This window comes from Gossypium hirsutum, chromosome A10, assembly GCF_007990345.1.
Source record: "Gossypium hirsutum isolate 1008001.06 chromosome A10, Gossypium_hirsutum_v2.1, whole genome shotgun sequence".
Taxonomy (NCBI): Eukaryota; Viridiplantae; Streptophyta; class Magnoliopsida; order Malvales; family Malvaceae; genus Gossypium; species Gossypium hirsutum.
In genome coordinates this window covers 113,178,973-113,251,061 of record NC_053433.1, presented here as the reverse complement: position 1 = coordinate 113,251,061, position 72,089 = coordinate 113,178,973, and the positions used below count along the sequence as shown (strand labels likewise).

General features: G+C 33.9%; 5 protein-coding genes, 1 long non-coding RNA gene and 1 pseudogene across 9 annotated transcripts in view; 1 reads left to right on the top strand and 6 right to left on the bottom strand.

Annotated features, from left to right (window-relative positions):
- The first annotated feature begins 7,828 nt into the window (after positions 1–7,828).
- Positions 7,829–9,094, top strand: LOC107897803 (uncharacterized). The gene is made up of 2 exons (XR_001684283.2): positions 7,829–8,639; positions 8,722–9,094. It is a non-coding gene; the product is annotated as an uncharacterized lncRNA (long non-coding RNA).
- A 7,330-nt stretch (positions 9,095–16,424) lies between these two features.
- Positions 16,425–20,925, bottom strand: LOC107897802 (protein ALP1-like; annotated as a pseudogene).
- A 10,902-nt stretch (positions 20,926–31,827) lies between these two features.
- Positions 31,828–33,404, bottom strand: LOC107897801 (protein SOSEKI 2). Of its 4 annotated transcripts, none has more exons than XM_016823372.2 (4): positions 32,841–33,404; positions 32,694–32,763; positions 32,570–32,640; positions 31,828–32,494 (listed from the first exon to the last, which is right to left on the bottom strand). In XM_016823372.2, the coding sequence occupies exons 1-4, from the start codon at positions 33,055–33,057 to the stop codon at positions 32,073–32,075; spliced, it is 780 nt and encodes a 259-aa protein (XP_016678861.2). In that variant the 5' UTR covers positions 33,058–33,404; the 3' UTR covers positions 31,828–32,072. The 4 variants fall into 4 exon arrangements, with proteins under 4 accessions (XP_016678861.2, XP_016678862.2, XP_016678859.2 ...); XM_016823373.2 differs by having other exon boundaries at positions 31,829–32,494; positions 32,570–32,628; positions 32,841–33,403; XM_016823370.2 differs by having other exon boundaries at positions 31,830–32,640; positions 32,841–33,402.
- A 1,084-nt stretch (positions 33,405–34,488) lies between these two features.
- On the bottom strand, positions 34,489–37,374 carry LOC107897800 (protein gar2). Its single transcript, XM_016823369.2, has 4 exons — positions 36,815–37,374; positions 36,022–36,193; positions 35,699–35,745; positions 34,489–35,608 (listed from the first exon to the last, which is right to left on the bottom strand). The coding sequence occupies exons 1-4, from the start codon at positions 37,270–37,272 to the stop codon at positions 34,630–34,632; spliced, it is 1,656 nt and encodes a 551-aa protein (XP_016678858.2). The 5' UTR covers positions 37,273–37,374; the 3' UTR covers positions 34,489–34,629.
- A 1,933-nt stretch (positions 37,375–39,307) lies between these two features.
- LOC107895857 (uncharacterized) lies at positions 39,308–41,464 on the bottom strand. Its single transcript, XM_016821074.1, has one exon. The coding sequence runs from the start codon at positions 41,462–41,464 to the stop codon at positions 39,308–39,310; it is 2,157 nt and encodes a 718-aa protein (XP_016676563.1).
- A 19,554-nt stretch (positions 41,465–61,018) lies between these two features.
- LOC107895856 (uncharacterized) lies at positions 61,019–63,040 on the bottom strand. The gene is made up of 2 exons (XM_016821073.1): positions 62,779–63,040; positions 61,019–62,139 (listed from the first exon to the last, which is right to left on the bottom strand). Exons 1-2 carry the CDS (start codon positions 63,038–63,040, stop codon positions 61,019–61,021), a joined length of 1,383 nt encoding a protein of 460 aa, XP_016676562.1.
- Positions 63,041–70,438: 7,398 nt separating this feature from the next.
- LOC107897799 (uncharacterized) overlaps positions 70,439–72,089 on the bottom strand; it is a 2,226-nt gene continuing 575 nt past the window's right edge. Inside the window, exon 1 of the mRNA XM_016823368.2 lies at positions 70,439–72,089. This exon is cut by the window's right edge and continues 575 nt beyond it. Within this exon, the coding sequence (XP_016678857.1) occupies positions 70,564–72,089 (1,526 nt within the window). The 3' untranslated portion in view covers positions 70,439–70,563.

Sequence of the window (72,089 nt, the reverse complement as noted above, 5' to 3'; positions counted from 1 at the left end):
CTTTCAATTTCCACCCGCAAGGAAAAAAAATAATTTTTAGCAAAGTGAAAACATGTTTTCTTTTCTCTATCCAAAAACAATATTAATCGATAAATTTCAAAATTTTCATCTTAGTTTCTCAAAAAAAAAATCAGCATTTATATGTAATTCAGCTGCCAAATATTGTTACCTAAGATGTTTTCAGACCAAGAATGGATTTCATGGAATTATAGATATATTTCTATCTAAAATAAATCATAGTTGACATTTTTGAAATTAAAATTTTAAACTTTAACTTCAATTAAATATTTAATTAATTAAATTTTATGAAAATATATTTAAAAAATATTTCATTGAATATTGCATATGATTTTACCAATTTAATATTTAAATATTATTTTTAAATATTATATTTTTAATCGTAGTAATTAGTGAATAATGATATTTTTATTTGAATTATTGAATATAATTAAAATATATCAACTTATCAATTCAAATATTATAATAAAAATTTTTCAAATAATAATTAAAATGTTTTATCATATTCAACATCCAATATAATTTTTTTTGAATAAATTGGCCGGGCTTTTATTAATAAAACCAAACAAACTAATACCCAAAGTATTGGACTTAGGTCTACTGAGACACAAAAATAAACTGATAAAACTCTAGAACGGCATATTTTATGTGCTAATTACATGTTTATTTTGAGTATGATCCTAGTAATTTGGGCTATTTATGGTTCTTTATCTTGTAGGGACTAAATTGAAGGCAAAAGAAAATTTGTGGGCAAAAAGCGTGAAATTAAAGATGAATTGGGCCAGCATGCCAAATAGGAGAGAAGTGGTGCCGAAAATGCAAAGTATGAAAGATTTTTGGGGAAAAAATACAAAAGAAGAGATTTTATAGCACAAGACTCTATTTTAATTTCAATTATATTAGGATAATTATTAAAGATTATTATTTAGATTTAATTTTAAGATTTATTTTCATTTATCTTTTATTATCTTTAATTATCTTTATTGATTTGTATTTATCTTTTAGAATTTAATTAGGAATAGACTAGGTTTCTTAGTACTATAAATAGGGGATGAAGTTTCTTAGTACTATAAATAGGGGATGAAGTGATACAAATTTTGGCCATCTTTTGCTGTAAACACTCTCTCCCCTATAAATTTAATCTTTTTGTTCTTTCCATATTTTCTTTGAATAGAAATTCCCTTTCCATTATTTTTGTTTTTTCCCAAAAATCAAGAGCCACTAAATCTAATCTAGCCGAAGGTTGTTGAAATTCCCCAAAAAGGTTCATGAGGCTTAGAATCCGCGCTTAACCTTCTCAACAGTGTATTCATCGCTTCTCCGCATTACGGGGTTGACGCTTCCATCCATGTCCCTTAATAGGTGATATTTTCAGCTTGTGCAAGGAACGACCGTTTTGTACGTTTTGGGAAGGTTGCACAGTCGGTTCGTTGGCTTTCTACGTCAAAGGTAGGCGAGTCCAAGAGACAAAATGGCTTGGTATTCGCCACTGGGAAGTGATGATCTAGTTGAAGATAGTCCCACAAAAGCAATTATTGGCTAGAGTCAGGTTCCACCAAATCTTAAGTTTAAATTCTTGGAGCTGGTGGCGTAGGCGTCCTCTTCCACTATAACTGGCTCACTCTGCTTGAGAATGGTCACTTAAAAGCCAAGGATTGAACCGAAGGCAAATCGAGATAACCAGAGGCTGGAAATCTGCCATAACAAATCTTTTTGTCAACTTTATTTTTACTTTTAATTTTTGAAATTTCAATTCAAATTTTAATTTCGTTTTTATTTTATTTCACTCCAGATCAAAAACTTTAAAATTTTGTTTTTTATTTTTTTCAGGAACACAAGTTTTCTTGGGCACGATTCTGCCCAGGATTTAGAGAGACAAGCATTCATGCAATCCGGTCCGTGAGGATTCGACCCTACTTCCCCTTTTACTGTTCTTTTTCATTATTTTGTAGGGAATAGGATATTTTTGGTGCTCTCAACAACCGCATCAAATTTTGGCGCCATTGCCGGGGACTGGCAACGTACTAATCTTGTTTTTTGTTTGTTATGACCAGATCTGCTACAGGTACTCTTGTGTTTGATTCAGAGATTCAAAAGACTGCGAGAGCTAACCATAAGGAAACAAAGCTAAGGAAAAAGCAATCAGCAGTGGTTGGGACTCAAAGCAATCCACTGCCAGAAATTGAAATTTACGATAAAGTAAGGTCTAGGGTTAACGAAAACCCTACTCAAACATTTGAAAGTGAAAAAGTAGAAGTCGATTCACCAAAAGAAGTGCTTAACTCTAGGGTTAACGAAAACCCTAATTTGGCACATCAACCAATGGTTTAAATAATTCGGCAACTGGCCGAAGCTCCGACAGAACAATCACCATTGTGCATTGCGTATCCTACTATGGATACTGATTTTGAATTGAAGTCGGGCTTAATCCAACTTCTGCCAACTTTTCGTGGGTTGCAAAATGAAAATCCCCACAAAAATCTGAAAGAGTTTCATATGGTTTGCCTTAGTATGAAACCTCAAGGGGTAATTGAGGATCAAATCAAATTACACGCTCTTCCTTTCTCCCTTGTAGATTCTGCTAGGGAATGGTTATTTTATTTACCTCCTGGATCTATTACAACTTGGGCTGATCTTTCTCGTTTGTTTCTCAACAAGTTTTTTCCATCATCATGTGCAGCTGAGTTAAGAAGGGAGATCGTCGGAATAAGGCAAAAAGAAGCAGTCTCTTTATGACTATTGGGAGCAATTTAAGAAGTGTGCAAATTGCCCACAATATGGTATAACAGAGCAATCTCCCATCTAATACTTTTACGAAAGCCTGAAACCCATGGAGATGAATATGGTAGATGCCACTAGTGGAGGAACGTTAGTCAACATAACTCCTCAGCAAGCAAGAGACTTGATCTCCACGATGGCTACAAATTCTCAGCAAGTTCGAGCCAATCTTGAACCCCCTAAAAAGGTTCACCAGCTAAGTAATTCTACCATTGAGGATAGACTTGAAAGACTTACTAATATTGTGAATTCTCTTATTGCAGAAAAAGAAAAACCGGCATGAGTATGTGGAGTATGTGCTGCACCTGAACATACAACTGATGCATGTCCCAGTCTGTATGATGATACTATGGCTCATTTAGATGCTGTGGGAAATTTCCCTGGGCCACCACAAAGACGATACAACCTTTACGCTAATACCTACAACCCAGGATGGAGGGACCACCTTAACTTGAGTTATGGGGTCAATCCACGATACAACTAGCCATACCAAAATCAGGTTCCACAATAGCCGCAAGATTCAGCTAATTCTCTAAAAACTTTGGTTAATCAATTAGCATTGAGAAAATGAGTTCTCAAGGGAAGTTGCTGTCACAAATAGAACCTAATCCAAGACAACACGCAAATGCAATGACATTGCGAAGTGGAAAGGTACTGGAACTAATTCCTGGTAGGAATCTTGGCTAAGAAATAGCCCAGAAAAATCCCGAAAGTGATGAACAGGTCCAAGCGAAACCCCTATTGCCGAAAATTCAAAATCTATTTCCAGGACGATTAAATCAATGTCGAAAAGGTAAAGAAGACAAGGAGATCCTCGAAACATTCAGAAATGTCGAGATCAATTTACCACTGTTGGATGCCATAAGACAAATTCCGTGGTATGCCAAGTTCCTTAAAGAACTCTGCACCAATAAACGAAAATTAATAGGTAATGAAAAGGTAAGTTTTGGTTAGAATGTATCTGCAGTGTTACAGCGGAAAATGTCAGCGAAATGTAAAGATAGTGGCATGTTTGCAATACCATGCAAAATAGGCCATTTAGGAATTAAGAAGGATATGTGTGATTTAAGGGCCTCCATAAATGTCATGCATTTTTCTATTTATGAATCACTTAACGCGGGTTTTTTGACAAAGACAGGTGTTATCATTCAGTTGGCAGACAGGTCTATTGTGCATCCCGAAGGAGTTCTCAAGGACGTATTAGTCAAAGTCAATGGGCTTATCTTCCTTGCAGATTTCTATGTGATAAAAATGGAGGAGGATAACGCTTTTGGGTCTTCAGACATCTTGTTGGGGTGACCTTTCCTTAGTACTGCAAATACTAAGATTAACGTACGAAGAGGAGCCCTAACGATGGAGTTTGACGGGGAGATCGTAAAGTTTAACATTTATGACACTATTAGTCACTCAAGTGAAGTCTTGGACGTAAACTGTGTCGACATAATTGACTCATCAGTAGAAAAAACTTTTGAGTAATCTTATGGAGATAAATCTAAAATGATGTTTGATGATTTTGAATCTGTTAATAAATTATTGGCTCCTATGGATACTAAACTTCTACCTTCTGTTGTGCAGGTACCAGATCCGAAATCAAAACCATATCTCGAGCATCTTAAATTCACATTTTTGGAGAATGATGAGACTATTACCAGCTTAAAAGGGATCGACCCCTTGAAGGAAAATATGAAACCAATAAAAGAGGCGTAAGGACGATTAAACCCAAATATGATGGATGTGATAAAAAAGAGGAATTTCCAAACCCATACGAATGAAAGAATTCAGCTGGAACAGCCCCAATACTAGTTGAGGCATCAAGCTAGCGACGTTAAACAAGTGCTTGTTGGGAGGTAACCCAACCTTTATTTTTTACTTTTCTTAATTTTTATTATTTATTATTTATTATTTTATTTTATTTTATTTTATTAGTATTTATTATTTTATTTTATTTTATTAGTATTTATTATTTTATTTTATTATTTATTACTTTATTTTTAGATATTGATAAAATTAATTTCTTCTGTCTAAGTAAATCGAAGCGAAAATAGGGAGAAAAAAGAGAGAAACAAAATATTTGCATGCAAACAGCCCTTATCCAACCCCTATTCCAACCAGGAATAAGCTATCCCTGCTTTATGACTATCCTAATCCTGCAGCCAAACACCCATCTTTCAGCTTAATATAACCCAAAACCTTAATTTTTTTTTACCATTTTTTTCCCAAATCCCCTAGCCACTGAAACTTCTCCACCACCCCTCCCATCACCGATTTTAAGCCACAATGGTGAGAACCCGAAGTCGAGCCGCCACCACACGCGTCACTTACCCCATCGCCACCTCTCGCCGATTCTCCTTTTTCTTTCCTTCGGCACAAAATCGCCGCACCATCACCCTCATTTCCGCGTGCGTTGTCCTCTCTGACAATAATTACACGGGGAGTTCTTCTAAAATTTTCTTCCACCTATTTAATAATTTATTCCACATTGAGGACTATGTGTTTTAAGTAGGGGGAGGCATTCCTCATTATTTCTGTTGTTTTAGATGTTGATTTTTTATTGTTGTTGCTGCTTTGGTCGTTGTTGTCCATATAATTTTTTTAAGAATATTCTGCCTCTTTTCATGCCCAAGAATGTGACCACGACTTGCCCACTGTTTGACCCCATGCATGATTTTTGTCTACTGAGTTAGTTATGATTTTGTTTGTTTAATTGCATCTCCATTGTTTTATTTCTTTTAGGCTGAATAATTATGATTAATAGAGTTAACCCTAATTTACTTTTAGTAAATTTGATTAAGTCTAAATGAAAAAAGGACCCTTAATACAATTGCATGCTTAAAATATGTTCATGACTATTAAAGTGGTTGCTGAAACTTATTTTTGACACTTGATTGTTGCTCCTAAGTCTTCCAAAATTAAAAATTAGTTAAAAAATAATAATGTTTCCGTGGTTATGAGTACAACTTAAAACGTGACTAGCTGAGTAACCGGGGTAGGGTGCTTGGGTTGCCATCCTATTTCGCGTCAAAAGGTTGTGTGACGTGTTAAGTAAAACTCTACTAGCTAGAATTAATTTTTAAGAATATGTTGGGCTGAGTAACGGGGGTAAGGTGCTTGGTTGTCATCTCTTTTCATGTCAAAAGGTTCGATATGTTCTTAAGAAAAATAAAAATTAGGAGTATGTTGGGCTGAGTAACCGGGGTAGGGTGCTTGGCTGTCACCTCTGTTCGCATCAAAATGTTCAATATATTCCTAATTAAAAATAAATAAATAAAGTTAAATTAAAAAAAGAAAGCAAAAAAGACATATTAATAAAGTGTGGGGACTAAAGGTAGAAACGAATAGGGTGTCTTGATAGGTTTGGTAAATTACCTAATTTTCATGAAATAATCCAAGTCGATCTTCATTTTTGTGTGTGTTAATTGGAATACATTTTCAATTTTACTTAAAGAAAGCTAAGGTTTCTCTTTATTTTTCATATGCATTTTGACTAATTTTTATAAAACTTTGGAGTAGTATTTCTTTCATGGCAGTATTTAATTTTCACGGTGGACACGAACCATACTTGGGGGCAAGCATGGGCTAAGTAGGGGGAATATGATAATACTCTAGAATGACATATTTTATGTGCTAATTACATGTTTATTTTGAGTATGATCCTACTAATTTGGGCTATTTATGGCTCTTTGTCTTGTAGGGACTAAATTGAAGGCAAAAGGAAATTTGTGAGCAAAAAATATGAAATTAAAGATGAATTGGGCCAGAATGCGAAGTAGGAGCGAAGTGGTGCCGAAAATGCAAAGTATGGAAGACTTTTGAGGCAAAAATACAAAAAAAGAGATTTTATAACACAAGACTCTATCTTAATTCCAATTATATTAGGATAATTATTAAGAATTATTATTTAGATTTAATTTTAGGATTTATTTTCATTTATCTTTTATTATCTTTATTTATTTGTATTTATCTTTAGAATTTAATTAGGAATAGATTAGGTTTCTTAGTACCATAAATAGGGGATGAAGTGACACAAATTTTGGCCATCTTTTACTGTAAACACTCTCTTCCCCATAAATTAATATTTTTGTTCTTTCCATATTTTCTTTCAATAAAAATTATCTTTCCATTATTTTTGTTTTTCCCCAAAAATCATTAGCCACTAAATCTAATCTAGCCAAAGGTTGTTGAAATTCCCCAAAAAGGTTCATGAGGCTTAGAATCCGCGCTTAGCCTTCTCAACAAGGTATTCATCGCTTCTCAGCATTATGGGGCTGACGCTTCTGTCCATGTCCCTTAATAGGTGATCTTTTCAACTTGTGCAAGGAACGACCGCTTTGTACGTTTTGGGAAGGTTGCACAGTTGGTTCGTTGGCTTTTTGCATCAGAGGTTGGAGAGTCCAAGAGACAAAATAGCGTGCTATTCACCATTGGGAAGTGATGATCTAGCAGAAGATAGTCCCACAAAAGTAATTATTGGCTAGAGTCAGGTTCTGCCAAACCTTAAGTCTAAATTCTTAGAGATGGTGGTCGTAGGCGTCCTCTTCCACTATAACTAACTTACTCTACTTGAAAAGGGTCACTTAAAAGCTAAGAATTGAAACCAAGGCGAATGGAGATAACCGGAGGCTGGAAATCCACCATAACAAATCTTTTTCTCAACTTTATTTTTACTTTTAATTTCTAAAATTTCAATTCAACTTTTAATTTCGTTTTTATTTTATTTCACTCCCAGATCAAAAACTTTAAAATTCTATTTTTTATTTTTTTGGGAACGCAAGTTTTCTTCGGTACGATTCTACCCAGGATTTCGAGAAACAAGCATCCGTGCAATCCGGTCCCTGAGGATTCGATCGTACTTCCCCTTTACTATTCTTTTTCATTATTTTATAGGGAATAGGATATTTTTCGTGCTTTCAACGACCGCATCATAAACAGATATGGACTTTACTATTTATTTTTAGTGAGTAGCCTGGTACTAAAAATTAAACAGAAGAAGAAGCAAAACAATTAATGCAATAAAGAAATAATTAATAAAAGGAAACCTAATGCTTTTTCCTAGTCACATCGAATAGCCTATACACCATTTATCTTTTCTTCTTTTCATGTCAACAGTCGCGTCTGTTCAACAGATAGCTTTTCCCCAAAAAATTTCTTTTACCTGCTATCTTTTACTTCATTTCTTCCCCAAAACAATTTCAGTTTAGCCTTATTCTCCATCTTCCTTTCGGAGCAAGATCACTGTGGTTCAACGCTTCCCTCACTAGGTACGCTAGTTTTGCTAATGCTTCTTTTGCTAGTTTATGGGCCCGAGTATTCTCTGATCTGTGGATAAACTGGAAAGAAATCTCTTGAAGACAAGTTCTTTTACTTTGAATGTCTCTAATAATCGCTCTAATAACTAATTTATCCATTTTTGTTTATTGGCATTTCTTGATTATTGTTTTCGAGTCTCCCATTATTGTTGCTGAAGTTAAACCCATTAAGGATACTAACTTGATGACTTGTAAACCTGTATGAGTTTCTACTGTGAACGGGGATGAGACGTTATAATGAAGAGTCGTCTTTGAGGCTTTAAACTCACCCATTTGATCCCGAACACTGAAACTGATGCCGATCTAGAATTTCTGTTGTCAAAAGTTGCATCAAACTGAATCATCACACTTGTTGTCCCTCCCATTTGGTTGTGAACTCTTTCAGTATTAAAGTTGAGCTTTTTTTCTCGTACCTCTTCAAGTTCTGCTAAAATGGTTTTTCCTTCATGAACATGCTGATTCCATGAGCTCTAGATAGACCATAAAGTACAGTAAAAAGTTTGACACTGTTCCTTGGTACCCTCTTTGAAAACCCAGGTTAGCCACTCTCAGATATTATGATTTATATGAGTTGTGACCCAAGAGAGATTAAGATTTTGCCATACTTCTATGATTGTAGGGCATTGTCAAAAGACATGGTGGTTGTCCTCTTCTCCGACAAAACAATGAGGACATCTGACATTTGTGGTCGCTTGTGTCTAAAGTTGACTAGTGTAAGGATAAAATTCCATGAGATCTACCATACTGATAATGTAATTTTTTATGGTAGTTTTAAATCCCATAATTTTCTGCAGAAGTCTTTAATTTCGGCCTGTATTAAATAACTATTAGGAATCAAGCTAGCATCTTGTAATAGTTTATAAGCACTTCATACTGAATATTCTCCGGAAGGTTCTCCTTTCCACACTTGAAAATCTTCATGATTTGCTTCTGCAAGATCTTTTGGGCAATGTCCGTTTAGAAGGTATTGTATATTAATTTCATTTTCCATATCTTGTTTGTGCTATCAATTAGATCTACTACAATTTGCAATTCTTCATGGTCTTCTCTGTTTTGTCAACCATCTGTTTCAATCCCTGGGATCCAGCAATCATTCCATATAGAAATTTCATTCGCTCTTCCAACTCTCTAGCATAGCCCATTCCGAAGAAGACCATTTGCTGCCTAAATGCTCTTCTAGGTAAATGAAGGTAAATTTCCCAACTGTGCGTTTAAAAAATTCAAATGCAGATAATATTTTACTTTAAGGACTCTGGCTAATAAAAAATTCAGGTAATTAAAAAGGCGCCAGCCCTGCTTGGCTAATAACGCAATATTGAATTGGCTAAAATTTCCAAAACCCAAACCTCCGTTTTCTTTTAAAATGCAAATATTTTTCCAAGAACACCAGTGAATTCCCTTCTTCCCACTTCCCTTTTGCCACCAAAAATTAGCAATAATACCTTCCAATTCATCACAGAATGATTTTGGTAATAAGAAGCAAGCTATTGAATATGTCGGTATGGCTTGTAAAATAGCCTTTATGAAAATTTCTTTTCTACCCTGAGACAAATATCTAATACTCCAGTTATCAATGTGCTGTTTTAGTCTATCTTTCAAAACTTGAAAAGATTCCTTTTTTCTTCTACCAACTATATTCGACAACCCTAGGTAACGTTCTGGATCACTTGAACTTCGTACTCCCAACAAATTAACAACCAATCGTCTATCATCCTCCATTGTATTTTTGTTAAAAAAGACAGTTGATTTGTCAAAGTTTACACACTGGCCCGAACATTTTTTGTACTCACGTAGAATCTCCTTGATTACGGAAGCTCCCATTCTTGTTGCCTTCCCAAATAATATGCAATCATCTGCAAATAATAAGTGTGACACATGTGGGCCACTTCTACTAACCTTGACACCTTTTAAGAATCCTTCTCTTGTTGCTAGTCTCATTAGACATAATAAACCCTCTCTACATATTAGGAATAAAAACGGACTCAAAGGATCACCTTGTCAAAGCCCCCTAGTTGGGCAAAAAATTTCTCCAATATTTCTATTCACCACTACTAAATAAGAAATAGTAGACATACATTTCATAATAGAATCAATCCATTTTTAGCAAATCCCATCCGTATCATTATGTCCCTGACAAAATTCCACTCAACCCTATCATATGCCTTACTTATATCTAATTTGACAACCATAAAACCCTTTTTTCCCCAATCTCTTTTGTTTCAGCATATGTAGAATTTCATAGGCTAGCAATATATTATCCAATATTAATCTTCCTGGCACAAAAACACTCTACACCTTATCAATTATCAATAACTCCTCTAAATCTATTTGCTATAGCCTTTGCCAGTATTTTATAAATAACATTACATAAGCTAATAGGTCGAAAATGTGTCATATTAGAAGGTTGGTGATTTTTGGAATAAGCACAATATGTGTTAAATTTATTGGACTAACCTTCATATCTCCATTCAAAAGTTGAAGACAAAAAGAAACTACTTCTTCCCCAATGATATGCCAACATTTTTGATAAAATAAAGCTGGGAATCTGTCTTCCCCCTGTGCTTTTGTAGATCCCATTTCGAACAATGCCTCTTTAATCTCCTCTTTAGTATATTGTGCTGTAAGTTTTCTATTTTCCTCCTCATAGACACAGCGATCGATACCCAAACGTAAATGTTCAGAATTGTCTTTATTCCTGTTGTGAATAAGTTCTAAAAATAAGCTCATGCAATACTCTCAATTTCTTAAAGGTCTTCCGTTTCCCACCCACTTTCATTTTGTAGCTTATTAATCAGATTCCTTTATCGCCTCTGTGTTGCTTGCATATGAAAAAATGTTGTATTTCTATCGCCAAATTTCAACTAGTTCAGTCTAGCCTTTTGTTCCCAATAATATTCATCCTTTTCGATCTCAAAGTTCAGCTGGATCTTTGTATCAATCATCTCAACCAAATTCCTATCATCCTTTTCAGCTTCAACTAGTTCTGATAATTTTACTCTCAAAAACTCCTTTCTCCAATTCCTTTTCATTTGTATTCGCCCAGCCCATTTTTTTAAGCCCCTTTTTAAAAATTCCAACTTTTGCAATAAGTCTCCTGATGCCATTACCCATACGTGTTTGACTTCATCAACAAAAGAGTCCTCCAACGTCCACCAAGCTTCAAATTTGAAACTATTTCCTTTTCGTTGTACTTTTTCCCTTTTTGTAACAACTAAAAGTGGACAATGATCAGAAAAAGAATGTACCAGGTGTTGAATTTTTACCTCGGGAAACATTAGCATCCATTTCGCATTGGCCACACCCCTATCCAGTTGTTCTTGTATGTTTGTCTCTGGTAAATTTCATCTCTCCCAAGTAAACCAGCTACCAAAAAACCCACATCAATCAATTGACATTCTTCCAATGTTTTTTGAAACAGTTCCATTCTTTTTTCATCTCTAGGCAAACCTCCTTTTTTTTCAAACCCATACATAATTTCATTGAAGTCTCCACATACAAACCAGGGGATATCTTCATCATTATAGAGATTTTCCAAAACAGTCCATGAGTCTTGTAACACCTCAAACCCGGCCCAGACGTTATGACCGAATTCGGCGTGTCACATTGAAGTATTTTTTGAAAACCATGTTTTCATTGAAAACCCTTCTTGATGTTTAGAAACTTTTACCGTTTAAACTTGTATAAAACCTTAGCCTTATTTTTTTTTTCCAAAACGTGATTCATTGTAATAATCAAAACATTGTTAACAACCTTGTAAAGTCTTATGGAAAACTTTGAAAACTTGTAAACCTTTGTAGTGGCAGAAACATGTTGTTTTAAAAAACAGTTAAGTATCGAAAAATCAAACCTTCTTTGTTATGGCTTAAAGTGAATGGATACTATGCACCAGGTAGGATTCAAGAAAAGAGGAGGTGAGTCAATTAGACTGCTTAAGTACCTAGCTCTTCCATGATCCAATCCTAGACATGCATACATCCATTGCCACACTTTAAGCTTATTACTTGTCCACGAACAACAAACTAAGTTTAAGTCTATTTAAAATATTTATTTCCTTTGAAAACATTTACGTTACGGAAGCTTTGCTCGGTTATCGTGATATTTTAAAAATAAGTAACTTTTATAAAATGCGCCCTAGAGCTAACCAATTTTAAGGAATCAATTTAAGTGATGTGAATCTCAAGTTGAAAACGATTTAAGTAATTTAAAAACCCAAAATAAAAATAATAGAGTGACCTTATTACAACTTTAACCAAAATAGAAACAATAAAAAATAAATGCGAAATTTGAAAGGAAGCTAATCGAAACTTATTTAAAAACCAGAGATTTAATCTTCGTGGCCACTCTGAATCCCACCCAGCTCCAAGTCCACCGATCTAAGGCTCACCTACAAAGATGGGAAAAAGGGGGGTGAGTTTGGAAAACTCAGTGTGTAAAGTATCCCAACCAGAGCCCAAATCAGTTCAAGCTTTATTGGGCCTAAGCCCTATTCAGAAATCAGTGTTAACTGGGCCTCAACCCATATCAATATTAATCTGGGCCATAGCCCATTACAGCATCAGAGTATACTGGGCCTAGCCCATATCAGTATCAATCTGGGCCCATTTCGATACAGTTGGCGCATAACAAAACAGTCTCATATGATTAATGCATGATGACCCCATCTAACCCTGCACTTCCCCCGTCCATCCCTACACTTCCTGTGGGGAATAAATCACCCACGCCATCCCTACACTTACAGTGTTAGCACCGATTGCGGCACTAACTATAATCCGCAGTAAAGCTGCTTATATCGGAATATGTGGCACAGCCACCAGAACGGGTTCTTCCTCCATAACAAAACCCAACCCCATGCAACAGATATACATGTCATGGCATATAACAAACAGAATCCGAATATCATGCATTTCAGTCAAAATTAACCCTAGGGGTATAACGGTCTTTTTGCACCTAGGGGTAAAATGGTAATTTTCATACTTTGGGGTATTTTAGTAAAATTCACTATTTTAGGGTTTACACACATATTATAATCATTAACGCATTAATAGAAACACTTACCGATCGTTTTTACCGAATTGGGCCCGTTGGCCCACTACCCCATTTTCGGCCCATTAAGCCCAAATATACCGAAGTGCACGAAATTGCACACTCTGTAATCATACTGCTTGCGATTACCAAAATTAACAACCAAACCACCTCACAAGCGCTTGCACGCTCGCAAGTTCACAAATATCGGCTTTTCGGCTTTTGCCGATCTAGTCTATGAGTGGGTGTCGTTTACACACCTGTTTTATGACGATTCGTTGACGAGATCCACGCACGAAGTACTCACAATTGTATTACTACCACGTTAATCTAACTATCGAAAACGAACTACATATTAACCCCTTGCCATATTCGGCCAATCCTACCTTTGCCGAAGTTAGCGACTAGGTTTAGATCCAGTTATTCCACTTGTCCAAGCCCTTGATCAACAGCCTCTAGATCACACTATTATCAAAATAAAGTAATTATCACAACCCTTAGGGCTATAAACCCAAATCGACAGCCTCCCTAACCTTTAGGGGCTTCGGCTTTTTCTAAAATACGAAATAAAGACTAGGTTGGAAAGACTTACCACCGATTCCTTCAGTCAACGATTCCCCTTAATTCCTACTCGATTCTGATGCAGTTCTAAGCCCTCAAATGATAACAAAAGTTGAGCCTTCAGTGATCTTAAAATTCGGCTATGTCCCTATGGCTATGCGTTTTCGGCTTTTTGTAACAGTGAAGAAAAGATGAGGATTTTGTAATGGCTTTATCGGCAGAAACTTGGGGTTTAGAGGACTAGAGAATCGATCAAGAATGATGAAGAGAAGTAAAAAGATTTGGCTAGGAAAAATCGACACAGAAGAAAATATAGGCTTTCGGGATTTCGGCTTTTTATGGCAAATGGTTATGAAGGTTTAGAAACGACTGATAAAAGATGGAGATGTACAGGATGATAGGAAGATTCGACTATAGAGGAAAAAAGAAAAAGAAGAGGAGAAAGTAGATGGAGAGAAAAAGAAAAGAAAAGAAGAAGGAAAGAGAATGGAAGAAGAGAGGAGAAACGATGAAGGTCGATATCAAAAATAACAATAGTTATGAATAGCCCCAACCTAAATCGGTTAATTACTTAAAAATACCCAAGAGTAAATAAATAAAGAAAGAAAAAAAAGACAACCCATACACCAAAGTTTTAAGAGTTTTTGGGCATTTAATTGCCTATAGCCGAATTGGTACTCTGGCCATAAATCTTATTTCGGCATAAATTCCTTCTCAAATTCAAATTCCATACTTTTCTCCTAAATTTCAGCCCCCACCAATTTAAATCCCATCCAACCTCTTGGTACCACCAGCAGCAGCCCACCGCTTGACCGACTCAAGCCAATGCTAGGAGAGTTTCGGTCAAACTCTGAATCTCCCCCACGTGAGCAACAAAATTCCCAACCTTACGCGTGAGAGGAAGCTCGAACCCCAGACCTCCCGCCCGTCTTGCGCCCTTGCGCCTTCGCCCGAGTTGCTAGCCACTACACCACGCTTTCTTCTTTGGTAATATATGGTTACAATTAATTATAAACCTTACCTGCTGAAGCTTTGGTCCGCTTAAAAATAAAAGAGAATTTCAGCTTCCACGCGACTTGAACCTGCGACCTTCTAACCCCACACACCCGTAACTTGCCACTACACCAAAGTTCCTTTTAACCTTTAGTCGCTTCAGTTCTGGCTTGCTGAAAATAAAACAGAATTCGCTTTCTTCTGGAATCTAACCCACAACCTCTTGGCAAGCCTAGCACGCTGCTGCCACTGTGCCACAGACGCTCATTGTGTTAAATTATACTCGCAACCCCTCTTAACCCTTATTACAATCGCGATCTGCATACTAAATAAAACTCCCAAATTGCACGCGCCGTGCCTTAAACCCAGGCACCTCCCAGCCTTCCAAGCGTGCTTAGCCACCAGACCCGGTGCTCCTTTATGCTAAAACGCAGCCCAAATTATTATTAAGGCCTACTGCCCCGATTCCCTAAGGTAGCATAAAATTAAAATTTTTCTAGAGTCTTAAACACCAAAACAACAATACTTTTATAAATATATATATTCCCTATCTAATAATAATAATTACAATAATAATAATTTTATAAATATATCTAATAATAAAAATTTCAAATATCAATAATACAGTAAATAATAATAATTTTCATAAAAATTTTTCAAACATACATGCAGTAATATTTTTCTAATAATAATAATTTTATCTCATAATACTAATTAAAATTTCGTAAAAATTTAAAATATCCGTAATAATAAATACAGTAAAAATTTTCTAGTAGTAATTTAATTCAAAATTTTTTTCTTAAACGATAATATTTAAAACTTCTTAATTATTCAAGTTTTCTTCTATCCGAATCCCAGACTCAAGGCCCAATTCTTTCTAGGCCCAATTTTTGGGGTGTTATAAGTCTTCTCTATCTTGAGCATACAAGGTTCCATAAAAACCTATAAATCGCCATTTATCATGTATTTCATTATCTTCCACTATTACATTAATATGTCTTTTAGGAAAATTTTGAAGCGTGATAATAGTGTCATTTCTTCATGCCAAACACAGTCCTCCTCTAGTACCCTCCAATCCAATTTCGATGCAATTCACAAAATCACAACTCCGTCGAACTCTTTCCATCGAAATTTTGTAAAGTTTAATCTCCATAAAGAAGACTATTTGGGGATTATAAATCTTCCGCGAATGCCAAAGTCTTCGAACTGTCCATGAACTCCCCAATCCATGGACGTTCCATCTTAAGATTTTTATTGCGCCCGATCGACTTGCCTCTTGGCAGCCGCCGATAATAAATGATTAAGTTCCACCATTCTTCTATTCCTTGGTATTACATTGCTGATCTCATCTTTCCCTGTTAAGTCGTCAATTTTCCTTCTAGATCTCTTCTTCCCCTCCTCTCCTATTATTACTGCATCTTCCAAATCATGATCCATCGTAGTATGGGCCTGATCTACCAAAGCGTTTTCCATCCGTTTACCAAGAACTGAATCCACATTCTTCTTGTATCTCATTTTATTTTCCATCTTCCACTGACTATTCCCTAATCTTCTATTATTTTCACAAATTCCTCCCAATTCCCCCTCCCCTTCCTTACGTAGCCAGATACTATTCATAGCTAAAGCTTTTTGAGACTGAGCCCGCAAAGATAAATCCCAACCCATTTCAGCAACTTCCACACCAAGTGTCATATTTGCTTCACAAAAGGAATTGCTATGGCCTAATCTACCATAATAGAAACAGAATAATGATAATCTCTCATATTTAAACCTGACAAATGAACGTCTCCCACAAAACATAATATGTTTCTTTCTTTTCAAATGACGCCTTACATCAATTTGGACTATAATTCTCATGAAATTTCTATTCTCTTTTCCCAAATTCGATCCATCATATTCCAGAAAATTCCCTAAAAAAATTCCCCAGTTGCACCGCCAAAATCTTAAAAAACATACCAATAAAAACATTATGGATCTGTACCCAAAAATGTGTCATGACTAAAGGCACTTGTAATGGATCCTCCCCTCATTGCAGTTTATAAAGAACCAACAGATGGTCATTAACGGTCCAAGGGGAACCCTTTATAACCCTTTCCATATCCATAATGTGAAAAAATTGAAGCAAATACCTTTTCTCCCCCAGATCTCGAATTTGAACACCCTGAACAAGATGCCACAGATTCGCCATAGTACTATTCATTACTAAAAAGTGAATTATGTTGGCTGTTAAGAAGCAACCCACTAGTTGTAAAATCTCCCCCGCTCTTTCCTTGTTCAGATATGTTTGTATTTGAATAACTTCATCTTCTTCTTTATTAACCGTCAATTGAGCTAAATCGTTTTCCATCGATGCAGGTGCAGCTCACGATCGTGACTGTCTTTCTTCAAATTGTAGAAGAAAATTGTGCGTGAGGCGCAGCCTTCAAGAGACAAAACCAAAGAATTCAAAAAAAAACCTAAAATTCCTACCAGAGACGACAGACAATAACGTGCTAGGGTAGTAGACTTTTTTTGAACATCCAATATAATTTTACTTTATGTAATTAATATAAAAATTAACATTATTAAAATAATAACTAATTAACATAATTAACTCTAATATTAATTAAATGTTATTTAAAATACTTAAAATTTTATTCAATTAATAACTCTATTTTATATTAATAAAATTAGCATAATTTAAAAAAAATTACCACACTTTATTCATGTCAAAAATTTTAAACTAATAATCATAAATTATATGATTATAATTATCACAACTGTATTATATTTTATGCATAGAATTTTATTCAAGTAGTAACACTATTTTAAAATCAACATGTATTTTTTAATTAATAATTATAATTATAATTTTATTTATTTTTAAATGTACAATTATCACTTCAATTATATTACAACTTTTTAATTAACAATTATAATTTAAATTCTATTTATTTTTAAATGTATAATTATCACTTCTATTTTATTTCAACTTTTTAATTAATAATTCTAAATTAATCATTATAATTATTTTTAAATGTGAATTTAATAATATGATAAAAATAAAAAGAAGTTTATCCAAACTCGTGCTTTAATATATATTATGATACCATTTTTCAAGTTTTTGTCAAAATTTAAAAAATAATAAAATAAAATACTAAAAATCAAAAAGTGAGAAATTTAGTGGACAAAAAGAGTACTTTAAATTATTGAATCTAAGCTCTATTTCTATAATAATAATAATAATAATAATAATAAACAATTAAGCTTACGAGCTACTCCAACTAGGCATTGACAAAATCCAACATTCTCAAACTCAGCTTGCTCCATTGATTGAACTTGACTCAACAAGGACTACAGCTTTAAATAATCATCCATGTCTGCACAATTTGAAGAATATCAGAAATTACAAACAACATGCTACGCTATCAAAGCTGAAAATAGATAAGCTGCTTCGGAATAGTGCTTTCTGGTTCGACTAATAGACATAAATCAACAGAAATTTATGTCTTGGAACTCGTTTCATTTTCGAGTTAAGATAGATAACCTTGATGTGCAATCGAAATACCTGGGAAAATTATCGAGGTACTTTCAAGGTGGCAATTTTCCTGTTAAGTAGAGAGAAAGTTTGTCTCTCGTGATCAAGGCAGATTGGTCGAATGATTCACAATTTTGTCGATGATAATCAATGTCATGCTGATGGGACAATGACATATCATCCAGCACTTCGTCCTCAAGATCGATAAGAATGTTGTGCAACAAGCAGCAAACGAGAATGATTCTCGGCAATCTGTTCCTATCGGGCATCCACATCACCCCATGTATTATTCTCCACATCTCCTTGAGCCTTGCCAGAGCCATCTCGGCTACCATTCTGGTTGCAGCATGTCGTTTATTGAACTCGATTTGAAGATCTGAGAGGCTTTTCCCTTGATAAGGAGTAAAAGCCACGGCAATAGGGGAAAACCTGCATCCCCTATTATATATTCTCTTATTTCTGTTCCTTCTGAAATGTTTAGCTTCTTTCCGTTTAGCCTCTTTCCTTCTTCGGAAAGTCTGAATAAACCTGAGCTCTGTAGGACAACGGCATCACTTAAACTTCCTGGCCACCCAACAATCACATCACGGAATCTCATCTCAGGGTCCACAACTGCCTGCAAGACCATGCTGTAGTTCTTCTCCCGATCAAACCAGACATGATTCGAAGGGTCCATTGTAGGCAGAGTCATGACAATGTGTGTGATGTCGATCGCACCGCAGCAATTAGGAAGGCCCCGTATTTTCTCAAACTTTGACTTAATTTGTTCCATCTCTTCTTCGGTTGAAGGCCAACTGAGATGATGCAGCCCTCTTTCCTCCATTGATTCCACAAACCGCCAGGTTATCTGAGAAACAGTTGATTGATTCATCCCAAAAGTATCACCAATTATCGATAATGACTCACCAGAGCTAAGCCTTCTAAGAGCAACGGCAACTTGATCATTTAGAGACAAAGGCTTGCCATATATATCGGTGTAGCTCGATTGCCTAGCCATCAGATCGTCCTTCACTAGCGAACAGATGTAGTTGAATGTCTTTCTCGAAATTCTGAAAACCGATTCAAAACTTTGTGAATCCTTTGATTGGGATAAAGGACCTAAACAGTGACAAAAGACAATTAAACTCAAACCATAAGTCTCACTGCTCCCGGCATATATCAATGACATTGCATTTGTAATCTTAAATTCAAACAATATCTGATACCCCAGCATATAAGTTCAAAGAGCTCAACTGTTCCGGCATATCTACAAGCTTTGTTCTCTCATTAACAACAGAGACACATTTAAAGCACATTATATGACTAAGAGAAATCGATGACAATAGAACCATAGCCCGAGCCACTTGCAGTCATTACGTAAGCAAAAGTACCACTTAAATGGAGATATCAACATCGATATTCAGATGTGTTATGGTCTTCTGGACCACTACCTATGCTGCTAAATATCACCTAGTTTCGAGATGATCCGTATATGCATAACATATTCGTTCTCCATAAAATACTTAATAGATTACTTCATAACAACAAAACCAAGGTTCGATCAAAATGACATATTGCAATAAGAAATTTATCCGAGCATGGATATCAATCATCTGATTGCAGTTCAATGAAGAGACATTTTACATTCAAGCAACAAGCAACACCGAAAAAGAAGTTAATTGTGCAGTGACTCAAAAATTTGTTCTGCAAATGTGAGTAAAAGGGTCAAAATAGAGCTCGGAAGACCCGTTGCTTAGCCTTTCAAGATGCACATACTTAATTTCTAATGCTTTGTCCATACAGGTTTATATCCTAGTAACTCTAAACATATGGATTGAACTCATGTCCTTAAGAAAACAACGCCTGTCATGATAAACCATCGACGAACAGAGCAGGTGAAAAGCATAACATCACAGGCAGACAAAGCACGAATACAAACTGCATTATACCCAAAATATCTCAAAACATCAATCTAGTCACTACAGTTGTGTTTTCAACCTATGTCCTAAAACAGAAATTTTGTCAGAAAACTTTTTAGACAAAAAACCTAACAAATGCCTCTTGGAGCACTACATAGGACAACCCAAATTCCCAGCAATGAAAGCAATCCATAAAACCAAAATACCCTATAGATAAAAAGCTTCAAATCTTGCAGATAATTTAAACCCAGCAAAGCTCCATCTCACACCATTCAATCAAATTAAAAGAGACCCATTTGGACCCAAGTCATGAAATTTCATTAAACATAAAGCAAAACCCAACAGCAGCCTTTCTAATAATCATTTATATATATGTTTAAGCAAAACAGAATCAAATGCCTTAAAAACATTGAGGAACAGTAAGGAAGTATGTTATTTACAATACCTGAAATCCTGTTGGAGAACTCATCCCACCAATCCAAAGGCTGAGGTTGAGACCCTAAAGAAGAAGGCAAGACATTGTGGTCAACCACCTTCTTGTCTGCTGTTTTTTTCCTTCTCTTGAACCCTTTAATGGGTCCCATTGGAAGAAACCCAACCTCTGAGATGAGTGTTTAAACTTAAAAGGAACTTGAAAGAACCTAACAACAAAGATCGAAGGAACTTGTGCAATGATAAGTGGGTGAATGAAGAAGATTGAAGAACTGAAATAAAGGTCTTTGAGCAAACAAAAAAAAGAAGGAAAAACCAAAGACAAGAAGAGTTCTAGCCTTCTAGGTACTATGTAGGAATTAGGCAACTGACGTTAAGTGATTTCTTTTGTTGTTTAAGGAAAGACATAGTTCATAGCCTTTCAATGGGTCATTGACCTCAAGCACCACCAGCTTGTTACTTTATTTTTTTTTGTTCTTTTTCAATTTTCTTATTAGTGAATATTTTTGGGAAGGTTTATTTTTTTAGTTTTTAATATAAATGAAATGTTATATAAATCAACAACAATATGTTATCAGTTCGAATTTAAATGAAATAAAAAAAATCTAATTTAAGTTAATAACATAAAAGAATAACGTTTAAGTCCATTATTAACACTTCAAAAGTTATAATTTAAATTTTACCGTCGTCTTGTAGTATGTATCAATTGTTAGATACAAATTTGGTTACCATGAATATATTTAATTTAAAAAAAAATTCATGATCCTTCAAAATATTATATTATAGGCCATACCTAAGTATATAGTAAATACAAATATATGAATATGATTATTTCCTTTAAAAGGATAAAGGTATTGCCATATTGGTCCTAGCCATTGAGTCTAAGTAGCCATCTCTGTGGCCCAGGCTTAGAACAACCCAACTCTATTTCTTGAAGCCCAAATGCTATTCCTTCCATATAACAGTGCAAAAACAGAATTCATAAATGGTGTTTATGGTTTTAATTGGGTTTAACTATGAGATTGATGTACATTATACTTATTTAAGTTGGGTTTAAAATATGGATTTAAATTTTTTTTAAATCTATTTATATTTGTAAATGATTAATTCAAGCTTATTTTAATATTAAACAATTATATTTATAGTAATATTTTTCTAATATTTAAATTATATTATCATATATTTACTATAGTTTAGTTTTTGTATTATAAATTAAATAATATTTAAAAATAATATAATATATTATAAACATAAAAATAAATCAGAATAGGTGTCTAATTTTTTTTGTCTAATCCTATTTTTTGAACTAATGTTTTTGTTGAAATCTTTTCGGATTTTGGATGTAATTTCGTATTCAAACAAATAACTCGAATAGATTTACTGTCGAAAAAGAAAAATGGAAATATAGAAAATAATTACACCACAAGATAATCAAGAACACAAGACACTATCCAAAGTTCTAGTCTTAATCCATTACCTTGTTCTTCAAATAACATTGTATTTAAATAGAAGATGTAACATCCCAAAATAGGGCCTAAACGGAACAGTGGTTGCGAAACCACAAATCCGAGGTAGAAAATTTTATTTTATTATTATTTTGAGGTTCATAGTATGATTGCATGATTGTGTGAAAATTTCGTGATGAAATTCTATGCATAAAGTGCTTAAGTTGAGGTTAGGGACTAAATCAAATAATTTGCAAAACTTGCATTCTAGAAGTTTTTAGTATGAAATTGCTTTGGAATATTAATTAGGAGGGTTTAAATAACAATTTGTCCAATTTTAAGTTCATGGACAAAAATTAGGACATGGAAGGAATTTTTGAAAGTTTAGTAAGGAGGGGCAATTTGGTCATTTGGATATTAAATGAATTAAAAAGGGAAAAATAACACAAAAATGGTCATCTTCTCAATTAGTTTCTGCCGATTTTTGCTCTCCTCCATAGCTGGGGTTTCTTCAACTTTCAAGCCTCATAGTAAGTGATTCTAAGCCCCGTTTTTAATGATCTTTACGTTTTTGGAGTCCCGATAACTTGATTAAGCTTATTCTAGCAATAATTAAACCTAGGGTTCATATTTGGAAAAATACCCATAGCTGAAATTTGTGTATTTTAGTGTTTTATGATAGAATCTGAGGTTTTAAATTATGTTAAACAACTTATGCTACTCGATTTTAAGTGAAAACGAGTAAAAAGGCTTAAATCGGAAAAAAAATACCAATAGTCATAAGTATATGTTAGAGTGTGATTTTGATATTGCCATAGAAGGGAAAAATGATCAGCATGTCATAAAACATAAGAAAATAGGATGAAGTTTAATTTACGAGCCTTGGGGCAAAAGTGCAAATATGTGAAAGTTTAGGGGTAAAAATATAATTTTTCCAAAGTTTGGGTCACGGACTGTTTTAATAAATGTGAATATTAAATAAGTTAAATTTGCTATTATAGATCAAGAAGAACGAAATTCGGGAGTAGATCGGGGAAAAGAAAAAGTGAAGGACTAAATTGTAAAGTTTAGTCACATTTTGTATCAAGGTAAGTTACAGCAAATAAATGCAATATTATTTTATTTTACATTATTATTTTCAATTTCCAGCATTTATATATTTATGTTATGAAAATATTTAAAGTCGAATTTAAGGTGAAGTGATAGACGAAAAGTGTTAGAAAGCCCTGGTTGAACCCTAGGAATGTTAGGATATTAGGGTTGACAAGACAGAACAGAAATGAGCCATGTAAGTCCATATTAGAAATATGGCTTTGGAGACAGGATTGAGCCATGTAAGTCCATATTATATATGGCATTGGAGACAGGAATAATTCATGTAAGTCCATGTCAAAGACATGGCATTGGTAGGATATTGAAAGACATGAACGACCCTAGTATTCTTAATATTCCGAGTGGTTCAACGGGTCAGGGTACGAGTTAAATTAAACTGAATTAACAGTAAAGGAAAAGTAGATTATATTTATGAAAAAGGAAAGGTCAGGTAAGAAAGAAGGTAAGGGAATAAAGAAGAAGATAGAAATTGAGAAGTAAAGAAATTTATGATGTTAGATGATATTATGCATAATTATCCATTATGTTGAATGTTGTGATTTACTTGCTTGTAAGCTTACTAAGCCTAATGCTTAATCTCTTTATTTTCTTCTTCTTATAGTGCTTATCTAGCCACTCGGGGATCGAAGGAAACGTCAGAGGCTGATCACACTATCAAAGAAATAACTCGGTATAATTAGACATTTTGTTTTGGGTATGGCATGTATAGAAACTTAGCTCCTTTTGGTATAATATGAACAATGAATGATGTGTAAATACTTGCTAGTGATTAGCTAATAAAATGGCCGATGATATACATGTTTATTAATATGTATGATTGAATGGTGATTATCACATGAAAATTATGAAAAATGTGAAAGTAACAGAAATGACGTAACTTTGAAAAATCACTAAAAATTGTAGAAACATATTTTGAAGATGAATAATATATGAAATTAAATCTTATTATGTATATTTTCTTATGGAATAAGCAAAATAGGTAAAGATATTATATTTTATGAGATATCTGAGTTTTAGTGAAATAGGGTCAGAGCGATTTCTGGATCCCCTATTTCAACTTTGGAAATTCACCATAAATTGTAAAAAACTAATTAGAAGGTTTAATTTATAGGGTTAGAATCCTTGTTGAGTCTAGTTTTAAGAGAAACAAACCGCTTAGTCATATGAATTTCGTATAGGAAGAAACATGGTTTGTAGTAAGAAGAGGTCAGTGCAGTCGAGTTTTGAAACAGGGGAAACTTTAACTAATAAACTGTACTAATTGGCCAAGTCAAAAATTCTAGAAAAAAAAATAGTAGATAGATATATGAGTCTAATTTCAGGAAAAGTTTACGGATCTTAATTTTGAGTTTTGAAACTCGAGAAATGAATTTTTAAGCGACCATGACGCAGAAAAATAGTTTATTTCGAAAATTAAAATAAGTGGTTTAGAGTTGTTTAAAAGGTAAGATAAGTTTAGTAACACCTCAAGCTAGACTCCGGTGACAGTTTTAGGCGTGGGGGTGTTACATTTATTGGTATCAGAGCAGGTTTGTCATTTCTCAGAACAGTTAGTGTGAGAAAAAGTCTAGCTATACATGCGATACTTGTATTTTGATAGTGTGACGACTCCTGACGATTTTTAAATATTTTGTTTTATAGTAATGGATCCCGGGCGAGCTGGTGATGATGATGTAGAAAGTAATGCACCTGCTCCCGCAGAAGGGGTAGCGCCATCTGAGAATAGGCCAGTAATAGTTGATCAGGGAAGAGTGACTCGAGAAGCTCTCTTCCGAGCTTTGAATGATTTGTTTGCCGAGTTCGTTCATACGAATCCGGTAGTTAGACCTCTACCCCCTCATGATTCTCAGGCTACCCATGTAGCTCAAGCTTCCCCAGTCACAGGTACAGTGGTAAGAGAAAAGCCACCAGTTGATAGAATCAGGAAACAAGGGGCAGAAGAGTTCCGAGCAACAAAAGATGATGATGCAGAAAGAGCAGAATTTTGGTTAGAAAATACTATCAGAGTCTTTGACGAATTATCTTGTACACCCGAGGAATGTATGAAATGTGTAGTATCACTTCTTAGAGACTCAGCCTACTACTGGTGGAAGACACTTGTATCAGTTGTACCGAAAAAGAGGGTCACTTGGGATTTCTTTGAGGAAGAATTTCGTAAAAAGTACATCAGTCAGAGGTTTATTGACCAGAAGAGAAAGGAATTCCTGGAATTGAAACAAGGCAATATGACGGTGACCGATTATGAGCGTGAATTTGTCAGGCTTAGTAAATATGCTCAAGAATGTGTGTCCACAGAGGCTATCATGTGTAAAAGGTTTGAGGATGGGTTAAATGATGATATCCGACTGTCAGTGGGTGTCCTAGAAATAAAAGAGTTCGTTATTTTAGTTGAGAAAGCCTGTAAGGCAGAGGAGCTGTTAAAAAGAAAAGGCAAAGTTGAGACAGAGACACAAGATACAAAGAAAAGACAGATGAGTAGATCATTTCAGGCTACATCCAAGAGGCCCAAGGAGTTTTCTACCAGATCTAGCTTTTCGGCAGGGCAATCTAGTCAGAATAGAGGTAGCAGATTTAAGGATCCGAAGGCTCAGACCACCTCGACTACGAGTGTAGGTAATGTCAGACAGGGTAGATCAGGGTGTCCATGGTGTGGTAGACTTCATTATGGTCCTTGTCGGGCAGGCGAAAATGTTTGCTATAAATGTGGTGCTCCAGATCATTTTGTACGAGAATGTTCAGAAGTGGCTAGCCGAGAGGTAACACAGAGTGCTAGATCCGGAAATGCTCTTACTAGAGGCAGATCATCGAGGCAACCGGGAGTAGGAGCAAGTAACAGAGGTACCTCTAGAGATTCGACTGTGAGACCAGATGTTAGAGCCCCTGCAAGGACTTATACTATTCGTGCACGCGAAGAGGCATCCTCCCCCGATGTGATTACGGGTACATTTTCTCTACATGATATTAATGTCATTGCTCTGATTGATCCGGGTTCGACTCATTCTTATGTTTGTATGAAATTGATGCCTAGTATAAGTATGCCTATAGAATCTACAAAATTTGTGATTAAAGTATCGAATCCATTAGGCAAGCATGTATTAGTAGATAAAGTATGTAGAAATTGTCCTTTAATGATTAGAGGCTACCGTTTTCCGGCCGATCTCATGCTATTGCCATTTGATGAGTTTGATGTGATTCTTGGTATGGATTGGTTGACTACACATGATGTGATAGTGAATTGTGGAAAGAAATTCATTGAGTTGAAGTGTGAAAATGGTGAAATTCTTCGGGTTAATTCAGAAGAGTCAGATAGTTTATTTCCCATAATTTTTGTTATGTCTACTAAAAAATGTTTGAGAAAAGGGTATGAAGCTTATCTTGCTTTTGTGTTGAACACTAAAGATCCAGAATTGAAAATTGAATCAGTACCTGTGGTATGTGAGTTTCCCGATGTGTTTCCGGAAGAACTACCAGGTTTGCCTCCTGTTAGAGAAGTTGAGTTTGGTATTGAGTTGATTCCAGGTACCACGCCCATTTCTATTGCTCCTTATAGAATGGCTCCGTTGGAATTGAAAGAATTGAAAACTCAGTTGCAAGAATTAACAGATAAAGGCTTTGTAAGACCCAGTAGTTCACCATGGGGTGTACCAGTGCTATTTGTGAAAAAGAAAGACGAATCGATGAGATTGTGCATAGATTATCGGCAACTTAACAAGGTAACAGTAAAGAACAAGTATCCATTGCCTAGAATTGATGATCTGTTTGATCAATTGAAGGGAGCTACTGTGTTTTCCAAGATAGATTTGAGATCCGGATACTATCAGTTGCGAGTTAAAAAGTCAGATGTCTTGAAGACTACTTTCCGGACTAGGTATGGTCATTATGAGTTCCTTGTGATGCCATTTGGCTTGACTAATCCTCTTGCCATTTTCATGGACTTAATGAACCGAATGTTCAGATCGTACTTAGATAAGTTTGTAGTTGTGTTCATTGATGATATTTTGATTTATTCTCATCATGAGACTGAGCATGCAGAGCATTTGAGAACAGTTTTACAAATTCTGAGAGATAATCAGTTGTATGCCAAGTTCAGCAAAAGTTACTTCTGGTTACAAGAAGTTGGTTTTCTTGGACATATTGTCTCAGGTGAAGGTATTAAGGTTGATACGAGCAAGATTTCAGCTATTGTTGATTGGAAGCCTCCTAGAAATGTATCAGAAGTTAGAAGTTTTCTTGGTCTTGCCGGATATTATAGACGATTTGTGAAGGGATTTTCTATGATAGCTACCCCGTTGATGAGACTGCTATGGAAGGATGTTAAGTTTGAATGGACTGAGAAGTGCCAACAAAGTTTTGACAAGTTAAAGGCATTGTTGACGGAAGCTCCTATCTTAGTACAGCCGAAACCGGGTAAAGAATTTGTGATTTACAGTAATGCATCCTTGAATGGGCTCGGTTGTGTATTCATGCAGGAAGAAAAGGTAATTGCTTATGCCTCTAGAAAAATTGAAGCCACATGAGAAAAATTATCCGACACATGATTTAGAGCTAGCTGCTATTGTATTTGCATAGAAGATTTGGAGACATTATTTGTATGGTGAAAGGTGCCGGATATTTACCGATCATAAAAGCTTGAAATACTTGATGACTCAAAAAGATTTGAATTTGAGGCAAAGAATGGTTGGAATTGCTTAAAGATTATGAGTTAGTGATTGATTATCACCCATGTAAGGCAAATGTAGTTGCTGACGCTTTAAGTAGGAAACTTTTATTTATATTACGAGCTTTGAATACCAATTTAGCCATGTCAGATGATGGTTCTATTTTAGTTGAATTGATAGCTAAACCGGTATTTCTTGAAGAGATTTGTGAAGCTCAGAAAGATGATAATGAGTTACAAGCTAAAAGAGTTCAATGTGAGTCAGGCATAGAGTCAGATTTTCAGATCAGTTCTGACGTTTGTTTGATGTTCAGAGACAGGGTATCCATACCAAAGAATGATGAGCTTATTCGAAAGATCTTACAGGAAGCACATAGTAGTTCTTTGTCTATTCACCTAGGTAGTACAAAGATGTATAATGATTTGAAGAAAATGTACAGGTGAGTAGGAATGAAAAGGAACATTTCAGAGTTTGTTTCTAGATGCTTGATCTGTCAGCAGGTAAAGGCAGAACATCAGGTACCTTCAGGTTTATTGCAGCCTGTGCTAGTCCCTGAGTGGAAATGGGATCGAGTTACTATGGATTTTGTGACAGGATTGCCGTTTACTCCGAGAAAGAAAGATGCAGTATGGGTTGTGATTGATAAGTTAACGAAGTCGGCTCATTTTATCCCAATTCGTATGGATTATTCACTTGACAAGTTGGCCGAGTTATATATTTCAGAGATAGTCAGACTACACAGGGTACCATTATCGATCATTTCAGACAGAGATCCAAGATTTACTTCACGGTTCTGGAAGAAGTTACAAGAGGCTTTAGGTACGAAGTTGAGTTTTAGTACGGCTTTTCATCCTCAAACCGACGGTCAGTCAGAGAGAGTTATTCAGGTACTTGAAGATATGCTTAGATATTGTGTATTGGAATTTCAAGGCAGTTGGGAAAAATATTTACCATTAGTAGAGTTTGCTTACAATAATAGTTATCAGTCAAGTTTGAAGATGGCACCTTATGAAGCTTTGTATGGACGTAAATGTCGCACACCTTTGTATTGGACAGAGCTTAAGGAAAATCAGATTTACAGGGTTGATTTAGTTAAGGAAACAAAAGAGAAAGTAAAAATCATCAGAGATTGCTTGAAAGCAGCTTCAGACAGACAAAAGTCGTATGCAGATTTGAAGAGAAAAGAGATTGAGTATCAAGTTGGTGACAAAGTTTTTTTGATAGTATCCCCATGGAAGAAAGTTCTCAGATTTGGTAAGAAAGACAAACTAAGTCCATGTTTTATTGGACCGTTTGAAGTAATTGAGAGAGTCGGACCATTAGCATATCGGTTAGCTTTGCCGATTGAGTTAGAGAAGATTCATAATGTATTTCATGTGTCTATGCTACGTCGTTATCGTTCAGATCCGTCACATGTGATTTCTCAGACAGAGGTTGAGATTCAGCCAGACATGACTTACGGTGAAGAACCGGTAAAGATTCTAGCTCGAGAGGTAAATCAATTAAGGAACAAAAGTATTGCACTTGTGAAAGTACTATGGAATAGACACGGGGTAGATGAGGCTACATGGGAACCCAAAGAGGCTATGCGAAAAAAAATACCCAAATCTCTTCACAGGTAAGATTTTCGGGACGAAAATCCCTAAAGGGGGGGGAGAAATGTAACATCCCAAAATAAGGCCTAAACGGAACAGTGGTTGCGAAACCACAAATCTGAGGTAGAAAAATTTATTTTATTATTATTTTGAGGTTCATGGTATGATTGCATGATTGTGTGAAAATTTCGTGATGAAATTCTATGCATAAAGTGCTTAAGTTGAGGTTAGGGACTAAATCGAATAATTTGCAAAACTTGCATTCTAGAAGTTTTTAGTATGAAATTGCTTTGAAATATTAATTAGGAGGGTTTAAATAACAATTTGACCAATTTTAAGTTCATGGACAAAAATTAGGACATGGAAGGAATTTTTGAAAGTTTAGTAAGGAGGGGCAATTTGGTCATTTGGATATTAAATGAATTAAAAAGGGAAAAATAACACAAAAATGGTCATCTTCTCAATTAGTTTCTGCCGATTTTTGCTCTCCTCCATAGCTGGGGTTTCTGCAACTTTCAAGCCTCATAGTAAGTGATTCTAAGCCCCGTTTTTAATGATTTTTACTTTTTTGGAGTCCCGGTAACTTGATTAAGCTTATTCTAGCAATAATTCAACCTAGGGTTCATATTTGGAAAAATACCTATAGCTGAAATTTGTCTATTTTGGTGTTTTATGATAGAATATGAGGTTTTAAATTATGTTAAACAACTTATGCTACTCGGTTTTAAGTGAAAACGAGTAAAATGGCTTAAATCGGAAAAAAAAATACCAATAGTCATAAGTATATGTTAGAGTGTGATTTTGATATTGCCATAGAAGGGAAAAATGATCAGCATGTCATAAAACATAAGAAAATAGGATGAAGTTTAATTTACGAGCCTTGGGGCAAAAGTGCAAATATGTGAAAGTTTAGGGGTAAAAATATAATTTTGCCAAAGTTTGGGTCACGGACTGTTTTAATAAATGTGAATATGAAATAAGTTAAATTTGCTATTATAGATCAAGAAGAACGAAATTCGGGAGTAGATCGGGGGAAAGAAAAAGTAAAGGACTAAATTGTAAAGTTTAGTCACATTTTGTATCAAGGTAAGTTACAGTAAATAAATGCAATATTATTTTATTTTACATTATTATTGTCAATTTCCAGCATTTATATATTTATGTTATGAAAATATTTAAAGTCGAATTTAAGGTGAAGTGACAGAGGAAAAGTGTTAGAAAGCCCCGGTTGAACCCTAAGAATGTTAGGATATTAGGGTTGACAGGACAGAACAGAAATGAGCCATGTAAGTCCATATTAGAAATATGACTTTGGAGACAGGATTGAGCCATGTAAGTCCATATTATATATGGCATTGGAGACAGGAATAATTCATGTAAGTCCATGTCAAAGACATGGCATTGGCAGGATATTGAAAGACAGGAACGACCCTAGTATTCTTAGTATTCCGAGTGGTTCAACGGGTCAGGGTACGAGTTAAATTACACTGAATTAACAGCAAAGGAAAAGTAGATTATATTTATGAAAAAGGAAAGGTCAGGTAAGAAAGAAGGTAAGGGAATAAAGAAGAAGATAGAAATTGAGAAGTAAAGAAATTTATGATGTTAGATGATATTATGCATAATTATCCATTATGTTGAATGTTGTGATTTATTTTCTTATAAGCTTACTAAGCCTAGTGCTTAATCTCTTTATTTTCTTCTTCTTATAGTACTTATCTAGCCACTCGGGGATCGAAGGAAACGTCGGAGGCCGATCACACTATCAAAGAAATAACTCGGTATAATTAGACGTTTTGTTTTGGGTATGGCATGTATAGAAACTTAGCTACTTTTGGTATAATATGAAAAATGAATGATGTGTAAATACTTGCTAGTGATTAGCTAATAAAATGGCCGATGATATACATGTTTATTAATATGTATGATTGAATGGTGATTATCACATGAAAATTATGAAAAATGTGAAAGTAACATAAATGACGTAACTTTGAAAAATCACTAAAAATTGTAGAAACATATTTTGAAGATGAATAATATATGAAATTAAATCTTATTATGTCTATTTTCTTATGGAATTAGCAAAACAGGTAAAGGTATTATATTTTATGAGATATCTGAGTTTTAGTGAAAGAGGATCAGAGCGATTTCTAGATCCCCTATTTCAACTTTAGAAATTCACCATAAATTGTACAAAACTAATTAGAAGGTGTACTTTATTTGGTTAGAATCCTTGTTGAGTCTAGTTTTAAGAGAAACAAACGGCTTAGTCATATGAATTTCGTACAGAAAGAAACATGGTTCGTAGTAAGAAGAGGTTAGTGCAGTCGAGTTTTGAAACAGGGGAAACTTTAACTAATAAACTGTACTAATTGGCCAAGTCAAAAATTCTAGGAAAAAAAATAGTAGATAGATATATGAGTCTAGTTTCAGGAAAAATTTACGGATCTTAATTTCGAGTTTTGAAACTCGTGAAATAAATTTTTAAACAACCATGACGCAGAAAAATAGTTTATTCCGAAAATTAAAATAAGTGGTTTAGAGTTGTTTAAAAGGTAAGATAAGTTTAGTAACATCTCAAGCTTGACTCCGGTGACGGTTTCAGACGTGAGGGTGTTACAGAAGATGGTGTAGGCAACATTTTCTTTTTACCTTCATGAAACTGAAAAAAGAGAACATTTTAACCATTTTTGCATCATGATTCATAGCATATTACTAGTTTCTCTCATCAACTCATCAACCCCTAATTTCCATTGATTCCAAATCCTTGACTCTCTTTGATCCACAAGCAATCAATTGCATTAAAACCGCAGCTGCTTTGATCCTCCCACTAGGACGATCATTTTCAACGCTTTGATCTCTAATATCTGCTGCTATGTTCATACTTTTCAGAATTTCCGAATTCGAATTCGAAGACGGCCTAGAATCCTCCTGCACTTGATTGCTTCCCATTTCATGTTCTGTCTGTGTTGATACACTGTTGCCTTTGCTGCTAAAATCCCTACTGGTTTTAGCCTTATAGATTTTTTGTTCATCATCAAGCTCCTTGAATTCGCTCCATGAATGATATTTCCTTCTAGTTTTTCCAGCAACATTGGAATCTTCACTTGAACTGTATGTCTCTGAAGAATTTTTTGATATTGATGAAGTTGAAGAAACTGTTTCATAAGAACGAAAGCTTAGAGAAGATTCTAACAATAGTGAGCCTTTGAGAATGTATTCACGTCCATTACAAGGGTATATGTAGTCGTTCTCTGATAAATCTTGCCACACAAATCCATTCTTGTAGCTCCTGTAATGAAATCTTTACATTATTAGATTACAGTATTTTACCATGTCTGAATATGTGTCTGTTACCTTTTTGAAGACCAGGAGAACCTGTTAGCCATGCCATCACCTCGGAGGGTGTTTAGTTTATTTATAACATCTGTAAAAATAGATCAGATTACAATTTACAACATATCAGATAAAGTTCATTAAATTTCTAGAGAACCCGGTTTTTACCTTTGAGAAACAGTCCTTGAGGAGAAGAAAGAGGTACTTCTAAGAAATGAGGATGTTCAAGATGGCCATTGTGGGACAAGTAGTAAACAACAGGAACTTTCTGATCATTGTTTGGTTTTTTTCTTTCGAACCAAACAAGGGTTCTGTCAGGACTGGTTTCTTGATATCTCTTGTTCATTGGTAACTCTGTTTTGCCTCTTGAATTGGTTGTTGCCATTGCTTTTTACACAAAAGCTCAAATGAAGATGATGATGAGAGAACTTAACTAAACATAAAATATGGGGCATTCAAAAGTTCAAAAATTTGAAAGTAAGAAGAAAGTTTGAGGGCAGGTAAAGTTAGAGTAGTAGTAGGTTTTAATTGAATCAAAGCCAAGGGAACAGGTGACAGGAAAAGTGGGGGATTCTGCATATTTATAAAGAGAAGACAAAGTACTAGCAAACATAAGGAAACTGTGTTATGGTTATTTGCAGTGGAATTGTTGATATTTTGGTTATAGAGAATTCTCACTTACAGAGGATAGATGGCACATTTCCACATGAATTTGAACTTTTTTAATTTTAGGTTTAGTTTTTGTTATATAATTTTTACTATTTTAGTCACTTATACTACATATTTTTATAATTTTAGTCCTATATTATTAATTTATAATTATATGCATTTATTTTAGTTATTTAGGTTTAATAAGCTTTCATTTTGATCACACATTTTCTTTTTAAAAATTAATATTATTTATAAAAAAACATGAATTTTAAGGGAACTGAGTTATTCAATTACTGAGATGAAAACACAAGTTTTTAGCTCGGGTTTTTCCCTATAAAAACATAATTAATCCCCTTTAAACCCTAGGTTTTTCCTCTTATTCAAAAACATAATTAATTGAAGAAAAAAAGGGAAATGAAAAAGATAATTTATATTTCCAATAAAAATTCAAGCTTTTCCTGTAAAATTCTAGGTTTTTCTATAAAAAAAACTAAAATTAATTTTAAAAAGAAAAAAAATTGATTGAGCCTTAACTCAATTGACTTCGGCATTGTTGCAAATACAGGAAGATGTGGATTCGACTACGTTGAAATACATTATTTTTCTATTTAAGGGTTAGGAAGGAGTTATAGATAGCTCTAGATTTTGAATCAAAAAAAGCAAATATATCAAAACCTGTAATGAGATTAAAATGATAGAAGTATGTAAAAGTAGTGACTAAAATGATAGAAGTATGTAACGGCAATACTCATATCGCAAACCTTTCATTTTTTATGCCCAACATGAAAATTATAAAAGTTGAAAGACCAACTTTGTAATTTACCCTAAAATATAAATAAGTTTCGGTTCTTTAATATATGATCAAATTGCATGGATTAAAATAAGGCGGGCAAACTTTGAAAAAATCATGATTGATTAAGCTATGCAAGGGGTTGTTAGAAAATGGATATTTTATTTTTTAGAGTTTAAACCAACACCTATATAACAATTGCTTCAGTTGTAGGACCAAATCCCAGCATGTTGTTTACATAATTTGTCAAAGCTCACGGATCAAAGTGAAAAGAGGACAATTTCCATTTTCAACATGAAAAGTCAAAGCCAGTCCCGTGAAACAATGATGCTGAAAACATGGAAACATTTTGACAGCCTTTGAAGCTTCCAAAAATTCAATGGTTGAAGCTCATATAAATAGCATCTATTTTTTCCTCAAAATTTTACCAATTTGTAAGTACAGCAGGACTCACATGTAAATAGTAGCAATAATTCAAGTGATAGGAGAAAAAAAAAAAAGACCTTCCATTAATGGTCAATTTGTGTTTGTATTTGTTGTTTCTGCAGATTTCTTATTTGGGCAAGCAGAAGAGATATGACCCTTTTGTCCGCACTCGTAGCATGTCCTTCTCCTCAATTTCCCGCTGCTAACGGTCAAGCCATCGTTAGCAACTTCGTTAACCGTAGGTGCTTCATTAACCGTTGAACCACCGTTGCCAACTTCATTAACTGTAGGTGCTTCGACACTCACAGTTGCTTTGACACTCGCATATCCTTTTGGACAAGCAGAAGAAATATGGCCCTTTTGTCCGCACTCGTAGCATGTCCTTCTCCTTAACTTACCACTAGTAACACTTGAGCCACCGTTATCAACTTCATTAACCGTAGGTGCTTCATTAACCATCGAACCACTGTTACCAACTTCATTAACTGTAGGTGCTTCAACACTCACAGGTGCTTCGACACTCACAGATCCTTTTGGGCAAGCAGAAGAAATATGGCCCTTTTGTCCACACTCATAGCACGTCCTTCTCCTCAACTTACCACTGGTAACGCTTGAGCCACCATCATCAACTTCATTAACCGTAGGTGCCTCAACACTCACAGGTGCTTCGACACTTAAAGCTCCTTCATCCTTTTTACGGACTTCATTACTTGTAGGATCAGACGTTGATTGAGTTTTCACTCCATTCTTAGGAACTGCACAACTTATCTTGACAGGTCTACCACACACAATTTCTTGGTCCAATTTCAATGCCATGGCTACTGAGACACTATCAGAGAAATCCACATGAGCATAGCCTCGGAATTCCCCTGTTTCCTTGTTCGTGCCAAAGCGTATAGATGATATGTTGCAATCTGAGAAAAACCTCTTCAAATCATCCTCAGTTATATCCCAAGATAAATTTCCAACATATATTCTGTTGTATCCCTCCACCATCTTCGGGGCAAAACCAGTCACTTTATTGGCTCGAGTGGATTTGTAAGGCTGAATTGTTAGCTGCATTCCTCCCCTGAGGAAAACATCAGAAAACCATAAGCGTGTTTTAACAACAGGAAATAATGAGAGACATCGACAACTGAAGATAACAACATTTACTCACATTTCAGCTCTATCAAGAGCCAAGGCTTCTTTTGCTGCTGCTTCTGTCTGTACGAAATGATGATAAATAATGTCAACAAACTCAATTAATAATCGAGCAACTACAACAAGATATACATATACATATATACATGAAAATTCCATTTTGAAAAGTACAAACAGAGCCGACTTTTAGTGTCAAGAATATTGTTACAAAACTTCAGCTTCTACTCCTTTTAAATTCTATAAGATCTAAACATGTCATAACTCATAACAATAACAGTAACTCAATAGATAATACTAATACAAAGAAATTGGTCTACCCCAAGCATCACAGATAATTACCTCGAAACTAATAATTGCAATTCCTCTAAACTTCCCGGTGTCAGGGAACTTCATACAATCAACATCAGTTATGGTGCCACAACTTTCTAAATAATACCGAATATCATCCTCGGTATAGCGATATGGAATGCCTCCAACATATACTTTTGTGGCCACATCCTCCCTCACCTGGCTGCATAAACACGCACGGCATAACAGTTAAGAAATTTGAAACAATAACCCCATTTATAAGCAAATGGAGAAAGAAGAAAATATTATCAATCTACTACAGAACACATCATAGAAAGCAAATAGATATAAAAGTTTCGTTTTTCGTCCAAAGGTCCTTCACTTTTTGGACATAATTCCTAAATGGACAACACACATCAACTAAGTTAAAACTTATAAGATAAACCTGTTCTTTTTCTTATAGAATAGAGTGGATGCAGCAGAATGAGCTTCAAAAGCAACATTGAGAATTCAATTTTTCTTACTTCCATCCCCATTTTTTTTCAGCTTTCCAGCTGACTGTAAAAATTACAATATCTTTACAGATTGCAAATCATATAAAAAAGAAATAAAAATACAATTCTGCTAACAGGATGAGACCATCAATAGCAACTAAATGATACTTACTTTGCTAAAATAAGAAAATTTTATCTTAAGAAACTTAAAAAATATACTTCATTTTAATTTCCAAAATGCAAATAGAAACACCAATCACCAAAAGCACAATCAAACTGAAATACCAAACATTAAAACTCAATTTTTTTAAAAAAAACCCAAATTTATGAAAGGGTATTCTAAAAATTACCTTTCAGTCGCATTTTCAACCTGCAAAACCCCTTGCTCTTCACTCACAATCTTCGGCTTCTTTTTCTTCTTATTCTTTGCCTTCTTCTTCTTACTATTATTATTTCTTTCCTTATTATCCGACGTCGTTTTAGCCTCTTTCACCTTCTCCTCTCTCTTCCTCTTCTTTTTCCTCTTATTTTCAACCTCCTCACTGTTTCCTTGTACTTCATCTTCTCCACCCTCTTTTCCCTTTCCTTCAGCTTCCTGGTTCGACCCTATTAAAAAAGGAATGTTTTTTCTTCTTTTTTCTCGCTTTGACAATCTGGGTTTCTGAGTTACCGAGTCTAGGAGCAATTTCAGGGACTGAGGCTCCAAATTTGAATCTGGTTTTTTCTTATCCGTTTCGGATTCGGCTACCCTTTTTGCCAATAGTTCTGCTCTTAGCTTTTGCTTCAGCTTCTTGTTCGACAACACCATATTTGTTTCCCTTACCTTCTCAGTTCTCACAGTTGGCTAAAACCCTAGCCCAAGTTTATTGATTTTGAAGTAAATGAGAATAGCAGCTATACGACATCGTTTAAATCTAGTATTATTTTCGGTTTTTCTAGTTTATTTATTTTATTTTGGCTTAATACATCATTTAGTCTTTAAAGTATACCCATTTTAACTTAGGTCCCTAAAAGTATTTCTCCGAATTTAGAACCTAAAGGTAACATTTATTCTTTTTTGTCGTTAAAAATACTAGTTGAGGCTTTCAATCAACTGTTTTCTGCCATTTTATAAAAATTATAATTTAACATCAAACTTATATTTTAAGTTTTAAGATTTTTTAAATAGTTTAAAAAATACAAATAACTCTACTAGTCTATTTATAAAGAAGAAGAAGAAGAAGAAGAAGAAGAAAGAAAAGGGCTGATTTGATTTTTCTTTCTTGGAATGATATCTATTTGGAAATTAATTACACAGTTAATTAATAAAGGAAACAAAATAAAAATTTTCAATAATATACTACTCAAGGTTAATTTTTATCATACTAAAATTTATTTGATGATTAATTAAGGAGATTTAATTATCATAATAAAATTTAAGAAAAAATCATTAATACCTTCAAAAATAAAGAAAAATAATGATTATATATAGTTGACGGAGTCTTAGTTTGATTGCCATCAGTATTATTATCAATGTAGGAATACGTGATTTCAAGCACGTTAAAGTGTGTTTCTTTTCCTAATTAAGGGTTGAAAGTAGTTTTGAGTAGTTTTAGACATTGTATCCAAAAATCTTTAATTACATTCCACTTTAATTAATTTGTGCTAATTAATACTTTTCTCTCCAATTTTAAGCATGTAACAACTCTTGACATAAGTATTTGTTGTATAAAATCACCATAAAACAATAAGAAATATTTTTTGCGACGTTGAATTTAAATTAATCGGGGAAGAAAGAGATTTATAATTTTCTTTTTGTGATTATAGGTTCAAATTTTAGATGTTTTCATATTTGAGATTTGGGGTTTACGCTTAGGATGATTTAATTTTAATGTAATTATGTTAAGAATCGAATTTATATAGTTGTATGACTTCACATAATTTCATGAATTTCAGAATTTTCCTTTTATTAAATATTCTATTTTGATATGTTAATTTTTCTTTTAATTGTTAAACAACTTTTAAATTTTCTAATTTGTACTGTTATAGATAATTTTTTTATTAAAAGATATATTGTTTAAAATTAAATTTATTAATAATGTTATTAATATCATATTGCCATTAAAATATTCTATCATTATATATATTGTCATTAAAGTACAATTTTATAGATTTTAATATTTATTAATTGATACATTTATTATACATATATAATTATAGTATTAAAAATATTTTACATTAATTTAATATTTTTAGAATTTTGTTCCAATTTATAAATTAAAATAAAAAATTATTATTAATTACTTTTTCTATTAATAAAATTTTAATATAAATATACAATGATTGTGAATACACTTTCATAAAATAAACAATTTTTATTTTAAATAACATCATAAATGTATATTAATTAATAGTTATTATGGTTGTTTAGTTATAACGCATGGTTTTTGAAGGGTTTTGGGTCAGATTTATCTTGGGCTCGAACAAGATCGACCTTAAGCTTGAATTTTCTCGGGCTTAGGTTTTTCTGAGCTCGAATCTCTTACTGACTCAAATTTTCTTGAACTCAGATAGTTACTGATTTAAATTCACAAAAAAAAATTTTCAAACTTGAATGTACTTTGTCAACACTAATAAAACACCAATTCCAAATTATTTACAAACATGTCACAGTTACATCAAGCTTCACAAATTATTTCCAATAAATACCATAAAAGAATACACAATAACACTACATTAATGGACATTCAAGTCCCAGCCGACAAAGTAATATTTTTTACTAGAAACTTGGGTGCAAAGAGCAGCATTGGGTGCGATCAATCATGAACCTCTTTTTCTCTTGCCTCGAAGTATTGTAAGATATCCTATTTATAAGGGTCTATACATTTCCAATGAACAATATAGTTACACCCATTCTCTAGACACTCAGCAGATAGATCTTCGCAGTGCTCCTCACATATATGGCATTCAGAAGGGTAATCATAAGCTTTTCTAGTGAAGGTGAGCGGGTGTGGATGATCCTTTGTTGTGTAGGTCTTTCCGAGCTTCATATATGAGTATGCATTGATAACACAATCCCGATGAACTGAACTCTCACAAATTGCACAGCGGTAAAACCAATGGCTTGTATTTCTTCCTTTTTCACAAACATCACAGTAATGATACTCTGAATAAATGTTGTCTTCACCATATGTGAGCCTGAGGGGATGTTCATCACACTTGTGTTGAATCTTGTCGGGAAGCCTAAGACATCTGTAATCAACAGCAAAGTTGCAATCTTTGCATGCATACGCATCATTTAGATTCCTTCCACAGCCATTGCATTGACCTTCATACTCGTCGTAAAAGAAAAGGCAGTGGTCGTGCCCATGACATGTTGAGTTATCCGATATTAGAACACAAGGAAGGCATTGCTCCCCGCAGACATTACAATCATAGGAGAAACAATTATTGAACTCAAACCCACAACCTCGACACCGAAAAACATCATGCAAATAAAGGGTGAGGGGACGTTGGTGAGTATCAGTCCACATGTACATCTTTTTAGGCAATTCAGCACATGAATTGTGGATAAAGAAATCACATTGTGAGCAATGGTAAAATGAAGTCGAGATGAACAACATGCAACCATCACAATATCTATGACAATCACCCTTAACATTATCGCTGAAAATTAAGTTGTGAGGATGGCTTATGTGTTTTATCTCCGTGGGTATTACAATATTTTCTCCAAGCTTGGTCTCTTTAATAACAACAAAGGCTGAATTGTTAAGCAACTCACCCGTTTCTTCAATCTCATAGTCGATTATCGTGTACCATCTGTAATCTTTTATTGCACAATTTGCATGGACAATATAATTACAATCAGAACAACAATAACACCCATGCTTCGAATTCACCTCCTCATAGCAAATTCGGCATTTCCAAGATTTGATCTCATGTTTCCTATGGATGAATGTATGGGAAATTTGGTGACCATGTCGCGGAAACCTTTTGATGATGGGTTGCAATGCAATGCACTTTTCATGAACTATAAGGCCACAAGGAGAACAAATATAAGAGATAGAATCTCCACTTGTTCCACATGCGTCACAAATGAAAGGGACTTGTCTCCAAAACAAGATGAATGGATGTTCATGAATTTCACCTTTGATAGTAGGTGCTGGAGAGACACATTGAACGTGAAGGCCAAACTTGCATGCGGAACAATAATAAGCAGGCGACAAATCATGTGTTTCATGACAGATTTGACAAAGGAGAGATTTCAAATTGAGCTGTAAAACAAGAGAATGCTCACGGTGACATGGGTGGTCAACTGTAGTTGGTCGCTCAACACATGCAATATGAAGGGTAAACTCACAAGGTGAACAACAGTAGACAAGTCCCCTCGGTTGGGTTATTTGGCAAATTTGACAAGGGAGACGCTGACTATTGAATTGTAAAACTAAAGGGTGTTGGCTATGAAAAAGATGATTGACTTCAATAGGTAGATGAAGACATTTTTTATGCAAGTGAAATTTAGAATCAAAAGAAATGAATGGAGAATCCAGTAATGGCTTCCTACATGCAAAGCAATTGGTTTCTTTAAGTAATTCTTTAGAACCATTTTCAGAAGAGACCAATAGATCTTTTTGGGAATCACCTTCAAGCTCCCCAATCTTATTTTCAGCAATGGTTTTTGAAAACAAAGCACATTTTACATGAAGGTCTAACTTACAAGAACAATGATAAACAAATTTCTCACTTATTGTTTTGTCACAGAATGCACAAATAGCCCATGAACCTATGTATGGTGGACTTGCTAAAAGTTTAAGGCTATGATTGGGATGAAAGGGATGATTTACCTCTGGGGAGGCCTCGAAACATTTATTGTCAAGGTAAAACTCACACTCCGTACAACTATAGCTTAGACGTGATACCAGCTCCCCACATCCTGAGCAATTAGCCTTCTCACTTTTAACGTTGTGCTCTTCGATGAACTCCAAAGGATGTTGATGGCTAAAATGGTGGTGAGGCTCCATTTCTCCTTTTGAATTGGTTTCTATGTAAGTTTGTGGGTTAAGTAACAACAAATGCTTCTGTGGAAACTTAAAGCTATGGTTCAGATATTTATATTGTTCCATTAGATGAGAATTACATTTTCTATGAAAAAGTAGGCTAATGTTGTTGTTGGAGCCATTTAAATTTAATATCTAAAATTATCCATAACTCACGTTTTCCTATACTGACAACAATATTGATGCCAACCGAACTACGATCCGATCGACTCAATTAAGTTAAAATTTTAAATATACTTAAAATATAAGAGATAAATATCAAAATTATACATGAACTTTAATCTAATGTTCAATATCAATTTCGATTTGGTGCAATTATATACATAAGACTTCAATTTTGATTCAAATTTCACATTCTATTAACATAATTATCAATCTAGTACTATTTTAGGCCATTATGTGGTAATTATTAATTTGATATTTTATTAAATTAAAAAATAAATGAATAAATTTAAATTATTTTCATAAAAATAAAAAAGCACATATATGCGGTTGTAGCAATAAGGAAATAAGTGTGAAAATAATTTAAATTTACCATATAAATTCAAATAATTTCTGAAAAACAACATAATTTAAAACTCATTCATCTTTTAGTTTAATAAAATGTCAGCATAAAAATTTTCGAGAAAAAATAGTGACTCATAAATAACATTATTATTTTTACATAAAAATTGAATTAAAATTAAATTTTCATGTATATAATTACATCAACTTAAAATTTATATATAATATTATTATATTAAATTAAGATTTATATATAATTTGAGATTAAAGAAAAAGGGAAAAGAGAGAAGAAAAGAATATCACTTTATTCTTTTAAAGTATAACTTGTGCTTGATTAACAATTAATTGCGTATTGTCCTCCATAAGAATAGACTTTTCTCTTTCACACTTTTAAGTTGTACCATTCTTTTGGTGCACTCTTCGATTTTTTTTTGTTTTACAAAAAAAAAAAGACACCTCCCAATATACTTTTTAGTTAACAAATTTTCTTGATGACCTAGCTTACAATTTAACCTTTAAGTAAGTTATTCGTAATTTTTTTTATAATTATTTGATTTAAATTGATTTAAATCTCATTACGTGGGCGCTATATAAATTTATTATGATTTAAATTAGGATATATTTTGAATAATAATTTATTGTATTTCGTAATGCTTAATTTTAATTATAATTATTCATATATGTTTTACTTATATGTGTAATTATGATTGTATGTAGCTTAAAAAAATTATCTACAGTATATTCTTTACTTTCTCTTCACTCATGACATAATTATTATAAATTAAGAAAAAAGTTGTATTCTTAAAATCATGGAATTAATTATTAGATCTAAATGATTTAATAATAGGAGGATAAAATAAAAATTCCTTTCTTGTTCATCTCCTTATTCTCTTTAAATTTTTTTATCTATTATTTTTTATTTAATTTACTTTTGTTTTATGTTTTAATTTTTTCACTTGATCTTTCTTTTTTTTTCTTTTTTTGCAAATCATCTTGTAATTTAATTTAAAAATATATTGTAGCATTTCAATTACACTTTCTAATTCTTAAGAGATAAAAATGAGAAAATTAAACAGGGTAATTAGTAATGATGATTTTAAATATTTTAAAATTGTTTATTATTTTTTAAATGGTCAACATGTTGTATGATATCGTTAAACCGAACACATAATAAGCATGTTTTTTGTTACTGTATATTGATTTGTTATAAACATATTAATTGCTACCGCATTGATCCATTATAAATATATTATTTGCTATTGTATTAATCTATTATAAGCATATTAAATGTCATCGTATTGATCTGCTAGAAGCATATTATTTGCTACTATATCGAACTATTATAAGCATATTAATTACTACTGTATTGATCTGTTATAGGCATACCATATTGCATTGCATGGGGTGGGACAATATGTACAGAGAAAGCATAGACAGTTTATCTGCAAATTTGTTGTGCAGCCACAACCATTGGCAATATTTTTCCTTTAACTGCAAATATGCTATACATCCACAACCCATCAGTAGCTTTTATCTGTAAATATGTTCTGCATCTACAACCCAGTGACATATTTTAACTGTAATATTTTATTGTGTATCCACAGTCTAGTGGCAGTTCTCATTTACAAATTCTACTGTGTGTCCATAGCTATTGGCAATTTATCTCCAAACCATTGGTGGTTAAACCACAACCCAATGTGAAGATTGTTGAAGTTCAAGGGAACTCCTATTGTGGTGTGTAGCAGAGCTTAGTAGGATCTTTCTTCAATATGCTGAAATTGAATTACCATTCACAAACACGTGCGTACATAAATCGTGAACTCTAAGATATTACATTGATGGTTAATTCCTAAAATCAAGACTTTGAATTGATAATTGTTTGTGATAATTCTATGCATTGTTATTTAGCATGTTTCATCGACTATTTACACTGATTTTCTTATGACTGAACTCACACTGAGTTTCATAGCTTACTCCCCTTTTATTTCCATCTCTACATATAACCCCCAGGTTAAGATGTGGACACGACATTTGGAGAGTCTCACTCAGATTTATTTATTTTTTCTAATAAAATATCTTAACTTTGTTATTCAGAGACTGTATTGCTTTATTTTTGAATTGTGGCATGGGACTTAGGATTTGGGTTTTTATAGAATGCATGACATATAATTTGATTTTAGGATATTGAAATATGGATATTAATTAATTATGAATGAACTTCGTTTTTATTAAAAATATAAGTAGATATTACTTTTCCGCTACTAGATTATAGATGAATTTCGAATAATAATTAAACAGGAAAATTAACTAAATTTTTAAAAATAGTCCTCGTTACAAAAAAGATGATAACTTAAACAGTTTTGTTATACTCACAAGTTTTTTTGAAAATAGACTAAGTTTTCTTTTAAGATAAATAAATTTTTAACTATGATCGTTTTGTAAAACTCCAATTGTACTAAGTCATTTCAGTCGGATATGTGATCTCTCGAATTTGAATTTAATGTCTAGATCTGTAACGCCCCAATTTTCGGGAATTCTGTGAATGTTGGTATAGGTTTAATTATGTAAGTGGGCCTCTAGAAGGCCCAAGCTTAAGATAGAACCCGACAATTTTAGTTAATTTTTGTTCCATAAGAAAAAGGGGGTGAAATTATGAAATAGGACCTATGTGAAAATGTTTGAAAATGCTATAGGCTAATTTGTAGTGGCCAAATAAATAGTAGTGCAAAATAGGAGGATTTGCATGTCAAATTCCCCACTTTTAATGTAGTGGACGGCCAAGGTGATGGATAGTTGATAATGTATGCATTTTAGCATTTTAATAGTTAATGGATGATGGGCATTAGCATTTTAATAGTTAATGGATGATGGGCATGGTAAGCATTATGGGCATATTTTTATTGGAATTATGGCATGAGTATGGCACAAATATTAGTATATCATTTATGCGTCATAAAATGTTAAGTGATAAGAATAACAAAAGGAAGTAAAGGAAAGTTTTTGTTCATTCTTTGTTCTTCATAGCTGAATTTGAGAGAGAGCAAATAGGGGAGGAAACCCTTGAATATTCGGTCACTAGAAGGGGGAAAAATTGAAGGTAAGTTCTTGGTACTTTGCTTCTATCTTGATGTTCATGAGTTCTTCTTGACTCTACCTTAACTCATGAAGCATATTTTGGTTTTTGGTTGTTGTTTCATGTTCTTTTGATGAAAAATGGAAGATAGGTGAAGTTGAGCCAAACAAATGAGCATGCATGTGCCTTAGATGCTAAGGGGAAAAATCGGCTAACATGTTGTACTTTAAAATGATGAAATGGAGGTTATACTTAAGTAAAATCATAGATATGTGATGATTGATTGGTGATATACATGTTTAAATAACAAGCATGCAAGTTAGGTGTGAAAGAGTGATTTGGTAATAAATCTGCTTAGGACAGCAACAGTAACGTGACTTTGGAAAATCACCATAAATTGTGGGAGATGAATTAGAAGCTGAATAAATTATGTAATTAAAGCTTAATGAGTCTAGTTTCAAATGAAATAAACGAGAACATATTTTGAATTCTGTACAATAAGAAATTTGATTCGCAATGAAGAGTGGTCAGATTAGTCAAGTAGTGAAATATGGGAAACTTTGAGAAAAATCTGGTATTGATTGGATAAACCAAAAATTATGAAAATTTTATGGATAGAAGATATATGAGTCTATTTTCAGGAAAAATTAACAGCACTTGATTTGGAGTTTCGTAGCTCTAGTTATAAATGATTTAGTGACTGTTGCTCAGGAAGACAGCTTGCAGTGAAATTATGATTATGTGGTAAACATTGACAAAAATTTGTTAATGAGTTGCTTATTGATTTCTTATAAGCTTACTATGACCTGTAGGTGTGGTTGGCCGAATATTGTAAGGGGTTAATACGTAGTTTGTATTTGAATAGTTAGATTAACGTGTTAGTAATCCAATTGTAGGCGGTTCGTGTGTGGATCTCGTCAGCATATCGTCGCAAACAGGTGTGTAACTAACACCCTCTTTCTTAGTCTAGATCGGCAAAAGTCGAAAAGCCGAAATGTCGAAAACCAGTATTTTGTAGATTTTCGAGTATGCGAATACTCGTGAGGTAAATCGATTAATGTTTTTGGTAAGCTGCAATGTTTGGACTGCAAAGTGCATGATTTCTGTGCCCTCGATATTTTTGGGCTTAATGGGCCAAAATTGGAATGATGGGCCAACGGGCCCAATTCGGTAAGAACCCTCGGTATTGATTCTGTTAGTACGTGAAAGGTAGGAATATGCATGAAAAACCCTAAAATAGATAAATTACTGAAATACCTTTAAAAGTGGAAAATTTACAGTTTTACCCTTAGGAGATAAATTACCGAAATACCCCTAAGGTTAAATTGACCTAAATGCATGTTTGACTGTTGTTATTTACTGCATGCCATGTTGTTATTATCTGATGCATGGGACTGGGATATTGACGGAGGAAGTACTGAAAGTGGCTTGTCCACGTACTGGAGGCTTTGCCTCAATTTACTGTTAATTGAGTAGCAAGGCTGCAACTGTGGAGTGTTGGGCTAGGTGGGTTGAGCTATTCCCCATATGGAGTGTATGGCTGGTACGGGTGGAGTGTAGTGGTTTGTGACAGCCCAAATTTGACCTTAGTCGGAAAGTGGTTTCGGGACCACAAAACCGAGTCGTAAAAAAATAATTAACCATTAAATTTTGTGTTTATTGTATGTGAAAAGGCATGTGTGAAAGTTTCATACTTTAATTTTATCATTTGTATGCGAAATTATTAAATAGGACTTATGTGAGAAAATTTAGAAATGTGTTAGGAAAATGTTGAAGTGACTTATTAATGCATGTTATTAAAATACTTGGACTTGCATGTCTAATATCCCCTTTTTCTAGTAGTGTCCGGCCATGATGATGAATCCATATTAAAATATGTATTAATTTTAGTTAAATGGTTTTATACCTTAAATAAAAATAAAGAAATTGGTGATGAAAACAAAGTTCTCTCTTTGTTCAACTTGGCCGAATAGAAGAAAGAAAGGAGGGGAAGAATTTCGGTCACTTGAATCCTTAGGGAGGTTAGTATATTGTGTTAAATTTGTGAAATGTTTACTTGTTTTAGGTAAATTATCATGGTTCTTGCTTAGCCCATGCTAAAATTTTCAATAATGATGGGTGAATGGAGCATTCGGCTATGGTTATAAAGGAAGGAATTTTGATTGTTTTATTTGAATTTTGATGATGAATGTGTTGAGGAAAGAAATTGGTCTTTCTAAAAATATGAATGGTTAAAGCTTATACTAGTAATAGCCGAAATAAAGATGCTTGATGTCATGAATAAATGCTGTTTATATGTTTGGAATTGAGTAAAATTTGATGTTTAATCACTTAAGGATTCGGCATTGTTTAAGATAATTTATTTAAAATGTGATTTTGAATATTATGAGTATTGGGATGTAAGTATATGTGTGTGCTTGGTCATAGGAGTTTGCTATGAAATTTTGTTTGGTTGAGTGATGAATGGCCGAATGAACTATAGGCTAGGGTGGATAAATTTTTGTACATAAATAGTGTGTGTGACTATTGGTTAATGACATTCGGCATTATATTTTTATATGTGTGCATTCGGTCTTTGGGGGGGATAACAAGATGAAGTCAAAATGTTAAAGAAAGATTCTAAGACTTGCTAAGTTGTTATGATCATTGCCGAATGTATATTGGTCAAAGGGAAATTTTCAAATCATCTATGTATGAGTATGTGAACAAAATATTAAATGAATATTCGGCATAATGGGGTTTATGAGCAAATGGCATACTATATATATAGTTAAATTCGTGTATATGGAAGCATGGTAAGTTATGTGAATTTTTGCTTGTTCATGTGAAATAGATATCGGTATAATAAGCATAAAAATTTAGTCTTGGCATATTATATAAAACATATTATACTTTGAAGTTATGTGACTGCCGAATGTGAATAATAAGTAAATAATATTAGTTAAGATATTAAACAAATTTATTTACATTTATTAAGCTAAAGAGCAAGGAGGATCGAAGTTGGATAGGGGAAAAGTGAAAGCAATAGAGTAATCAATCTACAACCGTTCGAATATACCGAGGTAAGTCTTTGAGTAACGGAACTTAGCTTATGATTTTATAGGTATCATATCAAAGCATAGTAGATAAATTGTGATCTTATGGTTCTATATAAATTACATAGTGAAACAAATGATTTTTATTTTATATGACTTGGAGCCGAATGGTTAAAGAATTCATGTGGAACAGCGAAATGAAATCGTATTACGTGTATGTAGCTATTGAGCCGTAAGAGTAAGGGTTGATAAGCATGTTGAACTTGTTTGCTAGTAATGCTAATGGGTTATTATAACCGGGTTAAGTCCCGAAGGCATTCGTGCGGGTTATTATAACCGGGTTAAGTCCCGAAGGCATTCGTGCTGGTTGTTATATCCGACCCAAATTCTGAAAGTATTTATGTTTGGAAAGGTGTGATTCTGTTGTAATAATTCCAATTAATGTGCTCATAATCCCTAATATGACCAGGTATGGATCGTATATACATTGGAAAAATTTGGTACAGTATAAGTTGTGATTATGTAATCGAATAATGCTCTCCCGGCCATTCCTTAGGGTTATTTGAAGTCTTTAGCTCACTCGAGTTACATGAAATTGATTTAAATGAAATTTAGTTAAGTTTGGCTTCGAATGTGTAAACATATTGATAGAAGTGTAAATTAAAATGAATATGTGATCTTGTGCATAGACATTTATTTATCCTTATGAATGCTATTTCTTTTGTGTTTTTGTTTCAAATGATTTCCTTACTTATAAGCTTACTAAGCATCGAAACGCTTACTCTGTTGCTTAAATTCTCTGTATTATAGATTTTGTTTGTCATCTATCGGACTCGGAAGTGTCAAAGTCGAAGTCATCCACACTATCTAAGCCCCTTTTTGGTACTCTTTTAGTTGAAATTTGATAATGGCATGTATAGGACTAACCTTTGTTGTTAATTAAGTATCTTTTGGTAATGTATATATTCGTATAGCCGTGCGAAAATGGCTTATATATATTTTGAGTATAGCATTATAATCATTTTGTATATATGGTCTTATGATATGGTTATTGAGTGGTATGGAAATGCTTGGTAATGATTAGCCATTGGAATGGCTAATCATGATCATATTTGGTGCTATGTATGTCAAATTGCTAGCTAATCCATGGAAACCATGAAGTAGGTAAAATTTATCACAAATTAGATTCAGACAGCAGTAGTGACGTGAATTTGATAAATCACTAAAAATAGTAGAAATGGAATTAAATAATGAATAAGTTATGGAATCGAAGCTTAATGAGTCTATTTTCATATGGAAGAAACAAAACAGGTATATGAGCTATATTTTATGAGATGTTTAAATTTTTGTGAAAAGGGCTAGAGCGATTTCTGGATCCCCTATTATGACTTTGGAAATTCACCATAAATTTTACAAAGATAATTAAAAGTCATGATTTATATGTACAGATTCATTATTGAGTCTAGTTTTATTAGAGACAAACAACATAGTCATTGAAGCTCTATACAGGGAGATATCTGATTCGTAATACATAGAGGTCAGAGTAGTCGAACTCTGAAATAGGGGAGACTTTAACTAATAAACTGTACTAATTGGCCCGACCAAAAATTCTAGAAAAAAATTAGTAGATAGATGTATGAGTCTAGTTTCAGGAAAAATTTACGTAATTGGATTTCGAGTTTTAGAACTCGAGATATGATTTTTAAAGTGACTGTGATGCAGTTAGCCAGCTTGTCTGGAAAATTTTAAAATGAATTGTATGAGCTGTTTAAGTAATGAATTAACTCCGTTAACACCTCGTGTTCGATTCCGGCAACGGTCTCAGGTACGGGGCGTTACATGGTTGGTGGGTTGAGTAGTCTCCCCAAATGGGCTTGCATATGTTTACTGATGTTGCATATATTTTGAAATGGGCCTATGGGCCATACTGTTATCTGAATAAGGGGCTAAGGCCCAGTTTATTGTAATCTGAAAAGGGCTCTGGCCCAGTACCACTGTTACCTAAATGGGCTTAGGCCCAATGGGCTTGAGCTGACTTGGGCTTTGAATGGGTTTTCCTTACACATTGAGTTTCCCCAAACTCACCCCTTCTTTAACCTTGCAGGTGAGCCTTGATATGGGTGACTTGGAGCCGGAGGGGATTCAGAGTGGCCATGGTGAACACTTTTGGGTTTGAAAAAGAGACTGGTTTTCTTAAGTTATTTTTAATTACTATTTAATTTTTGGGTTGTAATAAGGCCATTTTAACTTTATTTTCTTCTTTGATTTTCTAGGATTATATTATTTTAAACAACTTTAAATTGATGGATAATAATTCAAATGGGCTAGACTTAGGGCACGATTTCAAAACGATACTTGTTTTTTTTAAAATAACACGATGTCATGAATATTCAATTTACCAAAGATTACCACTCAAAGAAATTTCAACTTGTTATAACCAAGTGTGGCAATGGATGTGGACATGTCTAGGATTGGATCCAATCGGAGAGCTTGGTACTTAAGCAGCCTTCATGGCTCACCTCCTCTGTTATGGATACCTACCTGGTGCCCAACTTCCATTCACTTGGTTAGTTTGACAAAAGTCGGCTTTTTAACATTAAAAAGGGAACACGGGTTTTTGACTTCAAAGTGGCACGTCGGATTCGGCCTTAACGTCTGGGCCGGGTTTGGGGTGCTACAAGATCGGGTTGGAGAGGCTACAAAATTAAACAAAATAATTACTCATGATAACTTTCAACTTTTTAAAATTGTTTATTCATTTCTAAATATAATTACACTGCTGATAAAACATGTTTAAAGTATTAGAATTCCTTCTAGTTATTAGAGTATGTACTTATGTCCAAAATAGTTACACATTTATACTTGATGGAATTACACATTTACACTTTGGTAATAATACATGTTTAAAATATTAGAGTTCCTTGTAGTTATTAGATGAAATTACAACCATAATACTTACACATTTATACCATAATAATTACACATTTAATCAAAATTTTAAATTCATATTTCAGGCTAGATTTGGTTTGGACAAGCATGAAATTTGTTAATATCATGGATAGACCTGACTCGAACACGACCCGACTCATAAACACTTCTGGCGGATCATATGTTTAGGATTGATTTTGATTAGACCTATCCAAGGGTCGAGTAGTTCGCTTGGCTTGATAGATTCGTCCCGACTTTGGTCGGACTTGAACAAAAATTTTTGTACCTCGGCTTAACTTGGCCCGAATTCAATTTAAATAATAAAAAATTAATTAAAATATAATTACAAAATATATAAAATATCAATTAAAATATTTGAATATTTTGTGGAAGAAAATTCTAGAAGAAGTTCATGAAGGTGTTTGTGGAATACACGCAAACGGGTTCACAATAGCCAGACAGATTATGAAGTCTGGATACTATTGGTCTAACATGAAGGGAGACTACATCAATTATGATAAGAGATGTCACAAATGCCAAGTGTATGGCGATAAGATTCATGTACCTCATTCACCTTTGCATGTTATGACTTCTCCATGGCCGTTTTCCATGTGGGGCATAGATGTCATAGGGCCAATCTCACCAAAGGCTTCAAATGGGCATCATTTCATCTTTGTGGTCATCGATTATTTTACCAAGTGGGTGGAGGCTACTTCATATGCCAATGTAACTAAATCGGCAGTCAGCAGATTTTTAAAGAAGGAAATTATATGTCGATATGGGATGCTTGAGAGGATCATATCTGATAATGCATTAAATCTGAATAATAGCACAATAGCAGAGGTCTGCTGTTAGTTTAAGATCAGACACCATAACTCTTCACCATATCGCCCAAAAATGAATGGGGCAGTGGAGGCAGCCAATAAAAATATTAAGAAGATTGTGGGAAAAATGACTGAAACTTATAAAGATTGGCATGAAAAGTTACCATTTGCTCTCTATGCTTATCGAACATCTGTCAGAAATTGTACTGGGGCAACGCCTTTCTCATTGGTCTATGGAATGGAAGCAATTTTACCTATTGAGGTGGAGATACCTTCTCTTCGAGTTTTGTTAGAATTGAAGTTAAATGAAGCAGAATGGATATAGTCTCGATATGATCAGTTTAATTTGATTGAGGAGAAGAGGTTAAGGGCTATTCAGCATGGTCAGATGTATAAAAAAAGAATGATGAGGGCTTATGACAAAAAGGTTCGCCCAAGAGAGTTTTGTGAGGGAGATTTAGTTTTGAAAATGATCCTTCCTATACAAAAAGAATTTCAGAGGAAAATGAATGCCAAATTGGGAGGGGTCTTATGTGGTAAAGAAAGCTTTCTTCGGAGGAGCATTAATTCTGGCTGAAATGGATGGAAAAGACTTGTCTAATCCAGTGAACTTAGATTCAGTCAAAAAGTATTACACTTAATGAGGGGAAGAAGCCAAAGTGAAAACCCGCAAAGGGCGCTTTGAGACCTAACAAAAAAATGGAAAAGATAAAGAGCCAAGATGAAAACCCGCAAAGGGCCCTTTGGGACTCAATATAAGAAAAAAAAAGTAGAGGCCAAGGTGAAAACTCATGAAGGGCGCCTTGAGACCAAAGGGGATTTGAGTTGAAAACCAAAAAAGGGCGGCTCAAATGTTGATTTCAAATGGGGAAGGTGATGCTCTGGCTATACCTAAATTAACAAGGAAAATGGTATGTTGCATCTCGGGGCGTTGACAAATTACTTCTGATCTCCTAAACACATGTCAAGTTAAATTAGTTTTCAAGAAGTTCGTGCAAAAAAACTCAGTTTGCGATATCAGGGGTACCTAGTCTTCATTTAAAGGTTGAGCTAACAGGCCATAATGCCTAATAAAGCGCTTGTAATACCTAAATAACCTGAAGAAGCCTCTCAGTTCTTTCATTGCCTTTGGAGTTGGCCAATTCAATACTCCTTCCACTTTAGATGAGTCCATTGAAACTAATCCAGCAAAAATAATATGCCCGAGGTATTCGATTGAAAGAGTACCAAAAATACGTTTTCTTTGCTTAGCAAAAAAATTGTTGACTCTGAGAATTTGAAGTACTTTCTTGATATGAATCAAATGAGTAGACCAACTATTGGAATAGATAAGAATATCATCAAAGAACACTAACATATATTTCTTCAACAGTCCTTTGAAAATGGAGTTCATCAAAGCCTGGAAGCTAGAGGGAACATTGGTTAGGCCAAATGGCATAACCAAAAATTCGTAGTGCCCTTCATGTGTTCGAAAAGTAATTTTGAAAATGTCAGCATTCCACATTTTGATCTGGTGGTAACCCGCTCTGAAGTCCAGTTTAGAAAAAACTAAAGCTTGGCCAAGCTCATCTAAAAGTTGTTCAATCACAGGAATTAGGAATCTATCTTTTACTATGAGTTGATTCAATTGCCTGTAGTCCACACATAGCTTCCAAATCCCATATTTTTTCTTTACTGCAAAGGGGCTATTATTGTCCCTAATAACTCATGTTTGTAACATTTCCAAAATAAGTCTCCCAATTTTGGTCTTTTGAAAGAAGGGATACCTATAAGGCCTTACATTCACTACCTTACTCTCATCATGAAGTGGAATCCTGTAATCATGCAACCTATTCACTACCTTACTCTCATCATGAAGTGGAATCCTGTGATCATACAACCTTTTTAGAGGTAATCCCTTTGTTACTTAAAATACATCTTGGTATTCAATCAAGAGTTGCTGGAGGTCTCCTTTGATCGGTACAAGTAATAGTTTAAGAGCTATTTGTTGGTCATAAGTACAAATCATAGGACATGGTCCAGGTGTTGTCATAGTCAAACACTTGGATAGCAGTTGCCCTATCAAAAGCTGCAGACCACTTGGGAATATGCCTTGTAGAGTGCAAGCTTTCTATTGATGTTCAAACTGCATAATAAGCAACCCAAAATTCCAAATGATGGACCCCAATGATAAGAGCCACTATACCCTCAAGACCACATCACAACCTTTAATCGTTAGAACAAAGAAACCTGTCGTAAACTCATGCCCTTGAGCCTCCCAATTCACTGTCCTGCATAATCCTTTAGTTGTTAAACTGCCTCCATTGGCTATCATTATTTTCAGTTGGCAAGATTGTTCCACAGACAAGTTTAATCTTTTGGCCAACTTTGAATCCACAAAGTTATGGGTGCTTCCAGAGTCTACAAGGATAATCACATCTATGCTTCCCATCTTGGCTGCTAGTCTTATAGTATTATGCCCTTGAGAACCCTTTAAAGCATGCAAAGAGAGTACTGGATTGGCAAGCTCAGTATCTTGCTCCACTATTTCCAGTTGCTCTGGACAGTCCAGGATTTCTTCTGTTATTTAAGGTTCTGATTCCACTAGCCAATCAAGCTGGAAAATAGGGACTTGGAGTACCCAACACTACTACTACTTGGTGCCAATTTCTTTGGTACTATAATTACTATTTCCTCAATTTCCCTAGCAATCGAGAAGGCCTCCACCAGTGTTTGTGGTTTAAATAGCCTAAGGTATTGACGTATTTTTACTCTTAAGTTGTTTATGTAAATGCTTAAAACATAACTCTCCAGAAGATGTAATTGGTTTAAGGTACTCACAAATTGGTCATGATATGCATCCATAATATTTGTTTGTTTGAGTCCTACCAACTCAGTCATAGGATCCAGATTGGTGGCAAAACATAATCTCTCCTTAAGCCCCCTTACATAAGTGTCCTATGTAAACTGATGGATTCTTCCCTTTTGTTGGCAGAAAAAGTGATGCCAATCTAGTGCTTTACATTCATGGTGAAGCATAACTATGTGAACCCTAGCCTGTTCTTGTATGTCCTCGACTTTAAAAAACTGCTATAGTTTAGATTACTACTCCTAAAAGTCTTCCCCATCGAACCGAGGGCAATCATACTTAAGTGCCCTGACTGATGGTTCCACCGCACTGGCTCTAGAAAAAACCCTAGTTTGTCCAATTTCTTGCATGTGAGATAGGAGTAAACTTTTGCTAGAAGGAAGTTCCTTTAGTATTCCTTTCGCTTTATCCACAGAAGGTCCCGATGCTGCTACCGATGGTTGACCCATATACTATTCTAATATACTTTTCAAATCAGCACGAAGATCCCCTTTGATTTTCTCATGAAACACCTGGAGATGAGAATCGATCCGACCATCCATTTGAGTCATTTTTGTTTACAGTTGAACGAGTCCCTTTGCATCATTTTCATATCTTTTTGTAACCTCATCATCACTCCATTACTGCCTATGAGGATCATTGAAGCTCTGATACCATTGATAATGTGCAGAAATTTGAGGAAGAAATATATCTAGAAAAGACAGAAAGAAAAAGAAAACAAGAGAAGGAATGGTTTTCAAAATTTTATTGTCTATTAGCATAACTTCCATGCAGTACTGCTAGGTGTCTAAATAGGAGATAACAGTGAGTAGAGCTATCTAACAACCACTATGCATCGTTTTACTAAATAAGCCTACTTAACCCAACACACATTTAAGTGCCTAGCACAGTCCCCTCCCATATGACTAAATGCTTCGTTTTATTAAAGAAAATTAAAACGCGATTTTACAACTTAAACAGAAAGAAATGGAAATTAACAAAATTTAAATTTGGTGAGTGTTGACTTCATTAGTGTTCCATATCAAGGACTTGGTTGTGTGCTATTGTGTAATGTAATTGCATATATCATTCTTTTGGTCATGCTATACCACATGTTACCGTAACTAATACTATCATATGTAGTGATTTCTAGGGGTGAGCAAAATTCGATTCGAAAAACTCGATAAAAAAATCAAATCTTGAATTAAATAGTTCGAGTTGTTTGAGTTAATCAAGTTATTCGTATCAACTCGAATAAAAAATTAAGTTTTTCGGTTTAACTCGAATATGAATTACACAATTTGAGTTATCCGAAAATTCAAATAAGAAAAGACAAAACTATATCGTTTTGATAAATGTTTACTTTTTTTAAAGTTAAAATTCAAAATAATTAAGTTAAAAGGCAAAACTATGTCGTTTTGATAAATGTTTACCCATTAAATTAAAAGCCAAATCATTATATTGTTAATGTAGTTAAATAATCTTGTACTTCGTCTACTAGTAAAATAATCGATCCATCTAAACACAACATTAAGTATAGATAATAGGATTTGTTAACTCGACTCGATTTGACTTAAAATTTTTTGACTCGATTCGATTCGATTCGCAAAAAATTTAAATTGAGTTCGGTTGCTAAAATAGGATTTGTCAACTCAATCAACTTGAAAATTTTTGACTCGATTCGACTCTACTTGACTCGATCGAATATTCACCTCTAGTGATTTCACATGTGTAAATAAAACTCGATAAAGAAATGCTTTACCTGTACCTCTTATTCCATCAATGAAAAAAAAATCACATTTTTTTCTTGAATTAACTCTTTCAATTATGATTTTGACTGTCATCTCTTGTTTAGGATTTAATTTGGTTCCAACATCATAGCCTGAAGGAGGAATTTGTAATGATTCTTCTTCCATTATTTGCTGACAGTTAGTTCTTTCATCGGAAAATTAATATGTAAATAAGATAAATCATAATAACATATTATTTTGTTCCTCGTACCTACAAAAAAGTTGGACTCAAATAATTAAAATAATATATAATATAAATTTAACTAAATGATTTTAACATATGTAGTGATTTTGTAGAATATAAAATATAAGAGCAAAAGCATTAGATCTAAGTGATCAGTATTTTATTCTCCAAGTCTTGATTTTCCCAATGATACACAGCTTGTTGATTTGGGAGATGTAATTGCAAATTTGTGACGGGAGGAAACATTTCATTAATATCAAATAATTTAATAGTAAAACATAAAATTTACCATAATAAATATAATATCAATAAATAAAGACAAATTCTTATAAAAATAGATTAAGATAAATTTAAACATATTTAATTAAAAATACTTTTGCATGAGTTAAGTTATGGTGAAATTAAAAAATAAATATTTATTTTTACCAAACAACATAATTATATATATATCCTATACTTAGAATTAATTTATCACATAAGTACTTGATTTTTCAGCGCTTAAATTTTTAGTTTATCAAACAAACTGATAGTTACAAATGTATAATAGAGAAATCGTAAAAACAATTATTAAATAAAATTAATAAAAGTAGAATCGTTTTAAAAATTATATAATTACCTTTCCATTTCCGTGCAAAATTTTTTTCTGTTGTACGGAAAGATGGTGTACTTTGAAGTACTAACTACCCTATCTTCATTACCATTAAATCTAACCTTCTTGATATTTTGATGGTAGCCAACTTCTCCGTTCAGAAAGAGTATAGGATATTGCAAAGGATCATAACAATCAAAATAATATTTGATTCTATGTTGAGCATGAATTATGATCTCTTTCTTTCAAATGGAAACATTCGAGTTATTCTCCTCAACCCATATAGCATCAACTTTATCTGCAGATGGACAATTATATATTCGTAGAACAAGATTAGCATTTGCAATAATATGAAGTTCAAAGTTGAAAATCCTCAGAAGAAGATATATCTTTTATTTTCCTCAAGACTTGATAATAAGGACTGTCATCTAGAATTATTGTTAAGATTATGACAACTTCGTCACTTAAATTTTCATTGCGTTGTGTTTTCATTCTATTTTCGAGTTCAATGCTAATATAAAAAGATATAGTTGAAAAAAAACATGGATTATCTTCGTCCAAAACCAATGATGGACGATCATGATACCCTGTCTTAAAGATGTGAGATCATTATCTAATTTAACTCCAAAAATGTCTAATGTTGTTCCGAAATTCAATGGCCTCTTTAGCCCAAAAGGTAAACAAATGAAATAATTGTTCTGGAATAGAAATAGTAGCCAGCTTCATTTGGCCAAATTGACAACGAAAAAGAAGCTCATATTGAAACTTTTTAGGCCACAATAAATTCTGTTTTCCTTTTGCTCAGGCAATTGAAAACATAAAGAAAGACATTGGAACTTCCAATTCTTTCAAGAACAGCAAGAAAACAACAATGAATACATTTAGCAAATTCATCACCAGGTTAAAAAAAAAAATCTCGATACACTTACTTTGCCAAAGCATCTATTGTACCATTACTTGGTCGATGAATAATTGCAATCTGAAATTGAGCCAACTGGTTAGTGCCATAGTCAATGCCCCCAAACAATTCCCATAATGACCACTGATGCAGTTGTAAACCAATTAAAAATTTGACTAAGACAAGTGCACCTATCAATTAATAGTATAGCTATAGCGAGTTAATATATTGTTCCCACGAAGACTAAAAGTACTAGTAATTACTGTCTTTTTATTGTTTAACCGATTAATTCAAATGATTGATTGAAACTAAAATTAACTAAATTAATTAATTATGAATGCGACAAAGAACAAATCAGGAAAGTAATCGAATAAACAACCAAAAAGCGAAACAATACTCAGGAAATAATTTACTTAGATTTTATTTGTCTCTATTAATCTAAATTACCTAATTTCTTCGTTTAGTATCTTAATCCGTAGAAATCCCTAAATTATGTTAATATCTCTATTCAAGAATAACAACAACTGACTCTAGATTTATTAATTAAATTTTTTTTCTAATTAAAACCCATATTATCGCATTAACTCGATTTATAGAATCCCGTATTAGATCTGACTCTAATCCAGTTAATTTATGTTGTCCTATTTCTAGGATTGCATGCAACTCCACTCAATTATACTAGATCTACTCTTAAATAGGGTTTATTCCTCCTCTAATTTAAGCACATCAAACATGGATCAATAATTTTGAAATATCAAACCAAGAATTAAGCACACATAATTGAAAACAAAATCTAAGTCTTTATTGTGTAAAATAAAAATCAAAAGATAGAATTCAGCACAGTGTTCATCTCCCTTGGTATTTACAAAATTAGTTTATGCTTGCAAATAAAAACATCCAAAATATAGTACAACCACAGGAAATAAAGAAACTCATAATAATCTCCAAAGAAATCAAAAGGAAATCTTCAATATTGATAGAAATCTATTTCAGAATCAGCTTCAATGGTGTTTTTTCGAGTTGTTTTGTTGGCTATTCTATGATAGCTCCTGTCTTTTTATTTTTGTCATATATAGGTCTTAAAATGCCCAAAAAATCTAAAAAAAGCGCTTTCCCGCAGGTTTGGAGTGCAATTTGCAATTTCCATACTATCTAGCACACGGCCGTGTGGTAGCCCATGTGGCTCACATGGCCGTGTGTCCAGCTTGTGTGGAATGGTCCTGCCTGTGTGACTCTTATAACTCGCTCTGATTTTTCGATTTTTGCTCATTTATCGCTCCTTTGCTCCCAAATGCTCTTCTAAGTATAAAAACATTAATTTAAAGGATTGTGAGTATAAAATTCACCATTAACATCGAATAATCACCAAAAATCGCATTAAGAATGAAACTAAAATATATTACATTTAGCACCTATCAACCATGGTCTATAATTCCTATTTGACAGCTATTCCAAGGCAACACACGAACAAAATTCGATTACTAATGGTACATGCATCTTCCGACTCAATCCAATATGAATATCCACAATTGCTTTAATTGCCATTATTTTTACTATTTCTATTCCCTAGCTTCAATCCGCCTAAAAAATAACGCACAAACCACTTCTTTATCATCCCTCAAAATCCCACCACAACTCGCTTCATTCTCCACAACAACACCAACCACAATAGTTACAACACTGAACTTTCTTCAATCCATATAAGGGAGAAAGCAAAGAAGTAGACAATGTTTCTCCTAAGGAAAGAGATTTATATTAGTATAAAAGAATTCAAATAAATTGATGCATTTTCATATTTAAATTAAACTTATATAAAAAAAGTTAAATAAATGGATGGAAATTGATATTTATTAAAAAAAAAGGCAAATGGTCAGTTTAAAAAATTCAACTCCAGATAATTAATACCATTCTTTGAATTGTTACTTCATATTTTTAGAGTTAGATATGAATTTACAATTAATAGGAGTTCAATAATTATTTAAATTAATATTCGAAAGGATTTAAATATTTTAATTTATTTTGGACGCCTTTTTTGTTTGGAGGAGTTCAATAATTATTAATATTAAATTAACATTTGAAAGTGAATTTTTAAATATATTTTAATAAGATTTGTTTAATAAAATAATTAAATATTTTAATTTGTACGTTTTCTTTGCTTGAAGATGTTCAATAATTATAAATATTAAATCAAAATATTTTATTGAAAAGAAAGGATACCTTCTGAAAATATAAATATATTTTAATAAAATAATCAAATCTCTTTTCCTTAAAATATATAAACATATCTTAATAAAATAATTAAATATTTTAATTTGGAAGGATATTTTCATAACCACGTTTAGCCTTAAATATATATAAAAGATATATGGCAAAAATTTACTTATACCAATATAAAACTAACACGATTTTATATCCTTTCTTAATTTTTTTTCTAAAAATAATATTTTAATAATTCAACCGTTCAGTTTAATGTTCTATTCAGATAGGTAATGCATGTTAGGTTTGATATAGATGCTTTTTTTTAACTATTTGTTTTATGTAAAAAAAAATCAACCGTAAATAATATTTTAAATCAATATAATACAAGTATCAAATCGATTTGAAAATTTACAAGCCTATATTCATAAGTTTAACGTTTGAATTGTTAAAATATAATTCTAAAAAAAAAATTATGAAGGAATATAAATCCATATTAATTTTACACCAGGATCTCTCCTGATATATATGGTTACACTCAAAGCTTTACAAAATGAAGTACATTAGCAAATTATTATAATAAAATAACAAAGCACATATACTTACAAACAAAAAGATTAAAAACAAATCTATTGACTAAAAAAAAACACACTCTAAACAAGTGACATTTTCAAATGTATTCCAAAAGACGGTTATAGAGAGTGCTGCAGCTCCAGTGGATAATGTATTTGCATTCTGCATCTGAACACTCAACAGCCAAGTCTAAGCAGTGCTGACCACAATTGCAACATCTAGGATAATCATAAACCTTCTCCACGAACACGAGAACATGTGGATGATCGCTGTCTATGAAGGTCATCCCACGCTTGATAAATGGATGATCTCCAACAACACAATGGAGGTGTGCTGAGTTGTCGCAAATTGCACAATGATAAAACCAAGTATAGGGACTTCTTTGTTCTTCACAGATATCACAGTAAAGATATTCTGAATAATCAGTATCTTCATGGAATGTGAGAACCAGATAATGTCTGTCAACTTTGTGCCAAGCTGTTTGTGGATGTAAATTGATACATACAGAATGCACATTAAAATTGCAAGCCTTGCATCTATATACTGAATCACCATCAAAGATGTCACCACAAGCATTACAGCACTGCCCAAAATACCTGTTGTAAAAGAGAAGAAGATGTTTGTGTCCTCCGCTCATGCAAGACAAAGTAATGTCAGCACATCGAACACATACATGTTCTTTGCACAAATAAACCTCACATCTGTAGGCAAAACCAGTGCATTGTTGGACACAAATTGCACATATGAAAATGCAATTTGGAATAAGGACAAAGAAATCTTGGTGAATGAGACTAAGAATTTGCTGCTTCTTAGGTAACTCAACGCAAGATTTGTGGAGAAAGAAATCACATTCTAAACAACCATAAAAGGAAGTCAAGATGAGTTGACTGCAGCCATCGCAATAACTACGATCCTTAATTTCATCACTTAATACTAAATTATGTCGATGGCTAAAATGTTTTATCTTTGTATTTATCACATTTTCTCCATATTTGATCATTTCAACTACGAGAAAGCTTGGATCCAGAGTAATGGCTACCAACATTGCATTAAGCTTATCAAAATCATCTTTTGACTCAATTTTGTAATACCAACTAGCTTCCTTTAGTGCACAATTCACGTGGATGATGAACTTGCACTTAGAACAATAGTAACTCCCGCACTCCATGTTCACCTCCTCATGACAAAATCCACAAACCTGTGCTGTACACTCATTATCTACCACAAAGTATTCATGAGAAAGAGGATGATCATGATATACGCTTTTGATGAAGCGTAGCAATGAAATGCATTTCTTATGGACCATTAGGCTACATGTCATGCAAATATAAGAAACATAGTTTCCTGAAGTGCCACATGCATCACAAGTGAAGGGGGATTCTCTTAACCACCTAGTGAGTGGGTGTTCATGACTACTTAGGTCCTGAATAATAGGTGGTGGTGACACACATTTGATATGAATGACAAATTTGCAAAGCGAACAACAATAAACCAATCCTTGATGTTGGATTTCTTGACACATTTGGCAAGGGAGATGGTCAGTGTTAAATTGTAAGAAAAAAGAATGGTAGCGGTGGGAAGGGTGATTGATTTCAAGTGGTAACTCGAAACATTTCTTATGTAAGTAAAATCCAGAATAAGGAGAGATGTAATCAGAATCTAGTAAGGACTTTTGACATGCAAAACATTGAACTCTTTCGAGTTCTTGTGAATGACATTTAGAAGAGATCAGTGGATATTGGTCGACAAGCTCTCTAAAGTTTTTCTCAAGAATTTTGTAAGAAAGAAAAGCACATTTTATGTGAAAAACTAAATTACAAGAACAATGATAAACAAAATTCTCACATATGTTATTACAGAAACCACAAATAGGATTATCTTCAACATATGGAGAGCTTGACCTAAGCTTAAGGTTATGTTTGCGATGAAAAGGGTGATCCATCTCAGCAGGTGCCTCTGCACAATTCTTGTCAAGATGAAACCCACATTCCATGCAACTAAACCTTGGACCTGACACCAACTCTCCACACGCACAACAATAAACCTCCTCACTTTCATGGCTTTTCTCATCATTAAAAATTAGAGGATGAACATGACTAAAATGTGAAAGAACTTCCATCTCTCAATCTCCTTTCTTTATACGTAGGTTTGTAGGTGTGATAGTTTTTAATGACTTTGAAAAACCAGAAACCCATATATATATACACTTCAAAAGTTTCTTAATCCTTTGGATTTAAATGACAAAATATATTATAGTGTAACTTTTAAGCCATGTTCCTTTTCTTCAAATTACTATACAATTTCAAGTAAGGGATTTATTTATTTATAATTGGTATAATCTAAGATTAACGTCTTATCGTATCATTGTTATCACATATTGTTGACTATGAAAAGTAAATTCAAACAATTTTAATGGATTACATATAAGTAATTTATTATTTTTTGCTCCCTGTTTACTAATGTGTTTTTTTTTTCTCAGCAATAAAACTTTGCCGGATCAATCATACCCATCCATCATAATCGACCAGACACCATACCCATCCATCATAAAGTGCCAACAATAGCTGCACACAAGCACTACAACCACCATGTCACAAACGTTGAAGACTCATAAATACCATTAAAACACCAATATCTGCATTTACTTGTTATACACTCTTTTTATAGGAATAAACCTTTTCTATATGTCTAAATAGATTATAACATTATGGTAATTGTATTATGTTTCTTTTTATATTTATTTTGTGGTTGCTAAAGGTAAAGTTAATAAAAGAAAAGTAACAAGAAAAGAATATGAAAAATAAAATATTAGGACTTTTTTTTTTTCTATTGCTTTTATCTTTTATTAAGAGTAAAGTCAAGATGCTCAAATTTTCTTCACTGTCAAGTTATCCCATTATGATTTTCTTTTTCTATTTTATATCCTTTTCTTGTTCCTTATTTATTTTTGGAGGGTATAAATTCATATTCTCCAGACTTTATCCAATCTTCAAGTTTATGTTTGTGTTAAATCATATTCTCAACTAAACTATCCCATTTTTCTTTCTTTGATACGATTCGTGCCCCTTTATTTTTGGAATAGGATAATCGAAGAAAATATTTTCATTAATCATTATCTAAAAATATCCTCTCAAAATCATCTTCCATAAAAATAGAAATTTAGAAAATATAAAAGCATTGAGATAATATATATATATGAAAATACATATAAATATTAATATAAAAATAATTTTCATTAATTTAGATTGAACAACTCAATCTGCGTTATTATTTAAAATGAGAAAAACACTGTTTACATTAATATTATATATATAGGTTTTGAATTGAGTAAGACTAAATTCCGATAAGTAAAAAGCTTTTTGTTGCGCGGAAGCGTGTGAAAGAGTAAAATTATTGTACTGAAAAATCACACTAAGTTCAATTCCCAGGAAAGAGAGGTGGATCACGAGGATCGCTTACATACCAGATCTTTCCTAGCCAGAATATCCCTCTATCGTAATTTAATAGCACAATAAATCACTACAATGACACTTGCAAAATATGCAGAACAAAAAATAAAGAACACTAGAATTTTAACGAGGTTCAGCAAATTTTGCCTACGTCCTCGGGCACTACCAAATATATTTCACTCCAAAAATACAAGTGAAAGTTTACAAATAGGGAGAGAGAACAACTGCCTTAAGTAGAGAATGGCAAGTGTGGGATGAAGAAAGTAAGAAATGGTTAGGCCTATTTATAGTTGAGGTTTAAGGATCAACTTGCAATGTCCCTATACAATTAGGGACCAAAATTGCAATTATCCCATGCCAACTTTTAACCCAACTTGCCAACCAATCTTACTTTCTACTTTCGGTGCCCACCCTTTTTGACTTTTCAAACAATGTGGGTGGGTTCCAATAATCTCCACCTTGAAGATTTGATTAGGATAATCTTATCTTCACACAATTCTTTCTGCCTTTGACAACAATACTTGATAGTGCCTTCTTCAACTGTTAAACTTGCAAGGATATTAATCAAGTTCAAACAATGTTCGAACTTGGTTGCTGTTACCACCTTGGTCATCATATCTGCAGGATTATCTGCAGTCTTGATCTTCTGAAGACAAATTTTCCCCTCTTCAATAATTTCCCGCACAAAATGGAATCGTACGTCGATATGTTTTGTACGTGCATGATAGACTTGATTCTTTGCTAAATGAATAGCACTTTGACTATCACAATACACGTTAATATGCTCCTGAACCAACCCCAAGGTTTTAGCCATACCTTGTAACCAAATAGCCTCCTTTACAGCCTCTGTTACAGCCATATACTCGGCTTCTGTGGTTGACAATGCAACTGTAGACTGTAGTGTAGACTTCCAACTTATTGGTCCTCCAGCAAGTGTAAACACATAACCGGTGGTTGATCTTCGCTTGTCCAAATCACCGGCATAGTCAGAATCAACGTACCCAATAACACCTTTACCAAGTGTATTATCCTGCTTGAACAGTAATCCAACATCCACGGTCTTCTGAATATACCGTAGAATCCATTTCACAGCTTGCCAATGTCCTTTTCCAGGATTATGCATATACCTGCTCACTATACTAACTGCCTGTGAAATGTCGGGTCTTGTACACACCATTGCATACATCAAGCTACCCACTGCATTAGAATACGGAACTTGCAACATGTATTCTCATTCCGTATTCGTCGAAGGAGATAGTTGTGCAGAAAGCTTGAAATGAGAAGCCAACGGGGTACTTACAGGTTTTGTCTGTTCGTTCATGCCAAACTGCTGTAGTACCTTTTTCAAATACTGCTTCTGAGACAAGCTAACTCTATCATGAGCTCTATCTCTCCATATTTCCATGTCGAGAATCTTTTTAGCTTCTCCTAGATCTTTCATCTCAAACTCGAGATTGAGTTGAGTCTTCAATCTTTTAATCTCAACTTTGCTCTTGGATGCTATTAGCATATCATCAACATATAAAAGCAAGTATATGAAAGTTCCTTCTTGTAGCTTCTGAAAATACACGCAATGATCAAATTTACTTCTTGTGTACCTTTACCCTTTCATGAACTGATCAAATCGCTTGTACCACTGCCTCGGAGATTGCTTCAATCCATAAAGTGACTTTGTCAGTTTGCAAACCCAATTTTCTTTTCCAGCAACCTTGAATCCATCTGGCTGAGTCATATAGATTTCCTCTTCCAAATCACCGTGTAAAAACGCGGTCTTCACATCAAGCTGAACTAGTTCAAGATCATATTGCTCAACCAAGGCTAGCAAAATCTGAATAGACGAATGCTTCACAACTGGAGAAAACACTTCATTGTAGTCTATTCCTTCTTTCTGAGCATAACCCTTTGCTACTAATCTAGCCTTGTATCGAATTTCATTTTTATCAGGAAATCATTCCTTCTTTGCATATACCCATTTGCATCCAATTGCCTTCTTTCCCTTGGGTAGTGTCACCAACTCCCAGGTCTTATTTTTATGAAGAGACTGCATTTCTTCATTCATTGCTTGCTTCCACTTTACACCATCAGGGTTACTTATTACTTCTGTGTAAGTAGAAGAAACATCATCATCTGTAATTGGAAGTGCATAGGCCACTATATCATCAAAGTGAGCAGGCTTACAAATCTCTCTTCTTGGCCTTCTATATGCAATTGAATCTTGTTGCTGTAGAGGTTCTTGGGTAGGAACCTCTTCATCATTTGTCCCTTCAATATTAGCTGGATCATCGTTAACCTTTTCAAGCTCCACCTGCTGCAAAGTACTACTGGTTTTGTCATCCTTTTGTGAATCCTTGTACTTCAACATGGTTGATTCATCAAAAGTCACATCTCTACTGAAAACAATCTTCCTTGTATCAGGACACCAGAGATGATATCCTTTTACTCCATCAGTTATACCCAAGAATAATGCTTTCTTTGCTCTTGGGTCTAACTTAGATTCTTTTACATGATAATATGCAGTGGAACCAAATACATGCAAAGAATCATAATCAGTAGCAGATTTACCAGTCCACATCTCCATAGGAGTTTTTCCATTTATTGCAGCTGATGGCAAACGGTTAATTAGATGGCACGCATATGTAACTGCCTCAGCCCAAAATTCTTTGCCCAATCCAGCATTGGACAACATACATCGAACTTTCTCCAGTATAGTTCGATTCATTCGTTCTGCCACCTCATTTTGCTGTGGTGTATCCCGAACAGTGAAGTGTCGCACAATGCCCTCATCTTGGCATACTTGTAGAAATGGATCGTTTTTGTACTCAGTACCATTATCTGATGAAGTCGTTTGACCTTTTGACCAGTCTGAGTCTCCACCATCTTCTTCCATTTCAGAAATGCATCCAAAACTTCACTTTTTCTTTTCATTAGATACACCCATACTTTTCTTGAATAATCATCAACAAAAGTAACAAAATAGTGCATACCTCCCAAAGAAGCTACTTTGGTAGGTCCCCACACATCACTGTGAACGTAGTCCAGAATTCCTTTCGTATTGTGAATTGCTGGACCAAATTTTACCCTCTTCTGGTTGCCCAGAACACAATGTTCACAGAATTCCATTTTGCAAGAATTTGCACCTTTCAATAAGCCTTGCTTCACCAATGTCTGCAAAGCTTTTTCACCAGCATGTCCCAATCGCATATGCCATAATCTGGTAGCCTCTGAATCTACATCTTTTGTAGAAACTGTTGATGTTGATCCAATAACTGTACTTCCATTTAAAAAATACAAGTTATTTCTTCTTGTGCCTTTCATCACCGTCAGTTGCCCAGCTACTACTTTTAGTAATCCATCTCTCAAAGTGATTGTGAGCCCTTTAGATTCTAGGGCACCTAATGAGATGAGATTTTTCTTCAGGCTAGGTACGTAGCGAACATCTGTCAAGACTTGGATTGAGCCGTCGTGATTCTTCAATTGGACTGTACCCACTCCCATTGTCTTACAAGCACTATCATTGCCCATAAGAACAATTCCACCTTCTAGCTCTTTAAGACTAGAAAACCAGTCCTTATTAGGACACATATGGTAAGTACATCCTGAATCCAAAATCCACTCATCCGTTTGACATGCCATTGGCATGCCAACCAAGCTAAAGTCTGACTCCTCATCATGCTCCGCTACACATGCATTAGAAATAGCCTTGCCCTTTTGTAGCTTAGGACAATTCTTTTTCCAATGCCCTTTTTCACGGCAAAAGGCACATTCATCTTTGGCGGGTCTCCCTTTGGACTTTCCCCTTCTACCAGATTTGCTGCTGTGTGAACGACCTCTTACTGTTAAGACTTCTGCGGTTGTATCTCTGTGATCTCTTTTATCTTTCTTTCGAGTCTCAGATCTATACAACGCACTACAGACTGCATCAAATGTGATTGTGTCCTTCCCATGAAGCAATGTGGTGGTAAGATGATCATATTCATCAGGAAGGGAATTCAACAACAATAATGCCTTGTCTTCATCTTCAAATTTCTCATCCAAATTTAGCAAGTCTGCTAAAATTTTATTGAATGAGTTCACATGGTCATTCATCGACATACCGGGTGCATACGTGAATCGATAAAGTTTCTTTTTCATATAAAGCCTATTTTCAAGACTTTTCGTTAGAAACTTTTCTTCCAGTGTATCCCATAACTTCTTCGCTGATGTCTCCCTCATGACAGAGTACTTCTGCTCTTTGGCCAAACATAGGCGGATTGTACCACACGCCTGTCTATTGATCTTGGCCCACTCCTTGTCATCCATCTTGTCAGGTTTTTCTTCAAGGGCTATATCTAGCTCTTGCTGACATAAGACATCCAGGATCTCACATTGCCACATACCAAAATTATTGGTACCGTCAGATTTCTCTACTTCAAATTTTGCATTTGTCACAGTAGTCCTTGCTGATGACGATGCTGCTGCCATTTTTCTCCTCAATCCCAACTACTGTATACGTGAACAGTACCGTATACATGAATAGTGCCGTATACGTGAATAGTACCGTATACGTAAATAGTGCCGTATACATGAATAGTACCGTAAACGGTCGTATTCCCCAAGTACGAACCTGGCTCTGGTACCAATTGTTGCGCGGAAGCGTGTGAAAGAGTAAAATTATTGTACTGAAAAATCACACTAAGTTCAATTCCCAGGAAAGAGAGGTGGATCACGAGGATCGCTTACATACCAGATCTTTCCTAGCCAGAATATCCTTCTATCGTAATTTAATAGCACAATAAATCACTACAATGACACTTGCAAAATATGTAGAACAAAAAATAAAGAACACTAGAATTTTAACGAGGTTTAGCAAATTTTGCCTACGTCCTCGGGCACTACCAAATATATTTCACTCCCAAAATACAAGTGAAAGTTTACAAATAGGGAGAGAGAACAACTGCCTTAAGTAGAGAATGACAAGTGTGGGATGAAGAAAGTAAAAAATGGTTAGGCCTATTTATAGTTGAGGTTTAAGGATCAACTTGCAATGTCCCTATACAATTAGGGACCAAAATTGCAATTATCCCATGCCAACTTTTAACCCAACTTGCCAACCAATCTTACTTTCTACTTTCGGTGCCCACCCTTTTTGACTTTTCAAACAATGTGGGTGGGTTCCAATACTTTTTAGTCAATCCAACTCAAGTCTGAACTACGAATATTATTTAATTACAATATAAAAGTGTTTTTATCAACTTTTAACTTTAGATATACTTAAAATATTAATATTCAACAATTTTAAAAGTGAATATTTAAAGACAATCAATTATAATATTAATGTTCTTTTTATCAATTTTACATATTTTTTATTAGTGTTGATACATAGTATCAACAGAAGTAGAGAAGGCGAAGGTTGTATTGAAAGAGGTTGATTTATTCATTCTAAGGCAAAGAGCTGGATAGGTAGAGGGATTCACGATAAATGCTCAGCGTATTAAAGTTTTTGAGTGAAAAAGAATCCCTTATAATATTAATACCTTTTTATAAGAGAGTGAGAGTTTATAACCAATTATTTCTCTCAATAAATTTTAGGTGATCTAATGAAGGACCCAATCAGATCCAAGTTGAGGTACATAAACATTAGTACAATAATAAATTTAACAATTAAAGTTTATACATTTTATCTATTTAAGCTAAAGTTTTTATATATTTTTTAACTTTTTAAATTTTTAAAAATTTTATAATTTTTTAAAAATTAAGACTAAATCAATAAAATATATAAATATAACATGAAATTGACAGAAATAAATTACTTTAATTTAAAAAAAATCAATTTGCACAATGTTGTTTCCACCTTTTGTTTTTGAAACTTATGATGGAACTGGATTTTGGACGAAGACTAAAACAAAATTTGTAGTTGACCTAAGTTGAAACAATTTATTGATATCACCAGTCCTTTATGGTCAGTAGTGTTAAACATACAGGCCGAATAGCAAATCATGAAGAAATTACGTGTAAATATTTTATTACAAATTAATTAGTTCCACATGAAAAATTATTAATAAATCAAATAATTAGGATTACACTAAAGCTTTACAAAGTGAATTTTATTATTCAAACATTTTGGACATTACCAAATGAATATAATAAAACAAGAAAAGCACATATACTTACAAAGACGAAACAAAAAAAAAAAAACTCTATACAAGTGACACTTTCAAATGTGATCATCATCGTCATCTACAACCTCTTTTATCCGGCCTTTCAAAGCTCTAATGAAGATAGTGCTGCATCTCCAATGGATGGTATATTTGCTTTCTGCATCTCCAATAGAGTGTGTGGAAGATGGCATTGTTTGATCTCCAAGAGCACAAGGGATGTGTACTGCGGTGCCACAATTTGCACAATGGTAAAACCAAGTATGGGGTGTTCTTCCTCTTTCACAAATATCACAGTAAGGATGTTCAGAATGATCATTATCTTCAGTGTATGTGAGAACCAGACAATGTTCGTCAGCTTTGTCCCAAACTATTTCTGGTAGCTGAGAGCACACTTCATAATGTACATTAAAATTACAAGCTTTGCATCTATATACAGAAAAACCATCAGTGCTGCCACCACAAGCATTACAGAAGTAATCATTCTGCCAATTGGTAATATGCCTCGGGTGAAGGGCAAGCAGGTGTTCGTGCCCACGACTTTCGCGATACCACAAAATGTCAGCGCAACGAACACAATAATGGTCGCTGCACGAATGATCCTTACAAACGTAGGCAAAACCAGTACAACATATAAGACAAAATGCACATTTGAAAATGCAATTTGGAAAAATAAGGTTAAAGGGATGTTGGTGAATGTGACCCAAAACTTGCTTCTTCTTCGGCAACTCAGCACAGGATCTGTGGAGAGAGAAACCACATTCTAAACAACCATAAAAGGGAGTCAAGATGATTTGACTACAGCCATCACAATACATACGATCCTTGACTTCATCGCTTAATACTAAATTATGGTGATGGCTAAAATGCTTTATCTCTGTATTTATCACATTTTCTCCATCTTTGATCATTTTAGTAACGAGAAAGTTTGGATCTAAAGTACTGGCTTCCAACATTGCATTAAGCTTATCAAAATCATCTTTTGAATCAATTTTGTAATACCACCCAGCTTCCTGTAGTGCACAATTCACATGGATAATGAACTTGCACTCAGAACAATAGTAACTCCCACACGCCATATTCACCTCCTCGTGACAAATTGTACAATCCTGTGTTTTACACTCATTGTCTATTACAAAGTATTTGTGAGAAATAGGATGCTCATGCCAAACATTTTTTATGATGCGTGGCAATGAAATACATTCCTTATGGACCATTAGGTTACATGTGGAGCAAATATAAGAAACATAGTTTCCTAAAGTGCCACATGCATCACAATTGAATGGAGATGCTCTTAACCACCTTGTGAATGGGTGTTCGTGACTACTTGGCTCCTCAACAATAGGTGGTGGTGACACACATTCAATGTGAAGAGAAAACTTGCAAATCGAACAACAATAAAACAATCCTCTATTTTGGGTTTCAAAGCATATTTTGCAAGGGAGATGATCACTATTAAATTGTAAGAAAAGAGAATGGCAGCGATGGGAAAGGTGATTGATTTCAAGAGGTAACTCAAAGCATTTTTTATGCAGGTAAAATCTAGAATCATGAGAGATATAATAGACTGTAGTAAAGACTTTTG

Bases quoted from the DNA above. Each gene is read 5' to 3' on its own strand.
- LOC107897801 (XM_016823370.2), bottom strand. From the start codon at position 33,057: ATGGCAACAACCAATTCAAGAGGCAAAACAGAGTTACCAATGAACAAG. The intron at 32,764-32,840 runs GTAAAAACCGGG...CTATTTTTACAG, and splicing joins TCAAGGACTGTTTCTCAAAG to ATGTTATAAATAAACTAAAC. The intron at 32,641-32,693 runs GTAACAGACACA...AATAATGTAAAG, and splicing joins TTCTCCTGGTCTTCAAAAAG to ATTTCATTACAGGAGCTACA.
- LOC107897800 (XM_016823369.2), bottom strand. From the start codon at position 37,272: ATGGTGTTGTCGAACAAGAAGCTGAAGCAAAAGCTAAGAGCAGAACTA. The intron at 36,194-36,814 runs GTAATTTTTAGA...GTGTTTATGCAG, and splicing joins GTTGAAAATGCGACTGAAAG to CCAGGTGAGGGAGGATGTGG. The intron at 35,746-36,021 runs GTAATTATCTGT...CATTTCGTACAG, and splicing joins TTGCAATTATTAGTTTCGAG to ACAGAAGCAGCAGCAAAAGA.
- LOC107895857 (XM_016821074.1), bottom strand. From the start codon at position 41,464: ATGGAGCCTCACCACCATTTTAGCCATCAACATCCTTTGGAGTTCATC.
- LOC107895856 (XM_016821073.1), bottom strand. From the start codon at position 63,040: ATGGAAGTTCTTTCACATTTTAGTCATGTTCATCCTCTAATTTTTAAT. The intron at 62,140-62,778 runs GTAATAACATAT...ACTTTGTGGTAG, and splicing joins TAATCCTATTTGTGGTTTCT to ATAATGAGTGTACAGCACAG.